At 46.1% G+C, this 69950-nt stretch overlaps 6 protein-coding genes, 1 non-coding gene and 2 pseudogenes across 9 annotated transcripts; 5 read left to right on the top strand and 4 right to left on the bottom strand.

Moving 5' to 3' along the window:
• The first annotated feature begins 5095 nt into the window (after positions 1 to 5095).
• On the top strand, positions 5096 to 6335 carry LOC118472903 (uncharacterized). Its single transcript, XM_035960817.1, has 2 exons — positions 5096 to 5140; positions 5710 to 6335. The coding sequence occupies exon 2, from the start codon at positions 5716 to 5718 to the stop codon at positions 6097 to 6099; it is 384 nt and encodes a 127-aa protein (XP_035816710.1). The 5' UTR covers positions 5096 to 5140; positions 5710 to 5715; the 3' UTR covers positions 6100 to 6335.
• Positions 6336 to 15416: 9081 nt separating this feature from the next.
• Positions 15417 to 17262, top strand: LOC100282173 (uncharacterized). The gene is made up of 2 exons (NM_001155085.2): positions 15417 to 15557; positions 16709 to 17262. The coding sequence occupies exon 2, from the start codon at positions 16725 to 16727 to the stop codon at positions 17055 to 17057; it is 333 nt and encodes a 110-aa protein (NP_001148557.1). The 5' UTR covers positions 15417 to 15557; positions 16709 to 16724; the 3' UTR covers positions 17058 to 17262.
• Positions 17263 to 17439: 177 nt separating this feature from the next.
• Positions 17440 to 19265, top strand: LOC100284771 (uncharacterized). The gene is made up of 2 exons (NM_001157666.2): positions 17440 to 17971; positions 18544 to 19265. The coding sequence occupies exons 1-2, from the start codon at positions 17582 to 17584 to the stop codon at positions 18976 to 18978; spliced, it is 825 nt and encodes a 274-aa protein (NP_001151138.1). The 5' UTR covers positions 17440 to 17581; the 3' UTR covers positions 18979 to 19265.
• An 855-nt stretch (positions 19266 to 20120) lies between these two features.
• LOC103632002 (serine/threonine-protein kinase Nek3) lies at positions 20121 to 25776 on the bottom strand. 3 transcript variants are annotated; one of them, XM_008653861.4, is made up of 15 exons: positions 25539 to 25776; positions 25074 to 25198; positions 24942 to 25008; positions 24609 to 24674; positions 24392 to 24438; positions 24265 to 24310; positions 24084 to 24164; positions 23944 to 23986; positions 23778 to 23827; positions 23610 to 23691; positions 23464 to 23513; positions 23309 to 23382; positions 21876 to 21927; positions 21378 to 21791; positions 20121 to 21056 (listed from the first exon to the last, which is right to left on the bottom strand). In XM_008653861.4, exons 2-15 carry the CDS (start codon positions 25157 to 25159, stop codon positions 20493 to 20495), a joined length of 1722 nt encoding a protein of 573 aa, XP_008652083.1. In that variant the 5' UTR covers positions 25160 to 25198; positions 25539 to 25776; the 3' UTR covers positions 20121 to 20492. The 3 variants fall into 3 exon arrangements, with proteins under 3 accessions (XP_008652083.1, XP_008652084.1, XP_035816709.1); XM_008653862.3 differs by having other exon boundaries at positions 23778 to 23785; positions 25539 to 25666; XM_035960816.1 differs by having other exon boundaries at positions 25425 to 25630.
• Positions 25777 to 27618: 1842 nt separating this feature from the next.
• LOC103633714 (jacalin-related lectin 3-like) lies at positions 27619 to 41113 on the bottom strand (annotated as a pseudogene).
• A 215-nt stretch (positions 41114 to 41328) lies between these two features.
• LOC103633712 (maltose excess protein 1-like, chloroplastic) lies at positions 41329 to 42588 on the bottom strand (annotated as a pseudogene).
• A 688-nt stretch (positions 42589 to 43276) lies between these two features.
• TRNAF-GAA (transfer RNA phenylalanine (anticodon GAA)) lies at positions 43277 to 43349 on the top strand. Its single transcript has one exon. It is a non-coding gene; the product is annotated as a tRNA-Phe (tRNA).
• A 3013-nt stretch (positions 43350 to 46362) lies between these two features.
• Positions 46363 to 53141, top strand: LOC118472902 (leucine-rich repeat extensin-like protein 4). Its single transcript, XM_035960815.1, has 2 exons — positions 46363 to 47280; positions 52742 to 53141. The coding sequence occupies exons 1-2, from the start codon at positions 46550 to 46552 to the stop codon at positions 53139 to 53141; spliced, it is 1131 nt and encodes a 376-aa protein (XP_035816708.1). The 5' UTR covers positions 46363 to 46549.
• A 2328-nt stretch (positions 53142 to 55469) lies between these two features.
• LOC103632001 (protein tesmin/TSO1-like CXC 3) lies at positions 55470 to 61011 on the bottom strand. The gene is made up of 11 exons (XM_008653860.4): positions 60665 to 61011; positions 59422 to 59591; positions 58537 to 59287; positions 57942 to 58375; positions 57764 to 57838; positions 57405 to 57585; positions 57209 to 57304; positions 57055 to 57121; positions 56417 to 56576; positions 55895 to 56301; positions 55470 to 55792 (listed from the first exon to the last, which is right to left on the bottom strand). Exons 1-11 carry the CDS (start codon positions 60713 to 60715, stop codon positions 55782 to 55784), a joined length of 2403 nt encoding a protein of 800 aa, XP_008652082.1. The 5' UTR covers positions 60716 to 61011; the 3' UTR covers positions 55470 to 55781.
• Positions 61012 to 69950: the final 8939 nt, after the last annotated feature.

The following is a 69950-nucleotide window of genomic DNA, read 5'->3' as shown; positions in this document are numbered from 1 at the left end:
GAACTGAACTGGGCAGATTGCTTGAACTTTGAACTGGGCAGAGTTCTCAGATTGCTTGAACTTTGAACTCTGAAGTGGGCACCAATCTGAACTGGGCAGCAGAGTTAACTCTGAACTGAACAATCTGAAAATGCAGACTCTGAACTGGGCGCTCGGTTACATCCTGGACAGAGAACAGTTTATGCTTAAATATAACTGCACTCTGTTACTAACGAACAAACGTGACTAGTCCAATGGTAACTCCTTGCTGCTGTGAACCCAGGCGTCTTGTGTTCGAGCTTTGGGATAGGTAGGTTTTTTTTTTGTTTTGTTTACATTTTTCAATCATTTTCGAATTTTTCTTTTATTTATTTACATGTATAGCACCCGTTTCTCCAAATCATTTCAACCTTTTTTTGGGGTGTTAATGGAGGTGTACCATGATGTTTTGTGCCGGTGCAATTTTTAGAACTAGTTTAACTATTAATGTAAGTATTTGTTATTTTACTAAAGAATAAGTGCTAAAAAATCTTAGGTAGCTAGAAAAATCTATAAACTTGCATGTACACTTCATTTTGGTGTACAATGTTGACAAAAACATGCAATTCGTTCTGACAAAGTGGTGACATACATCCTACAAAAATGCATACAGCCCTCATATAAGGCTAATTACTAAGTGAGACATGTTCATGCTTGTGATGGATCTATACTACCACTTTCTCCAAATCATTTTAAACTTTAATGGCATGTTTATTGAACCAACCTATGATGTTGTGTGCAGTTATGCATTTTTCAGACCTAGTTTACTAATTACTGTAATTATTTGTTGTATTTCGTAAAGATATTTGTTACAATATCATAGCCTAGCTAGAAAACTCTAAAAACTTGCATGGACCATTCATTTTGGTGTACAATGTTCACAAAATAGTTTCAACTCATTCGGACAAAGTGGTGACACACATCCTAAGAAAGGCATACATCTCTCATACAAGGCTAATTACTAAGTGAGAGATGTTCATGCTTGTGATGGATCAATACTACCACTTTCTCCAAACCATTTTAAACTTTAATGGCATGATTATTGAACCAACATATGATGTTGTGTGCAGTTATGCATTGTTCAGACCTAGTTTACTAATTACTGTAATTATTTGTTGTATTTCGTAAAGATATTTGTTACAATACCATAGCCTAGCTAGAAAACTCTAAAAACTTGCATGGACCATTCATTTTGGTGTACAATGTTCACAAAATAGTTTCAACTCATTCGGACAAAGTGGTGACACACATCCTAAGAAATGCATACATCTCTCATATAAGGCTAATTACTAAGTGAGAGATGCTATTGCAAGTGAGAGATGTATAGTACCACTATTGCAAAAATATTTCAAAATATTATAACATGATCATAAACCCAACTAATGTGTCCATGAATAGATAATTGCAAAAAAAAACATAGAGATAAATAAAAAACAAAGAATTAATATAAAATGGTATGCAAAACACAAAAAAAGTCTCCTTGCAGGCGCTTGAACCTTAGAGCTCGGCCTTATAGTTAGCAAGTCAAACCATTGGGCTATGCACGTGTTTTCGACATATACCCAGCGCTAGTATACTTAAACGCATTAGACTCCGCATTGCCAAACACATTGGGCGCCAAAAACATTTTCGCCGTCGTCACTAAAACATACTCCGCTCTCATCCTCTATCTCCCGCACTCTTATTTCTCCCCCACTCTTCTTTCTCCCCCACTTCTCCAAACCTAATCGCCGCCGCCGGGACACGACGGCTGTCGACGACCTGCCCCCTCGACCAGAAACCTCACCGCCGCCGCTGGGACACATCCGCCGTCGACGACCTGCCCCCTCGACCAGGTACCTCACAGCCGCCCCCTTACCTCTAATCGCGTCGATGAGCTGCGTCGGCGCCGACTTCACTCGCCGCATCCCGCTCTATCTCATTGCCATCCCCATTTCTCTCGCCCCTTCCACCTAACACGCCCCATCCACATTGCTCTCGCTAACCCCTAAACCCTAACATCGCTGGATTTGGGTCATCGCAGACGACCTTGATGGTGAACAAAAGGAGCACAGAAGTCAGAAAGGTCCAACCCCTAAACCCTAAGCATCGCTAGATTTAGTTTAATTATTCATTCGTTGTTATCAGAGATATTGTATATTGATTTATGTAATCATTGTGCACTCATACAGTTGTGTTTGGTTCCTTACATTGTGTTATATGCAGTCACATCCATGTTTTAGTAGAGAACTTATGTTTCTAGTACTGGTAGACAAGGTTCAAGAAAGCGCGATTAGGCGTGCGATTAGGCGCGGTTAAGCGCTGCGCAGAGGGTCAACGCATCGCTTACCTACTAAGCGGGCAATTAAGCGCTGGCCCTGCTTAATCGTGCCCATTCGGCATGTTTAAGGGAGTAGAGGAGGGAGAGGAAGAGGAGGAACACCTCCGGGGTCAATCCAGCAGGCAGCAAATCGACGGATCAACGAGAGAGAGAGAGAGCGGACGGACATACGATGGCTGCAGGCAGCAGATTGGTGAGAGAGAGGCGGAGCGGCTTCACGGTAGAGGTGAAGATCGCACGAGGGAGGAGAGGCTTCGGGAGAGGGAGCCGGAGAGCGTACGGCACGGAGGAGAGGTCATCACGGGAGAGGGGTTTTGCGTTGAGCCTCCTGGCAGGTGGGCCTAGTGGGTTGCAGACTCATGAAGAGAGGAGGTGGGGGTTAAGGGCTGCTGCAGGGTGGCCCAATATCATGTATTTTTTTTCTTTTTTTAACAAAAATGATTAAGCACGATTAATCACGCTTAAGCATTTTCACCACCATACCGCTCGCTCAGCGCTTAGTGCTTTCTTGAACCTTGCTGGTAGAAAGAGATGAGAATATCTTCACTTTTTTTGTTCATCAGCTTGTGTAAATCTACATCGCCTAATCAATGTACTAGCTAGTACTTTGAACATTGTTTAAGCCTGCATAAAGATTTCCACAACCAAACAGGGGAAACACTACAGTTACAGTGCAACCACAATTATGAACTTGCACAATCATAACCAAGCTTCATAATGACTGAATCTACACATCTTATCTATTTGCTTTTAGTCAAATCCTTCCCTGCAAATAGTAGTACCTCTTAGCTTTTAGTAAAATCCTTTACATTATCTAATACACACAGTATGCTTGTTCTTATCTATCTTGCAAGTAGTTCAACATGAGCGAACTGCTTATGAGAGAAGACGGGATAAACAAGTGGAGGAGAATATAAAGAAGATGCAAGATTTGGGTCTGAACAAATATACTTCTGTTCTAAATAATTCTGTCTCACCATCTGCATCAACAAAGGGGAAACATGCAGCAAACAAGATAAATACTAGTTCAGATTCGGATTCATATGTCTCTTTCTATCTCCTTGACGATGATGATCAAGGAGATACTGATGATGACAGTGAATATTATGAGCAGCCAAAACCCCTGGCAATGAAGGTGCTCCTTCTATCTTCAAAGTAGTGGATGCCAAATAGTTGCATTGCATTTCAATGTTTTTTATCTGGTGTTTAATATATGCTCATGCCTTTAGATTCATATTCTTTATTTCATACCTCTTAATTAATATATGGTCTTGCTTTTTAATGCACATGACTTTTTTTTTGTGGACAGTATCCTAGAAGAGGTAGAAACACAACCCTTGCTTCAAAGAAGAAGATAGACCCCAACATGGCTCCAGGCATTAGGTTCAGCAAGAGAGTGAGGGCAGGTGCACAACCAGAGGAGCAATCTTCAAAAAGGTTTCACTCTACAGAGACAGATGGCCACAATGTACAGGAACCAACAGATGGAAATGATCACATACCAAACAGCCCTACTACACCTGGACTTGCTGATCATTTCAGCAGAGCTGCAGAGGAAGCCATGGCATCTGCTGCTCATGACAGTACAGGTGATGCTGAAGGCAACAGCCGTACTACACCTGGACTTGCTGATCATTTCAGCAGAGCTGAAGAGGAAGCCATGGCATCTGCTGCTCATGACAGTACAGGTGATGCTCAAGCCAATGTAGCTAGAGATGAAGAAACTGAAGGCAAGTTCTATTTTTTCAGTCAAATAAGGCATCTCTTTTGCTGATTTGCATGAAACAAAACAATTTCATTATTCAATAAAAGCGAATTATATTTTGTAGCTCCTACACAGCGAGCACCAAGGAGACCCAGGGCAGCAACCAAGGGAAAACAACTGGACAGGATGACTAAAGTTATGCAAAGGAGACTGCCCATAGCTGTTGAGGAAGGCAAAAAAAGGCCACATGAACCTGTTCAAGCTGCCAAGTTTGCATCAGAGGCTGGCATCATTATTCGGGAAACCATGCCTATCCTAACTCGTTGGAAAGATTACAAGGACGACCAGAAATACTACAACAGCTTTGTGTCACAGCTAAATGTAAGTGCATTACTGATTCTATGGTTCACTTGTATACTGCTTAACCTGAATTGACTAACTATGGAATTGTCATATGCATAGGGGCGCTTGTCCGTTAACACTGAGGACAAGGCAACAAAGGAAGCTTGCACCGATATGCTACGCTCTGCGGTAAAAAACCAGCGTTATCGGCTCAAGCAGAAATACTTCAATGGTGTACCTGCAAATGAGATTAGCACAACTTCTCCTGTATCTTACATGACTGATGAATAGTGGAGGGCATTAGTTGCAAAGTGGTCTGATCCAAAGAACATGGTATGGGTATCTTGTCATATATTGTTCTTTCACTATACGTTTGCAAAGGATCTTCGCATATTGAACCTATGATCTAATCTGACATGTTCATTCTCTTGTAGGAAATAAGTGCAAAGAACAAGCAGAACCGCAGTCAAGTCAAGTTTCATCAGGCTACGGGTTCTCGCTGCTATGTGGCACACTTACATGCATATGTAAGTAACTATTACCTTGTACTACTACCTGCACTTGTGCACTCAACTTCTATTGCATTTGATCTGAGCAAACTTCGCTGTGATTGTTTATCCACGAAACAGAAGCAGAAGAGAAACCGAGAAGAACCCAGCTTAGACCAGACTGAAGAACTAGATGCGGTGGATGCCTTCAAGACCTGTCATACCAGCTCCAAACGTGGCCTGAGTGAACCGGCAAGAGAAGCACTTGTAAGTTCATTTGTTTTCTTTATTTAGTGTAATTTTTATGAGATCATATGAGGGAGGCTGGCTGTGGGTCGATGGAACGAAGGGGAGTGAGATCGATGAGTGAGATCGCTTGTCCCATCCCAGGGGAGTTCAGATCATAGTCTATTTTGTCTGCCATCAAATTTCTGAAATGAAAGTAAATATCATAGTCTATTTTTTGTAGGACCCGTGCACTAGAAATGTATAGGTTTTAGAGTCTTTGTTAAGCAAATCTGCCATAATTTGTAACTGTTTTCACATTATTTTTCATAGTCTATTTATAGAGTATTTCAAATGAATAGCTTTTAATTTGCCATCAAATGTATAGCTTTTAAGCAAATCTGCTATAATTTGTAACTGCTATAATCTGCTATAATTTGCCAACAAATGTATAGCTTTTAGAGTCTGTCAGTCTATTTTTCATAGTCTTTGTTAATGCCTTGTAGGACCCGTGCACTAGCAATGAAAGTCACTGTTTTCACATTATTGTCAGCATCTTCCTGTTGCTCATTAGCAATAACATGTAATTGTTTCTGTCCATGATATTTCAGTCTCATATGGAGGCTTTGAGGGCTGAACCTGTTGCTGAAGGTGAGATGCCAGCATCCAGTGTGCACCTTGTGTCGAAGGTGCTGTCCCAGAGCAGCTCACACCAATTCCTGAAAAGCGTCGGCATCAAAACATCGGCAACCTCCAAGGCTTCATCATCAAATCATAGTGAGCTTCGGGAACAACTTGCAGCTGAAGCGACGGCTGCTGTTCAAGGTGAACTCGACCAGCTCAGGAAGAAATGTGAAGAAGCTGAGGAACAGCAGGCGAGGACACAAAGGGAGTTGGAGGAGTACAAGAAGATAACAGAGAAGAACAGCAAGGAGATGGAGGAGACCAATGTGCTCATCAAGAAGCTCTTGTCCTTGCATGGTAACTCTTCTTCGACATGAGGGCTGCTAGTCAGAGCTGCTGTTTTTGGCCTGTTCTTTGACATGAGGGTACCCAAAAACTCTAGTTGCTCGTGGGTGTCAACTTTTGATTATATGCTGTTATGTTTGTGCAAACTCAACTGAAATGTGAACTCAAGTGGTGATGCTATGAACTGAGTTTAGTGTTGTCCACTTAGTTTGTATGCGCACTGGAATACTAGTTGTATTCATCTATGGAATATGGAATTGTGTGCTCATTCCTCTGTTCTAGTATATTTTGCAATTTCCAATAAAATTATTCTCTGCACATCTGTGACCAAACTGGTGGCATATAATAAAACATATGCCACGTCAGCTGCCACTGTACTAGCCACGTCAGCGTTACGTCAGCGCTGACGTCAGCTGCCACGTCACTAGCCACGTCAGCGCTGACGTCATACTCATCAGCACCTTCCAAACGGCTGGTAATGACCAAACCACGGCTCTATCTGTGACGATACCGTACCGTCACAGCAACCAAACGGCGTTAACAACGCCGTCAGTTTGCTCGGGCAGACGACGAATTATGACGGAAAAGTGTCTTCCTCTATGACCACAACTGATCGTCATAGCATGCATTCACTTCCATGACAACGCGCCTTTCGTCACAGAATGTATACACATCGATGACGAAACTGAGTAGTCCGTCACAACACAACAAATGTGACGCGACCCCTATGACCAAATCGAACTCGTCACAAATTCGTCACAAACCTTACTCTGTGACGATATATACACATGCAGTGACGCAATACGAACGTCATCGATGATAAGATCTCTACTAGTGATTAGCCAAACGAAGTACACTCAAGACATTCTAACCAAGTTTGGAATGAAGGATGCCAAGCCCATCAAGACACCCATGGGAACCAATGGGCATCTCGACCTCGACACGGGAGGTAAGTCTGTCGATCAAAAGGTATACCGGTCGATGATTGGTTCATTGCTTTATTTATGTGCATCTCGACCGGACATCATGCTTTCCGTATGCATGTGTGCAAGATTCCAATCCGACCCTAAGGAATCACACCTTACGGCCGTAAAACGAATCTTGAGATATTTGGCTTATACTCCTAAGTTTGGGCTTTGGTACCCTCGGGGATCCACATTTGATTTGATTGGTTATTCGGATGCCGATTGGGAGGGGTGTAAGATTAATAGGAAGAGCACATCAGGGACTTGTCAGTTCTTGGGAAGATCCTTGGTGTCTTGGGCTTCAAAGAAGCAAAATTCGGTCGCTCTTTCTACCGCCGAAGCTGAGTATATTGCCGCAGGCCATTGTTGCGCGCAATTGCTTTGGATGAGGCAAACCCTGCGGGACTATGGTTACAAATTAACCAAAGTTCCTCTTCTATGTGATAATGAGAGTGCAATCCGCATGGCGGATAATCCCGTTGAGCATAGCTGCACTAAGCACATAGCCATTCGGTATCATTTTCTCAGGGATCACCAACAAAAGGGGGATATCGAGATTTCATACATTAACACTAAAGATCAATTAGCCGATATCTTTACCAAGCCACTTGATGAACAATCCTTTACCAAACTTAGGCATGAGCTCAATATTCTTGATTCTAGGAACTTCTTTTGCTAATTTGCACACATAGCACACAAGTTTACCTTTGATCATATCTCTTTTATATATGCTATGACTAATGTGTTTTCAAGTGTATTTCAAACCAAGTCATAGGTATATTGAAAGGGAATTGGAGTCTTCGGCAAAGACAAAGGCTTCCACTCCACTCTACTACTCATCCTTCGCCGTCGCTCCGTATCACTCTCCGTCTTTGGTTTAATCTTCACTCATATGTTTTATTTACCAAAGGGGAGAAAATAGTTAGGAAAGGGCTTATATCTCACTCAAAGTATCCGTTTTTGGCGATTCATGCCAAAGGGGGAGAAAGTATGAGCCCAAAGCAAAAGGACCGCACCACCACCCTAATTTAATTTTAAAAATTAATGATTTTCAATTGGTAAATTTCAAATTGGTATCTCTTTGTGTTCTAAAGGGGGAGCAAGTAGTATTGTCAAAATTGATGTCTTAAAACCCTCTTGAACACTAAGAGGAGAATTTATTTGAGGGGGAGTTTTGTTTAGTCAAAGGAAAAGCATTTTAAGACAAAGGGAGAAAATTTCAAATTTGAAAATGCTTCGCAAAAATCTTATTCATTTACCTTTGACTATTTGCAAAAGAACTTTGAAAAGGATTTACAAAAAGAATTTGCAAAAACAAAACATGTGGTGCAAGCGTGGTCCAAAATGTTAAAAACGAAGAAACGATCCATGCATATCTTGTAAGTATTTATATTGGCTCAATTCCAAGCAACCTTTGCACTTACATTATGCAAACTAGTTCAATTATGCATTTTTACATTTGCTTTGGTTTGTGTTGGCATCAATCACCAAAAAGGGGGAGATTGAAAGGGAATTAGGCTTACACCTAGTTCCTAAATAATTTTGGTGGTTGAATTGCCCAACACAAATAATTGGACTAACTAGTTTGCTCTAGTGTACAAGTTATACAGGTGCCAAAGGTTCACACTTAGCCAATAAAAATACCAAGTATTGGGTTCGACAAAAGAGCAAAGGGACAACCGAAGGCACCTCTGGTCTGGCGCACCGGACTGTCCGGTGTGCCACCGGACATGTCCGGTGCACCAGAGGACTCCCACTCCGAACTGCTCACCTTCGGGAATTTCCAGAGGCAACTCCGCTATAATTCACCGGACTGTCCGGTGTACACCGGACATGTCCGGTGCTCCAAGGAAGAGCGGCCTCCGGAACTCGCCAGCCTCGGGAATTCACTTTAGCTGCTTCGCTAAAATTCACCGGACTGTCCGGTGTACACCGGACTGTCCGGTGCAACAGCGAGGCAACGGCTACTTCAGGCGCCAACGGCTACCTGCGACGCAATAAATGCGCGCCAGCGCGCGCAGAGGTCAGGCACGCCCATGCTGGCGCACCGGACACTCTACAGTACATGTCCGATGCGCCACCGGACATCCAGGCGGGCCCAGAAGTCAGAGCTCCAACGGTCGAATCCCAACGGTTTTGGTGACGTGGCTGTCGCACCGGACATGTCCGGTGTGCACCGGACTGTCCGGTGCGCCATCGAACAGACAGCCTTACCAAACGGCTAGTTTGGTGTTTGGGGCTATAAATACCCCCAACCACCCACCATTCATTGCATCCAAGTTTTCCACTTCCCAACTACTTACAAGAGCTCTAGCATTCAATTCTAGACACCCCAAAGAGATCAAATCCTCTCCAAATTCCACACAACGCCCTAGTGATTAGAGAGAGAGATTTGCTTGTGTTCTTTCGAGCTCTTGCGCTTGGATTGCTTTCTTCTTTCTTGATTCTTCATTGCGATCAAACTCACTTGTAATTGAGGCAAGAGACACCAATCTTGTGGTGGTCCTTGTGGGAACTTTGTGTTCCAAGTGACTGAGAAGAGAAAGCTCACTCGGTCCGAGGGACCGTTTGAGAGAGGGTAAGGGTTGAAAGAGACCCGGCCTTTGTGGCCTCCTCAACGGGGAGTAGGTTTGAGAGAACCAAACCTCGATAAAACAAATCCGCGTGTCTCACTTCATTATTCGCTTGCGATTTGTTTTGCGCCCTCTCTCGTGGACTTGATTATATTTCTAACGCTAACCCGGCTTGTAGTTGTGATTATTTTTGAGAATTTCAGTTTCGCCCTATTCACCCCCCTCTAGGCGACTTTCAATCTCTCTATGTCATCCAAGAGCAAAAAGGGAAGAGGAAAAAGGAGGTGCTTCAAGTGCAAGGAATTAGGTCACTTCATTGCATCTTGTCCACACAAAGACAAGGATGAAGGAATGAGGAGATGTTTTGGATGCAACGATAAGGACCATATGATCACTTCATGTCCGCTCATGAAGAATCAAAGACGTGCACCCTCCAAGATGACCCTCACTAAGAAAAAAGACAAACAACAAGTGTCATGTCAGGTTGAGCGACGCTTCTGCTACATGTGTGGTGAGCATGGTCATCTACCTAAGGTATGTAAGAAGGGTAAGGTTCCTAAGCAAGTAAATTTATCTCAGTCTTATTCGCTTAGGAGACCCAAATCATACACTTGTGCTAGATCAGTAATGCGATCACCTAGAACTAGCACAACTGCTATTTGGGTACCAAAGGCTCTTTTAGATGAACGTTATGGACCCATCCCGAGATGGGTACAAAACTGTGCCAACTAGACCATGTAGGTGCCTCGAGATGGACTGAAGATCTTGGGAGAGCTTAAGATGGTTAATTCAAACTCTATGCTTAAGCTGTCAATTTTATTGTCTATTTATTGGCCCAAGGTTGAATTATTGTGCAATACTAATCTCATGTTCATCTCGAGTTAAATAAGTTGTAGAGGTCCTTAATCATTATTGGTGAATCAAGCAAAGGACTTTGATGAGAATCTGCAACTCGCTCTCTAAAGGACGGTACCCGTGTATCTAAAGTGCATTATTTCCAATCAATATTGCTCTTAAGTTGGATTGTTGTGCTATACCTACCCTTGGAGTAGTTATGCTTTTGAGATTGCTTGTGTTGAATATATTTCAATTAATGATTCATGACTTCCAAGATCATAATCATGCTTGCTCAATCATGACTGTGTGGTTTATAGGTTATATCTCTTGAATCATTCAATGGGTAGCTTTTCATTTGATATATTTACCATGATTAACTCTCTTGGTGTATGTGGCTAAACCTGTATCTTTTTGTAAATCATGTTGTGTGGTTTTTAATGATTATGTATTAACCTATGTGCAAGCATGATAGTTTTGTTTAGTCCATTTCACATGATTACTTTGTCTTGGTACTCTGTGTATACCAAAATAATAAATCCATGTTGTGTCTCTAATGCACCCTCTCGAGCTATGAGGTGCATGAGCATAAGGAGCACTCAATTGGTGACAACAGGTGCTCTCACTCCACACTACCTAAAAAGAATAAATCTCATGACATTCAGGTAAAAGGCAAAGGTATGAAGGATGGAACTATGCAATTTCATTGAATATCTTGAAGTTTCGTTGATTGTGATCATAGCTATGTTATTGCCTTTCAATTGGTAGTATCTTGGCTGAGGTGCCTTATGCTTTAAAATGTTGTTTCCTTTGGTGTACCTAAGAAAATACTTCTTAATCATGGTGTGCTTAGACATTGTGCTTTATATGCATGATCTTGTCGTTTTTCAATTGGTATATGTGTTGCAATGATCATCATGTGTGAAGTGTGCCTACATTGCTTTTAAAATGTTATATATCTTGAGGCATGCATTGTTTCCACTAGTCATAAGTTGTATTATGTCATCTATTCAATTGGTATCTTTTTATGATGCAATTGATATATTATGCCTAGACCAAGGTATGTTGTGATCCCCTCTAGTTCTGAGGACACTAGAATGTGCAAGGTGCGAGTCATTCAAATACTTGACGCACAACTTTAGGGGGAGCAAACATAACTTGTGTCTTTTGATACTAACTATTTCTTGAGTCATCCTATATAGTCTCAAGGTGGAAAAGGGAAGATGAGCAAGAAATGGAGCAATCAGGACTTGGGTACCTCCACAACTCGAGTAATTGGTATCTAAAGTTGTGAGTAATTGCATATTTAAAGATTCCTCGTGCTCTATAATAGTTGGTGATCCTAGATGCTTATCTTTAAATATCATGGAGCTATGACAATGATTATCCTTTCAATTAGTAGCCTTGGTAGTGTGCTTCAATTGGTATCTTTTGGTAATCACTAGAATAGAAGCTTCATCTTGTGCCACAATACTATAACTTGTTCTAAGTTTGGTGTCTTAGCAACAAGAAAAGGTCAGGATAAAGGATCAGGCACAAGTGTGAAGGAGCTCCCTAGAGATAAAGCTTTCAAGATGGAAATCTTAAATTGATGACAAAAGCAACTCCGCCTACTTAGATGGAAAGAACACCATAACAATGGTAAAGGTACAAAAGGAGGTATTGACCTTTTTGCGTATTTGTACCTTAATTTTTCTCCAATGCTTGTGTTGCATATGTTTAATGTGTAAGGGGGAGTAATATTAGTGTGTTGCATTTTCCCTGCTTAATACCCTGTTGTCCCTTAACATCATCCTATGTTCTTGCTTGAATATGGTTTTGGTGTTTGATGTCAAAGGGGGAGAATTTGTGCATTAAAGCTTACCTCGACCTGAGAGGAAAGCTTATCTTAAGGGTGAAGATTAATTTTTTGTGTGCTAAAGGACTCAAAGGGGTTTCCTTGAGTTCCTTTGATCTTAAAGAAAAATGTGTTAGTTTGTTGATAATACTTATCATATGCTTCTTGTTGTATTATATGGTGATAATGCAAAATTAGTGCTTCCATTGATATGAATCAATTGGTATCTATTGTGTTTGTCCTGTAATAGATATTCATATGGTTCTGGTGCTTTAAATTGGTATCTTAATGGTGAATAGTGGTAGGTTTATATTCCTATGGTATATCCATTTAATTGGTGTTTAACTCTTATTATGTGCATTTGTGTGTTATACGCATCACGGTTTGATTCTTGACACAATGCATCCCACAGGTGCTAAGGTGTAGCAATGCTTCGAATTAGCCTAAGTATGTGCATTTTGGCATTTAAGGCCAAAGTTAAGATTTTAATGTAAGCACATATTTAGGGGGAGCATTCTATAAACTTAGAATTCAAAATTTGTGCTTTAAATCTTATTCTTGTGTAAGCTTTAATTGTGTTGCCATCAATCACCAAAGAGGGGGAGATTGAAAGCTCTCTTGTGGGTTTTGGTGTTTGGATGACAACCCAATTAAAGGACTAACAAGTGTGCTAAGTGTCGAACAGGTGCTTAATGCAAAGCTAACAGGGTTCAACACAAGTGAACAAGTGTGATGGTCCAAAGACTAATTTATCTATAGATAATGAACACTGCTTAAGTGAGACTCGCTGTGCGTAACTCAGAGACAACTGATCAAGCCAAGGATGGAGGCAAGAAGAGCTTCGAGGTACCGAGTGCACGGGAGAAGGTCAAGGAGACCAGGAACCCAAAGCAAGGGGTGAAGAAGAAGACTTGCAAAGTCAAGGTTGATCGAGCTAAGAGTTATGGTGCATCAAGGATCACTACATAAGGACATGACTTACAACCAATGAGGTAACATCTACAGTTATGTGATGTAAGTCATAAGGCTCAAGATCAAGCTCGAGAAATGAACAAGGGAGTTAGAGCTCAGATATGTCAATCTAGATCAAGTCAAGTTGACTTAATGGTTTAGAGTCCAACATCGACCTCAAACATGCCAAATTGGGTAAAACGATGAAAAAGGTTAAGTATGTAAGGTTTGAGTGTTTAACCATGTTGCATACACCTCTTACTACAAATTTGGTGCTTTGGTTTGCTCTCTAACTCTTTCTGTAGAGAAAGTACCATTCTAAGCTCTGCTGGAGGAGAAACAGAAAAGCTAGGAGAAGAACAAGAAAGATGTAAGTTTCTAAGACTAAATCAATTGGATTATACTCTAAATGTGTTTGTTTAAGTCTCAGGAAAATCCTCCCAAAAGTTGAAGTCAAACGGAGAAAGAACGGAGGAAAAATCACTTAGTGTGCTGTTGGCTGGTGCACAGGACAGTGAATAGTAGCTGTCCGGTGCACAGGACAGTGAATAGTAACTCTGTCCGGTGCACAGGACAATGAATAGTAACATGTCCGGTGCACAGGCCAGTGAATAGTAGCTGCGTCCGGTGCACAGGACAGTGAATGATAGTTGTGTCCGGTGCACAGGACAGTGAATAGTATCTGTGTCCCGGTGCACAGGGCAGTGAATAGTGACCTGTCCGGTGCACAGGACAGTGAATAGTAACCTGTCCGGTGCACCAACGGCTAGCTGTTCCAGAGAAGGAAACTGTCAATCAGATCCGTTACTGTTCACTGTCCGGTGCACCACCGGACAGTCCGGTGCACCACCGGACAGTCCGGTGCACCCGCAACCAGGGAAGACTGGGAGCTTCCAAATGAAGCTCTAACGGCTCCTAGGCCCTTTGGGGCTATAAAAGGGACCCCTAGGCGCCTCAAACAAGTACACAAGTGCAGTCAACAATTGTACACATCATTTGGATCAATTCTCTCTCTCCCTCTCGTGTATATCTCTCTAGTTTGTGTAGAGGCAAAGCTATAAGCCTTTAGAGAGTGGAGAAGTGCTGCTGAGAGCTAGAGCAAAGTCTTGAGCGCATTGTTACTCTGCCGGAGTGATGTCGAAGAAGACTGTAAGCAGCCACGACGTTGTTGTAACCAATATCAACATAGTGGAAGGCTCTATCTGTCATACTGACAGATCTGAGCAAACGGAAGAAGGAGTTGAAATAGACTCCAAGCCCAGGTGTGGCTAACTCCAACGAGGACTGGGCAAGCATTTCAGGCTTGGCCGAACCTCGGGATAAATCCCTGTGTCCGTGTGCTCTGCTCTGTGCTGTGTGTTGTTTCTCTATCTTATTTGTTGTTTATACTTGCACTTCAATATTTATATGTGGTATAAGCTGTCTTCGAAGTGCAGGGTATTTTAAGACAAGAACTTCAATTCTGCTGCAACCTACTCGAAGGGTCTTTCATTCCACTGCAATCCGGCCTTCGAGTAGAGTAAGAATTTTCAGTTATAAAGTGATAATTATTATTCGCCTATTCATCCCCCCTCTAGACGACATCTAGATCCTGTTTCCGGGCATAGGGAACTTTCAGCTGCCTAGATCGACGCCAACATAAATTTTGGATCGAGTGTGGGATCAACCATGGGTTGAAATAGAAACACACACCCACACCCCCGAAACTTGGGGTCAAGTGTGAGTTACACCACGGGTCAAAATCATCACACGTGCCCACATGGGTGATAGGTCAGGTACTCACGGAGTTTCGAGTTTATGGGTTAAACTAGTCAGTTGCTTGTGCTTTACTATGGTTGTTATATACTCAAATATAACTATTGTTTATTTCAAAACACTAAGTACGTGTGGTCTGTTGGTTAACCCAAAATCTCTGAAGCAGGTGAGTGTAGGTTTGAGTGCTTACTTTGCACTATTTTTTGCACGGTGTGGTGGATGTGTCTAGAGTGTGGAGGGTGAAGTTGTGGCACTAGATGCTTATATTAGATTTTTAATAGAGTAATATAGAAGTATAGATTACCAGATTACATGATATGCAAATATCGATTCCAAAGAATATGGGAAGCAGATATTGACGATGTAGGCCCAGGCTTCTAGTGGCTCCTCCCTCCAAGCAGCCCGCAAAACCTGGCTCCCCATGCCCAAGGCCCAACCAGACCTTATTCCCTCCCCTCCCCTCCCCTCCCTTTCTCCCCTGACTCCTGCTCTACTGGATCCTCCGCCTCCATCGCCTCTCGCGCCTCCATCGACCTCGGCGCCTCGTCCGTCCTGCTCCACCTCTTCTTACGCCGGTACGTGGCTATAGCTCAGTCGCTCCCACGGATCCATCTCCAGGACTCCAGCCCCTTGGCTCAGCTCATGCATTACTGAACGCAGTTGATAAACCATTCGCGTGCTATGCTAGATCCCTCCGGTGTCGCCCTCGAGCCACCTAACTGAAATATCGTCGTCGATGCGTGGGTCTGCTAGCAGATGGCGCGCCGGCCCCGCACTGACCCTCCCCCTATCCGGAGACCGCCACTGCCGTGTCCTGTCTCTTGTGTTGATCTCCACTTGTCGTCCTGTATGGGTAGCAGGCAGCTTGTTGATTCGACTGCGCGTCCAGCAGTAGCAGCTTCAAACAAGTACCTGTGTCCGTAGGAAAAGCAAACAGTTGATTCAACCGTCTGTTTGCAGACACCGCCGACAGCCGACTATTTTTCTGGGTTCCAACATATCCAATAGAAGTGAACAACAACACTTGGGCTGTTTATTTCTATCTTCGCTGAAGGGACTATATGACGCTAACATTGGCACCTCGTCTAGAACAGATTATTATTCTTCCTGTCTCCCTTGCCATTAGGTGTCCACAATGCCAGTGAGTACAATCGAGATCGGCACAAATGGCTGTTGCCAGTCCAATGTCCGAATCACCAAATTTATTCCAACATGTTCATTTTAGAAACGTCAAGAAGTATTTGAACGTAGCTCCATGGGACACCCTTTTGCATGTTTTTTGTTTGTTTGTGGCTATAGACTCAATTGCTTTAACTATGGTACATAGGAAATTAGGAATATATGATGACCATCTCCAAATCATATAAGATGGGTTTGGCTGTGAGTAGCAATGATAGAGGGGTCCTCCTGTCACTCATGTAGGACATTTGTATTCTTTTTGTTCAGTCAAGTTGCTGACAAAAAAGAAAAGAGCACCTAACGGTAGAATGAAAGAAAAACGAATTCAGTGATGCATATGGAAAGTGCTTAGTTCCCGCCGAAACAGAGGTTTCCCTTACTACCTGCTATCAAGTTAAATAAATAACGAACTAGCAAATCTCTTTGAATTTGGTATCCAACCTTCAACCATTTCTCTGTCCTGTTTTTTTTTTCTCGTTCCTGACAAGCTGTAGTAACGTTGCTCCATGACAGTGCAAAAACTAACCATCGTGCTACGGCTTGCCAGGGTTAACATTTGAGGCATGGCGAAACACCACCCGGACCTGATCATGTGCCGGAAGCAGCCCGGCATCGCCATCGGGCGGCTGTGCGAGAAGTGCGACGGCAAGTGCGTCGTCTGCGACTCGTACGTGCGGCCGTGCACGCTGGTCCGCGTCTGCGACGAGTGCAACTACGGGTCGTTCCAGGGGCGGTGCGTCATCTGCGGCGGCGTGGGCATCTCGGACGCCTACTACTGCAAGGAGTGCACGCAGCAGGAGAAGGACCGGGACGGGTGCCCCAAGATCGTCAACCTCGGTAGCGCCAAGACCGACCTCTTCTACGAGCGCAAGAAGTACGGGTTCAAGAAGAGGTGACGGATCAGTCAGTTGAGCATCCGTGATGTGCTTCTCGTGGTTCTGTGTCTGAGCAGCGTAGCGTGACTGATCATATGGGCACACAATGCAGTTGTGTACCATGTGCATGTATGTGTTCAGAAAATTTTCTGTTGACAGATTGAAGCTGGAGAGTACGCTCAAGTTTGACACTGTTACGTATTCTCTTTTTTTTACCGTATCACTCATCTACTCTCCTGATACAAGACATTTGGGCAAGTTTGTTTGGATACTAAGGATAACTTATTGCACAAATCAAACAGCCACAAGTTCATTTGATTTCGTGGTGCTGCAAAATTGTATTTTTGAAAAAAATAATAATATACTTACTTTATAGGAAGAAAAAGCCTGGCCTTCCAAGTCACCACCAACCCAACCTCTGACGATCACCATCGCCGCTAGCCTCCACCACCAACTTCCCATCGCCTCCCCCTCATCTCCCCACACTCCTGACCTCACCTCTCCGAACTGCAGCACCTCCCCTCCCGCCACCCACACGTGCTCCCATGGCCGCCACCGCGATCTCAGTCCGCCTCCACCCAACCGCCGCGCGCCATGTGGCCTCCGCCCGCCGCGCCCGCCTCGGGGCCGTCCGCGCGCAGTCCGCGCCGGCGGCGGCGGCGGCGGCGCTGACGCAGGACGACCTCAAGCGGCTGGCGGCGGTGCGCGCCGTCGAGCAGGTGAAGAGCGGGATGGTGCTCGGGCTCGGGACGGGCTCCACGGCCGCCTTCGCCGTCGCCGAGATCGGCGCGCTCCTGGCCGCGGGCAAGCTCGAGAAGATCGTCGGCGTGCCCACATCCAAGCGCACCTTCGAGCAGGCGCAGTCGCTCGGCATCCCGCTCTCCACGCTCGACGACAACCCGCTCATCGACCTCGCCATCGACGGTGCCGACGAGGTCCGCTCTTGTCTCATTGTAGTCTTTTTTTTTTTGTCCTTTCCCTTTTGGGTTGGATACGGGGTATATAAATCAATCGATTCATCGTCGATCCCGGGGAAAAGCTTGCAGAGAACAAGTCATCTCCTTTGATTGCTTCTTGGTAGTATTTGTACTAGTTGTTAGAGGTACCTTGCGAACTAGAGTTGCTGTCGTGTAAACATTTGGACAGGGAAGGTTTGGCTTTGCACATACCTTATCCTGTTGCTGGCTCCATGAAAGAAGATGAGTCCGTGTACTGTTTTGTCTGTTCATAGTGAGAAGCCTGACTTTGGCCTTTAGCCTTTTTGTCATTTGAAAGGTTGTGTTTCGTCGGAATGTTCTGTCATTTTGTATTTTTGTGGTTATAGGTTCCCAAAGTATCATATGAAATATCAACAATTCAAATATGTCAATATTGTGCCAAGTTTATGCTACTATTTCCAAATGCTTGCCATCTTTTTTTTGGGTCTGTGTGGTGGTGGTGGTGGTCCTTTTATTCAAACTACTGTGTTTTTGGTTGGCTAATAACATTCCTTCCTTAATTAAAACAGGTTGACCCTGACCTCAACCTTGTGAAAGGGCGGGGTGGTGCTCTTCTTCGTGAGAAGATGGTTGAGGCAGCATCGGACAAGTTTATTGTTATTGTTGACGAGACAAAACTAGTTGATGGGTTAGGAGGTAGTGGTCTAGCCATGCCAGTGGAAGTTGTGCAGTTCTGCTGGAAGTACAACCTTGTAAGATTGCAGGAACTGTTTAAGGAGGAAGGAGTCGAGGCAAAGCTAAGGTTTGAAGGCGACAAGCCCTATGTTACTGACAACTCAAACTACATCGTCGATTTATACTTCAAGACGCCAATCAAGGATGCGTTGGCAGCAGGACAGGAAATTGCAGCTCTGGAAGGAGTTGTTGACCATGGGTTGTTCTTGAACATGGCGAGTTCAGTGATCATTGCTGGAACGGACGGTGTCAGTGTCAAAACGAAGTGAGTTTTTGAGTTGCTTTGTTGTTTGTGTTGAGTTTTACAATTTAATGTACAAGCTATTGGTGTAAAAGCAGCTGATAAGATGCTTCAATAAAGGTGTTCCCCCAATGTGGGGATTGACTATCACTTATTGTGGGATAAAAAAGCCATTTTAATAGGTTGAAACTTCTGTTGATTCATAAAAAATATTCGAGCATTCTGATGTCTTTGACATTTGGACCAGTGTTTTTAATGAAATTGGGTCCTGCATGTGTATCTGTAAAATCAGAATACAGTTCAATTCAACCTAGCAAACTAATTGCTTTGAAAAATGTAAAAGTTTGGCCAGCAAAATGTCTCTTACAACTGAAATTTGAGATGCTGCAGAATAAAATAAAATGTGAATGTTGCTCCTAACTGCTGAACTTGGTAAATAAAGGGAGACAGCATGCTATGCTACATGTTGTCAATGTTACAAACTTCTAAAAAAATATTTAGTGCTGAAAGAAAGGTTTGTATATATTGACTGATCTAACTAGGCAGAAGATGGTGTGTATGTGCCACTTTCAGCAAATTAGTTCCAGTATCTCCATGTTATATTGTTAGAAACAGAAGTTCGACATGAATCCCTAAACTACTTCAGAAACCTGAGTTGGGAAAGGACCAAGATACGGGTGTATGATTTCAACTATTTAAGTGCTGCTTAGCTTTCATCAGAAAACTTGGATGGAACTGGTCAACAACAATTGTGCCTGTATGCCGTGTATGTCATGAATTACCTGGTACGGTTGAATTGTGGAAGCTCATCAGATTTTACTGATCAGATAGTTTTGCATCAGTTTGAATTGGGGTGTAGAGAAAGAAGGTAGAGTTGCAGCAAGTATGTTTTTATGTTTCTGCAATGACAAATGGAAGAACAAGTAACAAAAGGACAGGAAAATACATGCTGAGCCCAGTAAACACAGGCAAGCAGGTTATTAATTTATCATATGACATGCTCTCCACCCTGACACCAGCAAATTGGCAAATGTTGATTGTTTATCTATGGATCGTGCAGAGCAGCAAGGGACAGCTCTGAACCAGTTTTCTATATATTGAAGGACCCTAAACACCAGCTCTGAACCAGTTTTCTGTAGAAGATACATATAAATCAAGAACAAAACTGAAGGACCATGAACACTTCATTGTTTTCATGACCTGAAGAAAAGTACAAAATGCAATGACAATGAACGATATCAAGCTGCGTCATAGAAAGGGGCTCTCCAAATGTCAACTCTTGCTGATTTACATGATTTCAAGATACAAATTCACAGGCATCTAAGCTATTTTTCATCTGATTGGTAAATTCTCAAGCATGTTATTACAGGTTTACAGAAAGCAGATGATTGCCGAACTAACCATGTCAACATGTTGCAGTGTTCCACTAAGACCAGACCAGTCAAGTGAAAAAATCACAATACTGTAACTGTACAGGGTAGGTTGAAGCTTGTGAAGATACAAAGTCATTGCAGGTTTAGTGTTGCACTTACAGGCCGCTGGTTATAATCCAGTTTCTTTCAAACTCCTTGACAACCATATGGCTGTCTCTCTTGGAGATGCCTTACCGGGTCCAAATGGCTTCAGCAAGATCCCCAACTCCTCAAACCTCTCCTGCTGTAGCAATTGAGCACTGAACTCAAGCAATCCCTCTAGAGCCTCAGCTCTCTGCTGGTAAGACCTCGTGTCAAACCTCCTCTGCCTCAAATTCGATGAACTCCTAGGTGAATTGTCAGAACCAAGAAGGTCGACGTCAGGAGAGTCAGTGTAGTTTTCGCTATCGCTTCGGAGCACTTGGAAAGTGCACTTGTCCTTGGTAATATATTGGTCAATGATAGATGGCGATGTGAGCTTTGTGATGCGATGTAATGGGGTTTCAAAGGATGCCAGTGGGAATTCAGCAATTCTGTCTATTCGAGGAGAGTTTACTGAAACGTCAGGAGATTTCAATCTAGTGAGAATGTCAGTGGCCTGCCTCTTATCAGGAGTTTTGATCATACGCATGGGGAGTGATTCTCTCCGTGCTTGACTCGCTTGGTTTGCTGAAGACCTTGACCTTTGAGATTGCTGGTGCCAAAACAACATAAATTTTGTAGAATCACTTCAAAGATAACAAGTTGCCAATTTAAAATGTTTTAAGATGCCACAAAGAAGCTAGAAGCAATCTTTCATCTTGTTTTTTCTTGGCAAGAGGCAAGGAAATGTCAGTTTCTGAAAAACCTAGTTGCTTTTCATTTTCTGAAGAACAGGTTAGTGCCTTAGTGGTGTCTACTGGCTAGGGACTGACAATATCAACAGTTAATCAGTTATGTTGTAAAATCTGAACAATGACTGAAAATAAGGCTACCAACAACTTGGTGAGTTTTCAAATGGTCAGGTACTTCATACCTCCTTATGTGCTGTTCTAGCATGAAATGTCTTTGAAGCTTCTAGTCGTCGTCTTGGTGTCGATGAAGCTCTTCTCGGAGTAGGTGCAGGAGACGTTGTAACTTTTGGATACTTCTCATGTATCAGTTCATCATTAACATTCTTGGTGACTTGGACTGACAATCCCTCCATTTGTTCACTTAGTTCTGGACAGTCTTTCCGAGTTGTAGAACCAGGACGACCATGCCTGTCCAATTTAAATGAATGGCTCTTGCTGTATTTTGGTGGACAATTGTCTTCGGCATCAGAAACCGCAGCCTTATTTGTGACGTATCTGGTAGGAAGCTTAGCAGAGAACAAATTGCGAGGAGTGGATTTCAATTGGAGTTCAAACACGTATGGCTGAAGGTGTGGATGCTTAAGCAGTTCTGCAGCCTGAAACAGAGGAACCAGGATGAATAAATAAGCTCAGATTTCAGGGTGAGGTGCAATTCGCAGTGATGGCGAACTAACACATACTCTTGGTCTATGATCTGGACTTTTGCGCAGCATGCTTTTGACGAGTCCCCTACTGTATGACCAGAATGAAGATTTTATTAGTAATTCGTATTTGGGCTAATGTGGTGGACCTTGGAAAAACACAAAGTATCAACAAAGTACATTAATCTTATTAAAGGTATGTACACTAATGTTGTGACAAGTGTCCGAACAAGTGATGGAGACACCGATGACTTTCCAATTAACATAGGACTACATCAAGGGTCGGCTTTGAGCCCTTATCTTTTCGCTTTGATGATAGATGAGGTCACAAGGGACATACAAGGAGATATACCGTGGTGTATGCTTTTTGCCGATGATGTGGTACTTATTGAGGAGAGTAGTAGTGGTGTTTCGCAAAAGATGGAATTGTGGAGGCAGACGCTGGAAGCAAAAGGTTTTAGGCTTAGTAGGTCTAAAACAGAGTATATGAAGTGTGATTTCAGTGCCATGTGGTATGAGGATGGCGATGTTAGTCTTGATGGGCAAGTGGTACCCAAGAAAGACACTTTTTGTTACTTAGGATCAATGCTTCAGAAGGAGGGAGACATCGATGAGGATGTTAGTCATAGAATTAAAGCTAGATGGTTGAAGTGGCGGCAAGCTGCGGGTATCTTATGTGACCCCCGGGTGCCACACAAACTAAAAGGCAAATTCTACAGGACAGCAATCCGGCTGGCTATGTTGTATGGAGCAGAATGTTGGCCCACTAAAAGACGACATGTCCAACAACTAAGTGTGGCATAGATGCGTATGTTGCGCTGGATATGTGGCCACACAAGGAGAGATCGAGTCCGGAATAATGATATACGAGAGAGAGTGGGAGTGGCGCCAATTGAGGAGAAGCTTATGTAACATCGTTTGAGATGGTTTGGACATATCCAACGAAGAGCTGAAGAGGCACCAGTGCATATCGGAATAATTAGGCGTCCCGAGAATGTGAAGAGAGGTAGAGGTCGACCAACCTTGACGTGGACAGAGGCTGTGAAGAGGGACCTGAAGGAGTGGAATATTGATAAAGAGCTCACCGTGGATAGGAAGGGGTGGAAGTGTGCAATTCACGTGCCAGAACCCTGATTTGTAGTTTCGCTTTTCCTCCTTAATCGTTTGACCTTTTCTTGGGCCCCTTTAGATCTTGCTGGTTCTTGTGGGTTTTATCTCTTTTTATGTGTTTCTCCGTTTCATCGTTTTTCGGTTCTCCTTTGCCTTTGTCTCCCTTTTCTTTTCTTTGGGGGTTTGAGCTCTGAGGTTTTCATATGAGGTTTCATCTCTAGCCTACCCCAACGTGTTTGGGACAAAAAGGCTTTGTTGTTGTTGTTGTATTTGGGCTAACAGAGATATTATATGCTGGATCGTCATAAGGATTTCACAAGGACAGAAGGACTGCATGTAAACTGTATAGGCCAATGACTTACAATGCACCAGAGTACATCGTTGGTAGAGGAGGTACAGCAGACTTGTTAATCTTATTTATCAGTGCTTGCATATCCTGTAAGAGTCGAAAATCACCAATGAAGGTACATGTTATGATAAAACTAGATTTCATAAAAAAACATGATATGTTACTCACAAATGCTTTGAATGGAGGCTTGAAAGCAGCCATCTCATAGATGCAGCAGCCTGGAGAATGGACATTGCAGGAGTTTAGCCAAAGATGACAGACACCCAACGTTCAGAAGAATAGATGCAACTGAAAATTGATGTATACAATCTTACCGAGGGACCATATGTCAGACTTGGAACCATATGGAATGTCAGCAAGAAGTTCAGGGCACATGTAACTTGGAGTTCCCACAACCTTCAGAAGCAGCACATGGTCAGAGTCAGAAGCAACATAGACAGAGGAACACGTCAAATACCTAGGGATCGAGCAAGAAAACTCACTGAACAAGCTAAATCATCAGAAGTTAAGACTTTAGCAAGACCAAAATCACCTGTTTCAGACCATATGTTTGGAACAAAAGGGTGTGATAACTGAATCATTTATCTGATCGACTTTATAGGTACATGGAAATTTTCCCAAAAGCATACTTGACAACAGGATGCTTACCAAGCCTTATGTTTTGATCCTTTGTGAGAAATATGTTTGAGCACTGAAACAGTGACAAGGCATGATGAGTATCAGTACCACTCAAGCAGCATGGGTACTTTGCGAGTGTAAGGTAACAAAAAGGCTATGAATCTAGCAACCTTAACATCACGATGAAGGATATGATTGGCATGCAAGTAATCAAGTGCCGTCAGGAGCTGCACAAGCCACACACAAAGTTTCTGCATGCAGTGAAGAGTGGATACCCCAGAGGGGCAAAATGCAGTGAGCAGAATGTGAGGGCACAGAACATGCTGTACAGATGACAGTCTAGTGAGCTACCTCTTCTGAGAAATGGTTACTGTTAGCCTTCTTAATGGCCTCTGACCTGCACAAAACAAATGACAAACACTGGTCAGAATTGTAGTTCAGGTCAGTTGAGGGGATGAAGTTTCAGAAGTCGACATACATGTCCCCTCCCTCGCAGTAACCAATGACAATACACACGTAGCAACCCTGACGACAACAACAACAAAAAAAAACTGTTCCTTTTCAAGCAATTATGAGCATACACATCATCCTTCATCAGGACCGTTGAAGCGTCAAGGAAAGGAACTAGACCGGAGACTGCCCTTAGGATGCTGCAACAACTGTGAACAGCAGCATCTGCAGGGGACCATGCTCACCTTCTCCACCCAAGCATCTTTGTATTCCACAATGTAAGGATTCCTTACTTTTGCGATGAGCTCCATCTGTTCATCAAGGTGGTGAATCTTTCACATGTTTTGTGTAGGTTTATTATACATGTATTAGCACAAGATCATGGCAACGAAACAAATCATGTTTCCTAACATCGGATAGCAGCCGTGCATGCCCTACAAGGAAACAAAGGTGTCTGTTTGTCCCCTTGGAGAGCTCAAATTCTCTCTGTTTTGCAAAATTTATAACCACTTGTGTTCTGAACCAGTTTCAGATTTATGACGCCGAAGGTCGTAATTGGACACAAAGTATGAGCATACCTCCTGGTGTGCTGATCGGCGGCACCGGTCGGTCTGGCGTGCGAGGCGGATCTTCTTCAAGACATACCTGTAGCAAAACGAGGCAGGCTGAGTGACACCATGGAAACAAAGCAAGCAAGCATCCATCCATACCTTTTCCTCTCAGCCTTGTGCCTCACCAGGAGCGCCGAGCCGAACGAACCCTTCCCAATCTGCTCCAGCACCTCGTACTGCTCCATCCCTGTGACTGTCAAGCTCCTGGCTGGCTCAGAAATCACCTGCACGGTGGGCGAAGAATGTTGTCAGAGAAATTCATCGTGCCAGTAAATGAAATGTGACCGGAACATAAAAGAGAACCTCTTTTTTATTATTTTTTTATGTAAAAAAAGGAAAGTTCAAGTTTGCGAATGCTGGTTGTAAACCCATTGCATGGATGAGCATTTGAACAATAAAGTCAGAACGTGAAGGGAACGAAGCAAGAACTGATGACATGGGAGAATTTACAATTTTGCAGTGGACCAAAATAGTGATCGTCGAAATTGATTCTTGACTGGGAACGTCGGATCGACACTGATGATGCTTGAAGTGGAAGAGGAGGATGGGTGGTTCCCTCCTTACCTTGGCTGGCTAATGGATGAAGGGCGCCTTGCTCTTCCGCCTCAGTGCCCGGCTCCCATTTTTAGAGCGAGGAAGCACTGCTGATGGAGTGCACGGGAGAAAGAGGAGGAGGAGAGGGTTGACATGCCGACAACGAAAACGGAGGGCTGTCCGTGCTTAGCTTGCCAGAGGCTTTCGAAGTTTTCAAAGTGCAGAGAGAGAAAGTGGTGGGAGCCAAGCACACACAACGCACTGCACAGACTCAGAGAGAGAGAGAGAGAGAGAGAGAGAGATTTGACTAAGAAAGAAAGAAACGGAAAAAAATATCCTTGGTTTAGTGGCTGCGTGTACCAGCATTATCCTTGATGGGCTTTATTCGTATCCCCGGCGCCCGCCGCCCGCCGTGATAGCGGAACTCATACGCGTTCCGTTGTACAGGCCGGCCATAAAGGCTCGGACAAGAAAATTCTGGTGGCGGATTCGAGCGCAGGATCTGTGCGTGGAAAATATGGCTGAAATTTGATGGCTTTTGGTCGTACCGATTCTTGCGACACCAACCAAACAGCTAACCAGGGGAAATTTAACGCTTGATACCATGCTACAGCTCTGCTGCAGTTGCTTCAATGGCCAACAACCGCTGCCTGTTCTTCTCACGGCGCGGCATCTTGGTGCCCCCATTTGGAATTCACCTGAATGCTGTAGGAATTAGGCTGCTCTCGGTGATGCCCAAACGTCAAACAAGCCATAACTCTGATGTGGCTGTTTTTTTTAAGAAAGTGCCAGAAAACTTAGTTTGCTGTGGCAAGGGTTTGCTGGTTTCCTCTTCAGCTACAGAAAACCAGTAATGTATTTTATTTTCTTTAAAAGAAAAGCCATGATGCAGTCCATGACCCCACAAAACTGGACTTACAAATTAACTTGAATGCAGAGAAGGGAAAAAAAGGAGAAACCTCACACAGTTTTGTTTAGAAGTTCAGCGAACCCGTATAGAAAGATTTGGTTAATAAGTTCTCTGAATGAAACAAGGAAAAGAAAAGAACGGACATTATTTTATATATAATTTTAAATTGCGCTTCTCTTTATGAATTTGCTTGTGTTTTTTTTTCCCCATTTCTTGTTTGCCCTAGATGTCATGTACACGATTGGATGACCGGTACCTTCTGAAGTTTCTTGGGTTTTAATAAGACACCAGAGACTTTGGTTAGCGCGAAAGAGGCCACACACGTTGCTTGGCCTGGTAGCAGGATCCAGCTTTGTTCTCATGGTCGGTCCCTAAACCCTAAACTAAACTATTTTAAATCTTGTTTAATAGAAGTGGTTCTTTTTTTAAAAAAAAAACTTCTTTTCGAACAAAACGACAGGGCAGGAGCTGTCTGCATGCCCGCCCTTCAATTAAGATAGCAAAAGAAGAAGAAGAAAAACGTAATAGTCAGTCATATCAATAAAATACGTAAATTGATTTCCATCCAGATAGAAGGGATCTCTGGCGCCTTCCAATTGGCACGTTTCTGCATCCCGAGACACTTACGGGTTTTTTGGGTGCGTTTAGTTGCGGGACAGACACGGATGTCCTGGCGTACTCTTTCGGCCCTCTAATTTTGAGCGATAACTGGATACAACACTGAGGTAGTCATGTCCCAACTCTTGACCCTGAACCAAACAAATTTATTTAAGGGAGCGTCACGTCCCGCTCCGTTCTGTCATTGCAATCAAACGAACTAAATCGATGAGTATAGCGTTCTCTTTCTTTCTAAAGGCTTGTTCGGTTAGGAGTGGATTAAGGGAAATTAAAGGGGATTCAATCCTCTTATATATAAACTAGGTTTATACCCGTGCGTTGCCACGGAATTAAAAAAATGTATAAACATAGATACGAAACAACAAGCATAACTATAATATGTAAAATTCGTGTGGTAAATATTAAAGAATCAATATAGAATATCTTGAAATTCAAGAAAGAGGATATACTTGGACATCTACATCTCTTCAATTCAATCGACACGTATGATTATGCCCCGAACCAATAAATGGTAATGCTATAAGTAATCAAAATTCACTCGCCCAAAACAAGATACGTGTAAACCGAGCAGCTGCTTGGTGATCAGAACAGGTACTTGGACAACACGTACTTGGGGGCAGGCCTCCAGTCCCCGAGCTAGTGCTGGCATGTGCACGCCGCTGCGGCCGTGGATCCCCACCACCTTGCCCTCCGATGTTGCCGACGAGAAGTAAGCGCCAAACTCGTTGTTGAACGACCCATACTTGCCTAGTTGGTGACGAACGTCAGCCACCTCAGGACCCGAGGCTCGCCCTCCCTGCTCGTGCGTGCTGTAGTAGCCGTACACGCACGTCAGCACCTCGTGCAGGAAGTCCAACTTCACTTGTAGATGGGTTCAAGGGAAAACATATATGCAAGGCTCATTGCATATCCTGGCAACTTGATTCGGCACAACACTTCACGCCGGTGTAAACCCAGTCGTCCCATGCCTAGCCTCCCTCCCCACCCCATGGCCCTGGTCTCATCGGAACCGGTTCTTTCACCATGCCATAAGCAACCTGCAAAAACGATTACAATGCATCGATCGCATTTCCGAACCGGATTCAGAGTTTCGGACTTGCAAGAACCTTTTAGTTACCTCGTCGTCCGTATATGTAGCGCTCGACACCTGAGCGACCATGTTGTAATGCACTATGGGCTAGTCGGTGTCTTCGGCCTGCTCACAAACCGCTGTTGCGCCACCTTGCCTTCCTGAACATGGATCAGACTCCAATGTTGTCGATGTACCACCCCTCCATGCTATGAAACCCCACTACCCATTGGTAAAGCTCGTGGAGAAGTACGTGTCGTACTTATCGCCGTACGACCCATACGTCCGCTTGTTCGTGTGAAACGTCAGAGACCTGACCACGATCGGGCCCATGATTATTGTTGAATCGTAGAACCTGGTTATATATATATATATATATATATATATATATATATATATTTATATAGGGTAGGTATAACGGGAGCCCTGGGCTTCCAATAGTTAAAGGAAGCCCAGGTCGATCATCCCTGTAACCTGGTTCAACCCAGCGTACCGACTGGACCAGGCTGTCGGTTGCACCACCCGCGCCCACGTCTCTGCGCGCAAAAAAGGAATGCATGCATGCGTCAAACACATCCCCTTGCATGCGCATAAATTTAGGAAAGATACGTGTGACGATTTCTATTTTTAAATGCTTTATTTCCTCCATAAATTTAGGATCTCTGCAACAGCCATGCAACTAGGCTCGTAAGGACCATTTTATGATATGTACTGCTACTAAATATGCTATCCTGTGTAGATAATTATGCAATTCAGTATACTACGTAAAAATCTGTTACCAGCTGCATGCACACGAATTTATGATAAAAATAATGTGCAACGAAAGGAAATAAATTGCACGCATAGAAACAAAAATCGTATTTAATGTTTTATTTCTTTCATAAATATAGGATCCCTCCAACAGCCATGCAGCTAAACACATTAGATCTAGTTTATGATATATATTGATACAAATTATACTACATGGTGTAGCTATTTATGCAATTCGTTACACTGCGTAAAAAATCTGGCATGTTATTCACGGGTGGACGCATCTCCGGGTTGGAGCGTAATAAACCTTAAGTTTTGAGCATAAGATCCTTCAATTATAAGCGTAAGTACCGAGCCAATGCGAGAGGTTGATAGCTCTAGTAGGTTGTTATTACGATCCTATTTTTATGGCAGATCCGAAAAATATGGCAGCCGCATGCATGCGGTTATACAGATCCAAAAATTATGGCAAGATGCATGCATGAGTCAAACACGTTCCCTTGCATGCGCGTAAATTTAGGAAAGATATGTGTGGCGGTTTCTACTTTAAATGCTTTATTTCCTCCATAAATTTAGGATCGCTCCAACAGCCATGCAGATAGATCGTAATAACCATTTTATGATATATACTCATACTAAATATGCCACACTGTGTAAGTATTTATGCAATTCGTCACACTGCGTAAAAAATCTGGCATGTTGTTCACTGGTGGACGCATCCCCGGATGGAGCGTAAAAACCTTAAGTTTTGAGCATAAAATCACTAAATTATAAGCGTAAATACCGAATCAATGTGCGAGGTTGATAGCTCTAGTAGGTTGTTATTACTATCCTATTTTTATGACAGATCCGAAAATATGGCAACCGCATGCATGCGGTTTCTATTTTTATACAGATCAAAAAATTATGCCAAAAATCGTGGGAGTTTCCATTGCATGCGCGCAAATTACGAATAGCATAAATCAATGAATTGCCTTTCCAATGTGCATGCAGTAAACTGATATACGAACTCTGTGTTTAAGCATAAAATCGTACAGTTTTTGGCATAAATAATACATGTGATAGGCATAAAACACAATAATCGAAAAGAAAACTGCGCCGGATCAGAGGATGTCACGCGCGATCATCGTTGCGCGCATCTCGGGCCTTCCGTGACGCCGCTCGCTCGAAGATCGTGCCTCATGCGTCGCCGTCGCTACTCGCACGTCGACGGGCGTCGCTTGCTCGCCGGCCTTGGAAGTGCCGCCTCCTCGGGACCTCGGGGACGCCGCCGCTTGCCCGCACAAGGGCCCCGCTGTCTCTCGCCCTCTGGATCGGGGAGCCGCCGCCACCGACCTGGGAACTGCCGCCACTACTCCGGATCGAGGAACCTCCACCACCGTGCGTCGAGGTCATGGAGTTGCGGCCACCGGCTGGGGATCCACCGTCGCGCACGCTCTGGGGCAACCGCCGTCGTCGCACGCGGTGTCGCTATCGCTAATGAATCGGGGTGGAGCGCAAAAAACTGAACTCTAGCACTCCGGGTCTTGTTTTATAGACGTCTGGATGTGGTCCGACTCGATCGGATTGCACCGTCCGACCTGGGCTTCCTCTAGTTATTGGAAGCCCAGGGCTCCTAATATATAAACTATATATATATATATATATATATATATATATATATATATATATATATATATATATATATATATATATGCGAATATTATATGCCAAGACTAAGACAAAAGCCGTCAGATCATCCAAACGCTCGTAAACTTTGCTGTTCAGCAGCAAAACTGATCGATACTCCAGCCATGTTAGTACATTACCTTGTCAAGTATGACACCGCCGCTGAATCCATGCTTGTTACCCCACACGGCCTGCCCGTTCTGATCATACTGGACCTTGATAGAAGAGATTCCCACTGCGCGTGTCAAGTTGATCTGCCACACGCCGTCATCAAATATGGTGCTGCCACTCCCGCCCCAGGGACCATAGGTCTGAGGCTGATGCTCACGGCTACAGCTCCTGCATCTCCATAGTAACTGGGGACAGAAACCATCTGCAAGGCAAAAAGTTCAGTTTTCATAATCTAAAGATTGTACAGCTATCTGATAGCAAGCGAAACAGGATGCATGTGGTAGGATAGTTTGTCCACACCTTGTGGCTTGTTCCAGAGCGCTCCATCATTGTAGTCCGGTGAAGGGTTTGTGTTCGAACCAAAAAGTGAGCAAGCGGACGGTCCGGCCCTGAGGCCGGACGGTCCGCGGTCCGGACGGTCCGTGCCTGTGGGCCGGACGGTCCGCACGTGCGCAGAACAGATTAGGGTTCCGAGTTTTGTGCTACGGTTGTTAACTATATTCGCGGGATTAGCTCGGTATCAGTTGTGTAAAGGGTCCAGCCCCCCTCCTCTATAAATAGAGAGGTCTACGGCCGATTTGTAATCATCAACAATCGAATCAATACAACTTTTATTCGCATTTTATCCTAGGAGTAGTTCTAGTCTAGTTTAGGTTTAGCCTCCCAATCCCCAAAATCTTCGTCTCTCTTCGGCTCTACGTCGATTAGAGGAGTCTAGGTCGGCCGGCCCGAGCCTAGACACCACCTAGGATCTCTCCTCTTCGACGGGGTCTCTCCCGGGAGCGAGATCCAGGCGCCGCCGGCGACTTCCGCCGCCTCTGCGTACGCGCGGACCGTCCGGCCCCCAGGGCGCGGACCGTCCGACCGTCAGGCAGAGAAGCCCTAGCCGCGCACCAGGCCGCGGACCGTCCGGCCCCAGGCCGCGGACAGTCCGCCCCTGCGCAGAGAGCACCATCGCGCCTCGCACCAGGCCGCGGACCGTCCGGCCCCGCGCGCGGACCGTCCGCCCCTGTGCAGAGAGCACTGCCGCCGGTTCTTCTTGAGTATTTGGCGCTCCGAAAAGGCGTCAACATACTTTTTGGCGACTCCGCTGGGGAAGACATATCTAAGCTTATCAAATCGGCCCTCAATGGCCGGTTCAAGGGATAGCTCTGATATTTCTCCAAGCAACATCATAGAGCCGACTTGGGAGACCTTGCCGGCTGACGAGCAGCTCCAGTTTGAGGAGCACAAGGAGCGGATGATCCAGGAGGCGAAAGCAAAGTTCTTGGCCAACTTCAAAGTGGACAGGAACAACAAGGTCGTCCGACATCGGGCGACGGATCCGGCTTCGCTCCAACCCACGCCAGATGTTGGGGGCCTTCGTCCTCCGAAGGTCCTCAAAAACATGATTTGACAATGTTTTCCGAGTGGATTATGTGAACAGGTATTTTCGGATCCAGAATTATGAATATGGAGCACGGCCAGGACGAAGCCTGAACCAGACGAAGGTCGAGTGTAGCCGAAGCTGTGCGCAGGGAAGCTTCGGCGCGATGGCAGAAGGGGGAACCGACTTAAAGATGAAAAGACTTCGGGGGCCTCGACAGATTTCCATAAGCCGTTAACAGATGTAATGGACATGGATGTAATTTTACGTGGGCTGCGTCCCGCGTCTATAAATAGATGAACAGTACTCCCGTACTGTTCACGGCTGACTTGGCATTTGCTTTTGCGTCACGCTTGTACTTTCTACCTTCTCTCAGGACCGAAGGTACATTTGTAATTTGAAATCATTTCTATTTTTCCATGTTAATAAAATAGAAATGATTTTGCGATGATGCTTATATTATATTTCATGCTTTATATAAGTCCTTCGTCATTATCTGTTATGTTTGCGAAGGTATTTCTCTTGTAACCTTCGTCCCAGACTCATTATTTCCCGAAGGGGACATAATGCTTCGAAGGACGAAGGACTTTAACACTTAACACTTTTTATGTTGCCTTGTTCTCAACTCTTAGCATTTGAGAACAAGTCCCCAACACCAGATATCCCCAATGTAAGTAATACCAACGATCTGCAATCTCTTAGAAATTATGTAGAGGATCAGCGTGAACAAATGCAGAACATCATAGGGGGTATGCAAAGCGATCTTAAGAGACTAGTACGTGCATTTGATAAATCTAGTACCGCAAATTTTCCTTCGCACGAGGTTGAGTTAGGAGATAACGCGTGTAACACATCGGCTACAGGTTGTCACGACCAGTCACAACCCCTTTATGGGATGCCGATGGACACATACCCTAAGCAACCGCAAATCGGCAGCAAACCAGCCGATCTGCACATGCCCGGGCCGTCCGCACGTGAGCGCGGACCGTCCAGGCCAGCAACAGTCGGGCCTATTTTTAATGAGTTACCTAGATATGCGCCCGAGCCACCACACACGGCACAGAACCCAAACTACCCAGTCGGACGGTCCGTATACAACGACGGACGGTCCGCATATAACCACGGACGGTCCGGGTACGTATCCGGACAGTCCGCGCATGAGTCTTTTGAGGAGGATTATTACATGAATCCTCGCCCGTCCCAGCAACACTTCCCATCACACTATGCGATGCACCAGCCCATTAATTCAGGATCCAAAGCCCAAGAAAGCTTTCCGGCCCCACCTAGAAGGCCGAAAAGAAACGATCAAACCTATGACCCATATAGGGCAAATGAAAATGCACCACGTAACTCAAACCAATGGGGGGAAACACAACGTGCTAATGTACAGCCAACCCCACCTATGTTTGACCAGAGAGCCGGTGGTCTCGCACCGGCTGCCATTGATATAGTAAGGGAAGAAATAGCCGGGGCGTTCCGAGATAAGCTCGGAGTAAGCATGGTCCCTGGGAGGCAATCATATCGGAAACCTTATGACAGCCAATTTGATCACCACCCATACCCACAGGGAACCAGGATACCCGAATTCGCAAAATTTTCGGGTGATCAAGGGAAAAACACACGTGAACATATAGGCCAGTTCTTAGCACAATTGGGAGAATTGGCCGACACAGAGGCATTCCGCGTACGTTTATTTTCATTATCGCTAACAGGAACCGCGTTTGCATGGTATGCCACTTTACCTCCTAATTCCATTTCATCATGGGGGGATCTAGAACAAAAATTTCATGATCATTTTTTCTCCGGTGATTATGAATTGGATTTGGTAGATTTAGTGTCATTGCGACAGACAAAAGACGAATCGGTTAATGATTACATCCGGAGATTCCGCGATACAAGAAACCGATGCTTTCAAATTCATTTAGCAGAAAAACAGCTAGTAGGATTAGCCTTTAATGGTCTACGATATTATTTAAAAGAGAGATTAGAAGGCATCCAATTTTTTACACTAGCACAGTTACACCAGAGGGCTTTGGCTTGCGAAAGCCGGAGCAAAGAAACTGCTAAAACAATGCGTCACAACGTACATATAGTAGAATGCGACCAAAGTAGCTCAGATGACGAATCAACCGAAGTATATGCTGCTGAAATGGTTTGGCCAAAACAGGCCAAATCTTCGGCTTGTTCCTCCTTGCAGCCGGTTCAAAAGAAACGGCAAGAGGAGGTTAAGTTTACGTTTAATGTTGGTAAGTGTGATAAAATATTTGACGAATTACTCAAAAATGGCAATATTAAAATAAATCACACTGTTCCATCCGCCGACGAGCTAAAACGTCGTGCATACTGCAAGTGGCATAACTCATTTTCTCATGCCACTAATGATTGTAATGTATTCCGACGACAGATTCAATCGACCATTAATGAGGGACGATTGAAATTTCAGGAAATGCAAGTGGATACAGAGCCCTTTCCAATGAACGTGATCGACTTTGAGGGCAAGAAAGTCCTGGTTCGGCCAAACACGGCCGATAAAAGCAAAGGCAAAGAGGCAATCATCGGCAATTCTAAAAAGGCCGATGAGGATCATAAAGTTTCTTGCAGAAGAGTGGTAGCCGAGAAGACTCTCGATGGAGGGGAGACCCTAAAGGTGACCATCACAGCCTCCAGTACTGGGGGGCAAGCGCAGACAGGGAGACAGATGCAGGAACCCGTGCTGCGTATCCCGGACGGTCCGACACGTAGGCGCGGACGGTCCGGAGAGCTCCGGCGGACGGTCCGGTCGTACTCAGGACTTACGACGACCATGTACATTCAAACCACGACGACCAGAGATAGGTACGTGGAAAACAAATACATTCAAGGCAGCTAGTCGGTTGGTTAAAGCCGACCCAACTTTTGATCAATTACTGTCTAAATACGTTAAAAAGAAGGCCGGCCCCAGTGACCGGCCAGCAAAGCGACCCCGCTCACCCATGCATGAGCAGCGCCAGGTCAGGCCGATTGGACCACCCCACCAATCGGAAGAAATGAAAGGTCATACTATACAAGTGAGACCTAACATACCTGCATGGACACCTCCACCTCCATATCCACCTATGCCATATCCGTACACATATTTACCTCCGCCATATGTCCCAAATCAAATGTGGGGCATGCCACCATATCCATTTGGGATGCCACAGTACCCCGCCTGGGGGGCACCCCAAACATCTGTTTTCAACAGGTTGACGCCACCAGTGCAAGACCGATTGAGCGCTGCTCAATCTGGTCACCAGGCACAAACCCAACAGGATTGCCGGACTACTCGGCCTTCAAGGCCGACCAATCCGGCAGGGGGCATATGCCTGCAGCAACTCAAAAAACAACAAAAGGGGACATCATCAAAATAGGCACCGCAGATGTTGTCATACAGGGAGACAATAAAGGGCCGATGATTCTCGGCGAATCGGCCAACGCAACCGAAAAGGATATGGCTACCATCAAAACAGCCGATCCAAAATACTCCATGCCTCGATGGTGCCCAGCGGGATTGACACGATCCCAAAAGAGAAAATTACAGCGCCTAAGAGCAAAGGAGAGCCAGGAGAAGGAGGCGGAAAAGACATTTAATGACACACATCCATTATACCCGCCACCACAAAAGAAATGGAGACCGAAGGCCGTTGAGAAAAAACAAACGGCCACAGAAATAGAAAGTCAATCTGCACCAAGCGCGGACCGTCCGGCCCCTACGCACGGACCGTCCGCCGTTCACCAGGAAGTCTCTGGACAACCTGCACCAGGCGCGGACCGTCCGGCCACCGCACGCGGACCGTCCGCCGTTCACCAGGAAGCCTCCAACGACACGACAACATCAATGGAAGAGGACGACCTGCTGGGAGAAGACCTGGTCGACTACGAGGCTTCTCCAGAACACCCAGGTATGGATGTAAATATTATTACATTTTCTGCCGATTGTACTATTATCGGCGACGATGAACCTGTTGTTGCCCAGTTTGATTTTGGTCCTAAAGAAGCCGCCTTTACTAAACCAAAAGAATCGGTAAATCATTTAAAGCCGCTCTTCGTGCGCGGCCACATTGATGGGATACCGATTGCTAAGATGTTGGTAGATGGAGGGGCGGCTGTAAATCTAATGCCTTATTCATTATACAGAAAATTAGGTAAACAAGATGACGAACTTGTCAAGACCAACATGACCCTCAGCGGTGTTGGAACTGATAGTTCGATCAAAGCCAGGGGAGTCACGTCTGTTGAATTAACCATCGGGACTAAGACCCTTGCTGCTGCATTCTTCGTCGCTGATGTAGAAGGAAATTACAGTTTAATCTTAGGCAGAGATTGGATTCACGCCAATCAATGTATACCTTCTACATTACATCAAATGCTGATACAGTGGGTAGGCGATGACATAGAACAAGTACATGCTGATGTATCGGCCTGCATCGCTGTGGCCGATGCCCCTGTACTCTGGACTTATGAGACTGCTACATGTCTCACAGGAGTAGACTTTTCTGATTATCAATTCATAAGTATAGATAAGAAAGGTTTCATTCCTGTAATGCTAGAGCCGATGGAAAATCGGCTAAATCCTAAATAAAGTTAAATGATGAATACACACAAATTTCATGAGTCTTTGGTCACGGACAGTTCGGCCGCCAAGGCCGGATGGTCTAGTCTTTCACAAAAGAGTTCGGACTTTAAGACCGAACATCTACCACAGCAAAAAGACAGTATTACGGATGATCCGGTCCACGAGACCGGAAAGTCCGCCATCACACAAAGATCATCTGATTCCTCTGTGGGGGACATGATAGAGGAATTCAGAGATCTTGATAAACTAGGACAGGGGTTTACATCGGCCGATCCTTTGGAGGAGATTGATATAGGAGATGGTAAAACTCCAAGGCCGACTTTTGTAAACAAGACCCTGGAGACCGATTCTAGAAATGAGATGATCGGTCTATTGAAGGAATATTCAGATTGTTTTGCTTGGAATTACACTGAAATGCCTGGACTAAGCCGAGAAATTGTCGAACATTGGCTGCCTATTAAGCCTGGTTTCAGACCTTTCAAGCAGAGAGCTAGAACATTTCGTCCAGATCTTCTCCCACGAATCAAGGACGAAATCCACCGGCTGCTAGAAGCTAATTTTATTAGACCTTGCAGATACGCAGAGTGGGTCTCCAATATTGTGCCGGTGGAGAAGAAGGAGTCAGGTAAGCTTAGAGTATGCATTGATTTTCGTAATTTAAATAAAGCAACTCCTAAAGATGAATATCCCATGCCCATAGCCGACACATTAATCAATAATGCATCAGGAAATAGAATTATTAGCTTCCTTGATGGTAATGCCGGATATAATCAGATTTTTATGGCCGAAGAAGATGCGTCTAAAACGACCTTTATATGTCCAGGCTTCATTGGTTTATTTGAATGGGTTGTCATGACATTCGGTCTTAAGAATGCTGGTGCTACTTATCAGAGGGCTATGAATCTGATCTTCCATGAGTTGTTAGGAAACACTGTGGAAGTCTACATTGATGATATTGTAGTCAAATCGGCTGAGTTTAGTTCTCATATAGCTGATTTGCGCAAAGCCTTTGATAAAATGCGTCGGTATGGTTTAAAAATGAACCCACGTAAATGTGCTTTTGGAGTGTCGGCTGGTAAGTTTTTAGGATTTGTCATCCATGAACATGGTATAGAAATAGACCCTGACCGAATCAAGTCTATTCGGAATGTGGGGCCTCCGACGTGTAAGGTCGAAGTGCAGAGATTTCTCGGCAAGGTGAATTATTTACGAAGGTTTATTTCTAACTTAGCCGGGAAGATTGATGCCTTCACCCCTATCCTTCGGCTTAAGAATGATGCTGAATTCACTTGGGGGGCAGAGCAGCAGGAAGCATTTGATCTCATTAAAAAATACTTATCTTCGGCTCCCGTGTTAAAAGCACCACAAGTAGGAGTACCATTCAGATTATACATTGCAGCTGAAGACAAGGTTATTGGGGCTGTTCTGACACAAGAAACTGAGGGGAAGGAGCATGTGGTGACATATCTAAGCCGAAGGTTGGTGGATGCTGAAACAAGGTACACTTTTATTGAAAAGTTATGCTTATGCTTGTTTTATGCATGCACCAAATGTAGATGTTATTTACTGTCTAGTCATTGCACTGTTTCTGGTCAAGCCGATGTAATCAAGTACATGTTGCATAACCCAATTATGAGTGGTAGAATTGGTAAGTGGGCTTATGCACTCATAGAATATGACTTGGCTTATGAACCATTGAAATCTATGAAAGGCCAAGTCGTAGCGGATTTTATTGTAGAACATCGGGTTAATGATATTCATGAACTAGACATATCATACCTCACTATTACTCCTTGGACTTTATATTTTGATGGATCGGTTTGCAATGAAGGGCAAGGAATTGGCATTGTGCTTGTTTCACCAAGTAATGTCTCCTTTGACTTTTCTAGCCGATTGAAAACGTATTGCACTAATAATCAAGCTGAATATGAGGCCCTCCTATTCGGTTTAGAACTTTTAAATGGTATGGGAGTAAAACATGTGAAGGTATTTGGTGATTCTCAGCTGGTTGTCCAACAAGTGTTAGAAGAATATCAATGTCTTGATGGTACTCTAAATAGTTATCTTGAGAAATGTTGGAGCATAATCCATTCTTTTGACGAGTTCAGTATTCGGCATATCTCTAGAGTTGAGAATCATAGAGCTAACGACTTGGCACAAGATGCATCGGGTTATCGGATAAAGAGAGGGAAATTTCACAAAACTGAAAATCTGATAACCAGTGCAGAGCCAAATTCCCAGGTCGCGGACCGTCCGCGTGTTGACGCCGGACCGTCCGAGGTTACCAGAAAGGTTCTCTTAATCGATTCGGCTGACAATGAAGCCGATGCAAGTGATTGGAGGACACCTATACTTAATTATTTGCAAAATCCCAATATCAGGACAAATAAGAACATTCGGCGAACAGCTTTCAAGTATGTTTTGATGAGTGATGAACTTTACCGCCGAACGGTTAATGATGTCCTGCTTAAGTGCTTGGGCCCAGATGATGCTATATTAGCCATGGCCGAAGTACATGAAGGAATTTGTGGTACCCATCAATCAGCTCCAAAGATGAAATGGTTGTTGCGAAGGTCTGGTTTTTATTGGCCTAGTATGACAGCTGATTGTTTCAAGTACTACAAGGGGTGCCAAGTGTGTCAAAAATTCGGCGACCTACAGTTGGTCCCTGCAGCCGAATTACATCCTATCATCAAGCCTTGGCCATTCAGAGGATGGGGATTAGACTTTATTGGAGAAATTCATCCTTCATCATCAAAGGGGCATCGGTTTGTGTTAGTTGCCACTGACTATTTCACCAAATGGACTGAAGCCGTTGCTCTAAAGAACATGACGCACAAGGAGGTGATTGAGTTCATAACTGAGCATATTATTCATAGATTCGGCATTCCCCAGACCTTGACTACAGATCAAGGTACTTCTTTTATGTCAAAGGAGGTACGTGAATTTGCTGAATTATACAGAATTAAGCTGCTTAATTCGTCTCCATATTATGCTCAGGCCAATGGACAGGCCGAGTCTAGTAATAGGACATTGATTAATTTGATAAAGAAGAAGGTATCTGATAATCCTAAACATTGGCATAAGATTTTGTCTGAAGCTTTATGGGCTCATAGAATATCTAAACATAGTGCTACTAAAGTATCTCCTTTTGAGCTTGTCTATGGGCAGGATGCGGTGTTACCTGTGGAAATAAGTTTGAATGCTGTCCGGTTTGCCAGACAAAATGATCTAACTGCTACTGATTATTATAATTCAATGATGGATAATATTGATGAGGTGACCGACAAGAGGATGATAGCTTTGGGAGCAATAGAAAAGGACAAGATCATGGTAGCCAGGGCCTACAATAAGAAGGTCAAAGCAAAGTCATTTCAAGTAGGGGATCTGGTGTGGAAGACCATCTTGCCTCTAAGGAATAAAGACCGGAAGTTTGGAAAATGGTCGCCAAGCTGGGAGGGTCCTTATAAAGTAAAACAGGTAATGTCTGGTAACGCCTATTTGCTACAAACATTACAAGGCAAGGATTTACCAAAGGCTTTGAATGGGTGTTTCCTCAAACAGTACCATCCTAGTATGTGGCAAGATGCCTAAGAGAACCGATGTGATCACATCGAGTTAGTTGCTTTTGGTTCGCCCGGCTCCACCAAAAGGCAGGGGGGCATATGTTCGAACCAAAAAGTGAGCAAGCGGACGGTCCGGCCCTGAGGCCGGACGGTCCGCGCATGCGCAGAACAGATTAGGGTTCCGAGTTTTGTGCTACGGTTGTTAACTATATTCGCGGGATTAGCTCGGTATCAGTTGTGTAAAGGGTCCAGCCCCCCTCCTCTATAAATAGAGAGGTCTACGGCCGATTTGTAATCATCAACAATCGAATCAATACAACTTTTATTCGCATTTTATCCTAGGAGTAGTTCTAGTCTAGTTTAGGTTTAGCCTCCCAATCCCCAAAATCTTCGTCTCTCTTCGGCTCTACGTCGATTAGAGGAGTCTAGGTCGGCCGGCCCGAGCCTAGACACCACCTAGGATCTCTCCTCCCCGACGGGGTCCCTCCCGGGAGCGAGATCCGGGCGCCGCCGGCGACTTCCGCCGCCTCTGCGTACGCGCGGACCGTCCGGCCCCCAGGGCGCGGACCGTCCGACCGTCAGGCAGAGAAGCCCTAGCCGCGCACTAGGCCGCGGACCGTCCGGCCCCAGGCCGCGGACAGTCCGCCCCTGCGCAGAGAGCACCACCGCGCCTCGCACCAGGCCGCGGACCGTCCGGCCCCGCGCGCGGACCGTCCGCCCCTGTGTAGAGAGCACCGCCGCCGGTTCTTCTTGAGTATTTGGCGCTTCGAAAAGGCGTCAACAGTTTGTGTACTGCTATTTGGGGTGATTGCTTGTGTAGACAGCATACCTGTCGCCTCTATCTTACACGCGGAGAACCATGTCAGGTCTAGCATCACCACCGGTGAAGCCATAGGCGCCGTTTCTACTCTGGGCTCGGAAACAAATTTGCACGAACTTCATTATTGTTCACATGATTACTTAGAACAATGTCACTCATAATACATTGTCTGCTTTAAATTTGACATCAAGCATGGTCAACAAATTTGGTACAATGCAAATGATAAAAGGTTGCTTCAGAGTCATAAAGACAATACATTTTTTAGTTTTCTAGTTTTACTTGAGTCATTCAGGTGACACCAGAATTAATAAACATATATTTCTTAATGCAAGTTAATTTGACGTTTCGTACCATCGCAACAGCCAAAGAACCAGAAATTATGCCATGCAGAACGCTATTGTGGATGAAGGGAACAAATGTTAACCACATGACCTGCATTTTCAATTCACCAAAAAGAGATAGAAGAAGGAAAAATTCGTATCAACACTGTACTGAATAGTAGAACCAGCTGGATTTGTAAGTTGCCAAATAAAAAACAGTCATTTTCACCTGATGAAATCCTCCCACAACAGCTAGAGGGTTCTAGAGAGCCAGCCAAAGTAATTGAAGAAGTTTAGGATGAGCTCAATGGCCACAACAACTGAGGCGGTCACGAACTGTGGCACCAGCATGGACTCCGCCATGGCGAGCTGCACGAGGACCACATAGGTGGAGATGACAGCCTCCGTCTCCCTCTTCTTGGCGAAATAGGAGAGGGGCGAGAGGTTGCAGCAGCCCAGTGAGCATACCCTGAAGTGTGCAATCAAATCCGTCAAAACGAGCGCCACAGATAGGCACAGAGGAGGTGAAATCTGAGACACGAATTGGGGATCGTACGAACCACAACACGACGAAGAGTGCGGTCTCGTGGCCGACGAGGAGGTTATGGGCGTTGAGGATATCCATGGGAGTTGGAGGAAGAGGAAGGGAATGTTGGCCACGCTGGTGAACTTTGCCGTCATGGAGTTCGACTGCTGGTACTTCTTCGAGTCCTGCGCGGCACCCCAACCCAAGCCAGGCAGTTCGAAGAAGTCGATCGATCCATCATGCGACATCCCACCACAAATGACGGGAGGGAATGGATACGAAGGGTACCTTGAGAACCAGCTTGGAGGCGGTGACTACGACGACATGGGGCGGGCCATGCTGGCATCGTTGGTGGAGGGGCATGGGTTGGTGGTACGATACAGGGGGCTTGGACGCGAGGGGTTTTAGGAGGAGGGCGTGGGGTGCGGCCGCGAGTGGGTTGCCTCCCACGAGAGCGTGGCGGTAGAAGGGCGGTGACGCCGGGCGGAGCAGGAGACCAACGACGACGACATGAATATTGGCTGAGTGATGATGGGTGTGCGGTCGCAAAGTCCAGACATCTGGGGGTGGCGCTGGAGCAGGTGCCGGGATCGTGGATTCCGGGTATCCTGCGGGTGTGCATGGGGAGGGGGCGGGCGCAGGGGCGGCAGTCGCGGCTCCGAGGCCAGGGAAATGGGAGCGTCGGGCGGGGGAGGCGGCCATAGTGGGGGAGGGCGATGGGGTTTTAGCAGAGGGAGGTTTGGTTGGTTGACGAGCGGAGCGCACGGGATGAGGATGGGGCGGGGGCATATTGTGCGGTCTACACTATTGCCTTAATATGTAGTAGAGATTTAAATAGGAGAGGATTAACCAATACCCCTTAAACCCCTTCAAACTGAACAAACCCGGCCGAGAGAGATCTTTGAACTCCAGTGCTGGGCTAAGTGGGCGATTGATTCTAAAACCTGAGTTCACTGAACAAATCAATAGCCCAAAATGTAAGGATTTTATTTAAAAATCCGAATAGCACATCCCATCGCTACCCTGCGATGCATAGCTAAAAGTGGCCGGAACGTGTAGCCCATCGATCGGACATATAGGGGGGGTGGGCCGGTGGGGGGCGGTTTGGGCCTCTCGATTCCACCAGGCCCAGACTACACGACTGCCAGTATTTTATTCGCGCTTCCGTTTTATGACCGAGTAAAGCTAGAATCCTGAGTCATGAGGGAGCCTCTACATAGATTTCTTTGAATCCTTTTTTTTCAGTGAACTCTCGAATACTAGGCCCACGTAAACTCTAGTATGTGCAGCTTGAGCTAGCAGCTCATCACATCAATAATACTGCATCACAAACACTTAGCTCAGAAATAGATAGAATAATAATATATGTTATAGGAAAAATTTTAACCAAGCGGGGATAGCTCAGTTGGGAGAGCGTCAGACTGAAGATCTGAAGGTCGCGTGTTCGATCCACGCTCACCGCATATTTTTTTGTTTTTTTTCAGTCCCTTTGTTGTTTTATTTTCTTCTTCTTCTTTTGTCGCCAATCCGGTGGTGCTTCAGTTTTTTCTCCAATTCAGTCCTTCAGATCAGATGGATGTAGTAGTAGGGCAGATAAGTGCTGGCTAGCAGCAACATTTGGTAGGTAGGTTGGCGTAGACCGTAAGCTTAGGGGGTGTTTGGTTTGAGGAATCACTCCATACAAAATGTGGTGGTGCATCATGGGTCCATTCCTCAAATTTGGTGGGATGACCTTATTCCTCATATTAGTACTAACTAACTATCTATAAGGAATGGGGTGATGATGGATCAACTCATTCCATTCCACAAACCAAACAAAAAAAGTGACGAGTGAGAAGATGAAGGACTAGCCAATTCCTCAAACCAAACAGCCTATTAGGTTTTGTTTGGTCAATGCATAATGCCTTTCTTTCTTTGGCATCCATCAAATGCGGGGGCAGCCGGCCAGGCATCATTCCTGCCTTGTTTCCTCTGTTTTTTTTAAGCGGGTAGAGAGATCAGGAATACAGAGGATGCCGACGGCGATGGCAGAACCGCGTCCTTGCTCTGCATGCAGGCAAACATTATCGGACAGGAGGATCAGCTAGCACTAGCAGTGCCAAAATAAAAACCTTTAATGCTGCTACTATGTACTCCCTCCGTTTCTTTTTATTAGTCGCTGGATAGTGCAAAATTACACTATCCAACGACTAATAAAAAGAAACGGAGAGAGTAACACCCTAAAATCGTGTCTTGTTTATTTATTGCAAAAGTCTTCAAAACATTTAGATTAAAAAAATTCTTTTAATAAGGATTTTATTGGTTTGAAATCATTATCTTGGAATAAATAAATGATAATATTATATTTTACTTTGGTTATTCAAAGCTAAGCATAGATCCTGAAACTAGAATTTAAATTATGAAGTTCATAAAAATAAATAAATAAGAGTAGCATTAAATTTTGATGTCTCTAATTTAGAATTCATCGTTTTAAATTTAATGTTTCAAACTCAGGAAGAGATAATAGAAAGATTTATTTTATTAGTTTGAGCAAACTATTCTTTCATGAACTATATATATATATACACACACATGGAGAAGTTGTGCCTGAACGGATAAAACAACTAATATATAGATGACTTTATATTGCATGCTGAGTTTTATTTGGTGGCGCATTATGTTTAAGTTTCAAAGTTATTCGAACCTGAAAATCTAAATTTAACTTGAATCAGGAAACCGAAAAATAGAAATTTGAAAAGAAATGATGATCTGAAAAAATAGAAAAGGAAAGAGAAAGTGGACTACCCTGTGTGCTTAATAAAATTTTGACAAATTTTAAAAGCAGTGCTCATCTTTAATCATATCCTTTGTTAAGCCTTACACTTTACATGAGCCTCCACCGTAAGTGAGCTCATGCGCATTAATCCCCAGACCTTGTTGAGTGATGAACATATGTGAGCTCACCTTTGCTGTACTCACATCCCTAGGTCAAAAACAGACACAGGTGGATAACGAGTCAGCTCGGCTCGGCTTAGGGATGACAATGGGTACGGGTATGGGTAAGTAACCGCGGATAATTATCCATTGGATATGGGTATGGTGGAATTCGGTATCCGCGGGTACGGTTATGGATATAATAAGGTATCCGCGAATAATTTTTTCGCGGGTATGGATACTAGGTATCCATACCCATTACCCAATGGATATCTGACATATGGGCCATCCGGATTTAATATATTATCCTAAATTCTATTTTTTCAATTTTTATCTATGACATGTTGATTGGTGCTGAAATTATCATTTGATGATGATGGAATGATAAATTGTTTTTGAAACACGATAAAATTGTTGTTTGATGTTGAATGGTAAAATTGTAGTGGACGGTCGGGTAATGGGTATCCGCCGGATAGCGAATATCCGGCGGGTACGGGTATGGGTAGAGATCCATACCCACGAACGTTTATGGGTACGGGTATGAGTTGAGTTTTGTGTTGCGGGTATGAATTCGCAAACTATATATCTGCGTACTACCCATCCGATTGCCATCCCTAGCTCGGCTCGTTCGAGTTCGAGCTGGCTCGTTAAGCTAACGAGCCACATAGTCAGCTCGGCTCGGCTCATTTACGAGCTCGAGCTGGCTCGTTTAGCTCGCGAGCCAGAGCAGAAAAAAACAATATATACATAATCATTATTTTTTAGTTAATTTCAAACTAATTTAACAATGTGTAATTATACTCATAGTTTCATAAACCACGTCAATGTAACACCAAATTAGCACAATTCTTCACTCACTAATTCATAATTTACATACATGTTCATCAGTTTAACCCATAATTATATTTGCATAGACCAAATTAACATATAGACATAGTTCATTAATCATTAGTTTAATTCATATGCCATAAACACCTCACATATATATAACATGTTCATCAATTATTTTGTAAATGATATGTATATAGTTTCGTTTTGCTGGAATATGGTAGCTCGTTTAGCTCGCAAGCTGGCTCGTTAACGAACCGAGCTAGGATGTCAGCTCAGCTCGTGAAAAAATTCAAACGAGCCGATCCGAGCAGAGCCGAGTTGACCATGAACCAAGCGAGCCAGCGAGCCACGAGCATTTCGTCCAGCCCTAAGAACAGGTAACACAAGATAAGGAGTATGAAGGATGTCGTGATGAGTTTTTGATAGGTTTAGACCGTCGTCTCTTAGTCAACTATGATTGTTGGATCATTGTATTCGTATGATGTAATTATTTAGTTATTTTATATAAAACTCTTATTATATAATAAATACGTAACATTCGTTTCTGTAACATAAATTATTATATGTGTGAGTCTTGATCCTAACATACATTTAATTCACGTCCGGTTTTGTCCTTAAATCCATCCAGATGTGATATACTCCTACCTGCATTATTCGTACATGTCGCTCGAGATTGTCCATGCAGCCTTTAGCAAAGCAAAGCAAGAAACACACACAGTCATCAACTTTAAAAATGTCAACCGGAACACAAATCGAAATGTAATCGGACGCGCATACACGAAGCCGAAAGCGTGTACACGCCCATGTGTATATATTCAGCACATACGCAAACAACAGCCCAGCCCAAGGATAAAAGCAAACAAACCACACGAGCGCGGCGCGGCGCGGCTGCCACCTAGAAAACGCCCGCGGGCGCACGATGAAGAAGGCGGCGGCGGCGGCGGCAGTCCTGGCTACCCTTCTCCTCTCCTCGGCGGTGTCGCCCACCGCCGTGTCCGGGCAGCAGCCGTGGACGAACCAGCAGACGGCGGCCAACAACCCGCGGCTGCACAAGGCGTACGTGGCGCTGCAGGCGCTGAAGCGCGCGATCACGGAGGACCCCAGGAACCTGACGCGGGGCTGGTGCGGGCCCGACGTGTGCGCCTACTTCGGCGTCTACTGCGCGGCGGCGCCCGACGGCGACGCGGACACGGACACGCAGACCGTGGCCGGGCTCGACCTCAACCACGGCGACCTGGCAGGGACGCTCCCGGAGGAGCTGGGCCTGCTGGCCGACCTCGCGCTGCTCCACCTCAACTCCAACCGCTTCGCGGGCACACTCCCGGACTCGCTGCCCGCGCTGCGGCTGCTCCACGAGCTGGACGTCAGCAACAACCGCCTCTCCGGCGGCTTCCCGCGCCACGTCCTCTGCCTGCCAAACCTCCGGTACGTCGACCTCCGCTTCAACCGCCTGCGCGGGCCCGTGCCGCCCGCGCTCTTCGACAAGCCGCTCGACGCCGTCTTCCTCAACGACAACCTCTTCGACTTCGAGCTCCCGGAGAGCCTCGGCAACTCGCCGGCCTCCGTGCTCGTGCTCGCCAACCTGCGCCTGCGCGGCTGCATCCCGCGGAGCGTGGCCCGCATGGCGGACACGCTCAACGAGCTCGTCTGTTAGCAACACAGATCAAGAAGCCGGGCCAACTGCAGCAACCAAGGCCGACGCTGGAGCACGCACGTCTGGGAGAGTGAGGAGAAGGAATACTAGAGTTTGTGGGCCGTCCTGGGTTAATGGGCTGAGCGAAAGTAACTAGTATAAATACCTGAGAGCTGCCTGGAGAAGGGCATGTAAGAAATATACGATACTTGTCTTCTCTTCCAAGTTACAGCCGCCACGGCGTTCTAGCCGGCGTTCTCGCTTCTTCCTCTCTTCTGGATCCCTGTCCTATCCGAATATCCTTGCTGCTAACAGTGGTATCAGATTCAGCGATCTTGAATCTCTTCTCGCGCTGGATTCCTCTGCTCTTCATAGCCACTTCACTCGTCTTCGTCGGCGTCAAGTACTGATGAATCCAGAAACTCAGATCATTTTGGATGAGATCGCTCGGCGCTTTGCGGATCACGACGCCAAGTGGGATCGGCGAGTGTCCGAGCAGGAATCGCGTTGGGAGGCGACGTTCGCGGAGTTCACCAGAGGCCAGGTCGATCGCGTTGTGGCGCTGGAGACAGCGTCTAACGTGTTCGAGGATTGGCGTCAAGGACTGGAAGGAGTTGTCGATGACCTGAAGCTGGAGGTGGGCAAGGTTTCGCGGTACTGGGAGCGTGCCGTTGTGGACAAGCCAACCTCCGTGGCAGGGATTCTCGCTCCTTCACCTTCGGCGGCGATCTTCGCGCCTTCTCCTACGGCTGCTGGGCGCCCATCTGCCGGATCGCCAGCCACATCGCCCCACGGGCACCGCGTCAACAACCATAACCGGGAGGGTGAATTTGGGTCGGTCACCACCCTTCTTCATCCCCCGGTCAAGGGTATGTGTCTGCCCTTACCACCGGTTCCTCAATTTACTGGCATGGAGTCAAAATCTATGGAGTGCGTCGGTAATCGCTGGGAACAGTCACATCCCGGTGTTGGTGGGGGGGCGGTTCGGGGTCGCTTACCTCAGCTTAATTTTCCCTCATTTGATGGTGAAAACCCTAAGCTATGGATCCGTCGTGCTCAGGACTACTTTGATATGTACAGTGTTGAACCTCAGATGTGGGTTAAGGTGGCATCCATGCACCTTTCAGGGGCAGCTGGTCGCTGGTTTTCATCGTTGGGAGATCACTGTCCGAATGTGTCATGGACTGATTTTTGTCGTGGTATGTTAGAGCGTTTTGGCAAGGATGAGCATGAGTATTTCATTCGTAAGTTGTTCCGTATTCGTCAGACTGCTACAGTCTCCGAGTATGTGGAACACTTCATGGCTTTAGTGGATAATTTGAATGCTTATGGTAGGCAGCTGGATCCCATGTATTTTGTGCAGCGTTTTGTGGATGGCTTACGGGAAGATATTCGTGCATCTGTTTTTGTCCATCGTCCGTCTTCCTTGGATACTGCTTGCGTGCTCGCGTTATTGCAGGAAGAGGTGGCTGGTGCGTCCAAACGACCGGATCTTCGTCGTGCTGATTTTGCCATGACCAGTAAGCCGTTTGGCAAAGGGCCAATGCCGTTGCCCCTGCCACCACGGCCAGGTCATCCTGGGATGGTAGCTGAAGAGGACAAGCGTGTCGAGGCCCCTCGACCGCGTGCTGTGGAGGATAAGTTGGCAGCACTGCGTGCATATCGGCGTGCGCGCGGCTTGTGTCAGCGTTGTGCGGAGAAGTGGTCGAGGAATCATCAATGTCCTCCCACGGTTCAGCTGCAGGCTATCCAGGAAGTTTGGGATTTATGTTCAACTGAAGATGGGGAGACATTGGTTACACCAGAGCAGGAGGTGTCTACTGAAGATCAATTGTTTGTGGCTGTTTCAGTTGCTGCAGTGCGTGGTCTGGAATCATCTCATACAATGACATTTCACGGCACTCTTCAGGGTCTTGCTGTGTTGATATTAGTTGACTCTGGAAGTTCACATTCCTTTGTGTCTTCGTCGGTTGCATCGGGGTTGTCAGGTGTGTCTGAGCTCTCTAGTCCAGTGGCTATTCGTGTAGCTGATGGTGGACGGTTGCAGTGTTCTCGGCAAATAACAGCAACTCAGTGGTCTGTGCAGCAGTGCCTTTTTACAACCAATTTCAGAGTCTTGGATATAACTGCGTATGATGTAATTGTGGGCATGGATTGGTTATCTGAACACAGTCCTATGAAGGTGCATTGGCTCCATAAGTGGATGCTCATTCCATATCAAGGTTCTTCAGCTTTGTTACATGGTGTATCGGCTTCGTTGCCTCCTGGTTCAGTGGTCGAAGTAGCAATGGCTCAGTCTGTTCCTCAGTCACTGTCTGAACTGAATTTACCGGAGCCCATGTTCCAGCTATTGTCTGAATATGCCAGTGTCTTTGAACCTCCTGAAGGTCTGCCACCATCGAGAAATTGTGACCATGCAATTCCTTTAATCCAAGGAGCTTCACCATTTCAGATTCGCCCCTATCGCTATCCTCCAGCGATCAAGGATGAAATTGAGCGTCAGGTAGCAGTAATGTTGGAGTCCGGCATTATTCAGCACAGTTCAAGCCCGTTCTCATCATCTGTTTTGTTAGTAAAAAAGAAGGATAAATCCTGGCGTTTTTGTGTGGATTTTCGACAGTTGAATGCCATTACAAAGAAGTCTATCTTTCCGGTGCCAGTCATTGAGGAGTTGCTGGATGAATTGGGCCATGCTTCATGTTTCACCAGTTTGGACCTCACAGCCGGTTATCATCAAATCCTCCTGCAACCAGATGATACACATAAAACTGCCTTTCAAACTCACTCCGGCCACTATGAATTTCGGGTTATGGCATTTGGATTGACTGGGGCACCAGCTACCTTTCAACGGGCTATGCATGCCACACTAGCGCCCTTATTGCGCCGCTGTGTCTTGGTATTCTTTGACGACATTCTAATTTACAGTGCCAATTTTGAAGAACATTGTCACCATGTGAGGTCGGTGCTGGAGTTGTTGCGCCGGGATCGTTGGCAGATCAAGCTTTCTAAGTGTGTTTTTGCCCAACCGGAATTATCGTATTTGGGACATGTTATATCAGCTGCAGGTGTTGGCACTGACCCTGAGAAGATCACAGCTGTTGCTCAATGGGCTTCCCCTAATAATCTCAAAGAATTGCGTAGTTTCCTTGGGCTGGCAGGGTACTACCGTCGTTTTGTCAAGCATTTCGGTATCCTGGCAAAACCGCTGACAGCACTGCTTAAAAAAGGGGTTTTGTTTGTATGGACGTCATCTCATGAGACTGCTTTCCAAGCTCTTAAGACAGCTCTTGTTTCAGCACCGGTGTTGGCACTACCGGATTTTTCACAACCTTTTTGTTTGGAGACTGATGCTAGTCAGGTTGGTATTGGTGCAGTACTGATGCAGTCCGGGCACCCTATAGCTTATCTGAGCAAAGCACTTGGTCCTAAGTCACAAGGCTTGTCCACTTATGAGAAAGAGTATCTCGCTATTATCACGGCTGTCGATCACTGGCGTCACTACCTCCAGTTGAAGGAATTTCAGATTTTCACTGATCACCGAAGTTTGGCTCAGTTGGATGAACAAAGACTTCACACTCCGTGGCAAAAGAAAATGTTCACCAAACTGTTAGGACTTCAATACCGGATTGTATTCAAAAAAGGGGTAGATAACAGTGCTGCTGACGCTCTTTCTAGGCACCCTGGAGTGGTGTCTTCTTGTCTGGCCTTATCTTCCTGTATACCAAAATGGGTGACTGATGTGGTTAATTCTTATGCACAAGATACAGTAGCTACAAATTTAATTGCCAAACTAGTCATTGATCCTTCTGCTGTGCCACATTATACTTGGCAGGATGGGTTGCTTCGCTATAAAAATCGTATATGGGTTGGTGCTTCGCCAGAATTACAGTCCAGATTGTTAACTGCATTTCATTCTTCAGCTATCGGAGGTCATTCAGGCATACCTGTTACTTATGCCCGTCTCAAGCAGATGTTTGCTTGGAAGGGAATGAAGGAGACTGTGCAGAAATTTGTCAGTCACTGCACTGTCTGTCAGCAGGCCAAAGCTGATCGCTCCAAGTTGCCAGGCCTGTTGCAACCCCTACCTGTTTCCACTTCTTTATGGCAGATGATTTCATTGGATTTTATTGAAGCCTTACCTCCATCTCAGACTTACACATGCATTCTGGTTGTCGTTGACACCTTCACCAAGTACGCCAATTTCCTGCCATTGCGACACCCGTTTACTGCACTCTCAGTGGCTCGATTGTTTCATGACCAAATTTATAAACATCACGGGCTGCCCCAGTCCATTGTCTCAGATCGTGACAAGATATTTCTTAGTCATCTCTGGCAGGAGCTCTTCCGTTTGGCGGATGTTCAGCTATGTATGAGTTCGGCGTACCACCCACAGTCTGATGGACAGACCGAGCGAGTTAATCAGTGTCTTGAAACTTTTCTTCGCTGTTTTGTCCATGCCTGTCCAACTCAATGGAGTCAATGGCTAGCTGTGGCTCAGTTTTGGTACAACTCCTCTCCTCATTCAGCTACTGGCATGTCTCCTTTTGAGGCTCTTTATGGGTGTCGTCCTCGCCACTTTGGTATTCCTGATGAAGTTAATGTGCACTCTACCGATCTTGCATCCTGGCTTCATGATCGGCAGTTGATGTCGTCCTTGGTTAGACAACATTTGGAGAGGGCTAAACTGCGTATGAAATGCCAAGCCGACAAGGGCCGCACCGAGAGACAATTTGCAGTTGGAGATTGGGTATTTCTGAAGTTACAGCCATATGTACAATCGTCGGTTGCTGCTCGGGCTCACCAAAAATTGGCCTTCAAGTTTTTCGGGCCCTTTCGTATTGAGCAGCGTCTCGGTACTGTCGCTTATAAATTGCAGCTGCCATCATCTTCAAGGATTCATCCTGTGTTTCATGTTTCTCAAATGAAGAAGGCACTTGGAGCTGGTCTGACTGTATCTCCCTCATTGCCAACTGAGGACTACGGTTTCAGCGTTCCTGAGAAGATTTTGCAGTACCGTACTGTGATACGTGGTCAGCATCCGTGTTCCCAGGTGCTGGTGCGTTGGTCCTACATGCCGGAGGCTTTGGCTACATGGGAGAATTTACAAGACTTGCGCCAGCAGTTTCCTAAAGCCGCTGTTTGGGGGCAATCAGCGTTTCCACCGGGAGGGAATGTTAGCAACACAGATCAAGAAGCCGGGCCAACTGCAGCAACCAAGGCCGACGCTGGAGCACGCACGTCTGGGAGAGTGAGGAGAAGGAATACTAGAGTTTGTGGGCCGTCCTGGGTTAATGGGCTGAGCGAAAGTAACTAGTATAAATACCTGAGAGCTGCCTGGAGAAGGGCATGTAAGAAATATACGATACTTGTCTTCTCTTCCAAGTTACAGCCGCCACGGCGTTCTAGCCGGCGTTCTCGCTTCTTCCTCTCTTCTGGATCCCTGTCCTATCCGAATATCCTTGCTGCTAACATCGTCCTCCTCAACGCGGGCCTCCGCTCCTGCGTCCCGCCGGAGCTCGGCTGCCTCCGCGACCTCACCGTGCTGGACCTCAGCTTCAACCAGCTCCAGGGGACGCTGCCGGAGTCCATGGCCGCCATGCGCGGGCTCCAGCAGCTGGACGTCGCGCACAACCAGCTGTGGGGCCACATCCCCGAGGGCGTCTGCGCGCTGCCGGGCCTCCGCAACTTCACCTACTCCGACAACTACTTCTGCACCCAGCCGCAGCGGTGCCTCCACATCCGACGCGTCGACGACCGCCGCAACTGCATCGCCGGCCGCCCCGACCAGCGCCCCGCCGACCAGTGCCTCGCCTTCCTGCACCGCCCGCCGGTGCACTGCGACGACCACGGCTGCTTCGGCCCGCCGCCGCACTACTAGATGCATCATGCGAGGGCATCATCGATGAGTGCATTTTACCATGATAATTTAATTACCAACTGACCAGCAATACAATATGAAAGTACAACAATATCCTTGTAACTTTTTTTAACATTGGTAAAGATCCATGTACATTGTATCATTTGCCCCCCACACTTTGTTATCTTTTTCTACTTATACTTCTTTATGTTGTCCATACTTTTGTCATGGTACAAATATCTATACCATTCTTTTTCTCTCTCTCCTTAATAGATTTTTAGACTTCTCCTTTTATCCTAAGTATCTCTACCTTTGTCTTCACTCTCTTTGGTTGCTAGTTGCCTTCGAAATATAGGTTGCTCCCACATGTTTCCATGTGCCTCTTTGATGGTCTTTTTTTAAGACTATTGATGTCTCTCTTTTTAGTTTCCACTACTTTGTTCTTGCAATCTTAAATTGATTATCTTGATGGACACACACCTGGAAACAAAAGGCCGCCACTACAAGTTTATGTTAAGAGACAATACAATCTTCATGTATCACCTTTTAATCCAAGCATGCTTATTTATCCTCTCTTCTCATGATAACAAAGTTAATATGAGTAGAGTGTTGGCCACTACTATAGATTATTAAATGAGATTCTTTCTTTCTAAAATCCGCAATTGTTAAACCTACATATCCAAAGCCTCCATGAATTATCTCGAAACCCGCAATTGTTAAACCTACATACCCATTGAGATCTCTTATGAAAAACTTCCCACTAAGTATAACTCCAAATATGCTATCTAAGTCTTTCTAGAAAAGCCTCTTAGCACTCTCATCATGGCCTACTTGAGACAAACGCCAATTATGTTAAAAGGCCAAACCACATATGATAAACTTGACTAACATAATTCTATCTCCTTGTCTTCTCACATCCACAATGTCGTTCTTGAGACTCTTATCAATCAAAACTCCTACTCTATTTCTATTTGCAGTTGGTCATGTATTCCAAAGCTTGAAGCTTCTATTTTTCCACTTCCTTCGTCTTGTAACCCTTATATTCAGTCACTTCAACACATAAGATATTTACAAGCCTCAAAGTCGTTGCGTCAGCTGAGCTAACTACCTTAACTTACCTGTAAGCGACCCTATATCCCAACTATCAAAACAAATCCTAATTGGTTCAACTATCTTCCTTATTCTTCGCAACTGTCTTCACCCTCGCACATTTTTCACTACACTTAGACTCCGTTGTAGCAAGCCACTAAAAAAAAGTAGCAACCCAACCATTATTTATTTCACATCATACCCAGCATGACATGTCAGTAAGAGGTGCCGACCTGATCCTTGCCTATTTAACACTATAACCAAGTTCCGTTACAGCGCATCGCTGAGAGGGTTACTCCATAACAAATTTCTTTATGGTTTTATCTCCATTATATAGACTTGGTTCAACATTGGCTCGTCAAACCTATCACAAATCTCCTCCTTCGCTACGGCTTGGAAGCATTTATGTCGAAATATAGGGCAGAGTTAGAAAGGTGGGCTTTTAGTCAGCCGTGGTGTCCAATAATGCAAACCAGACAAGCTAGCAGGTAGGCCTAATGCACTGTCTAATTGGCGGGCATGACATGGAGGAGAACACGAAGAGTAATTGCCCACCAAGGGGGACTCCGACAACGGCATGCCAGCAACTACATTACTCCAAGCGTCCACAAGACACAGTTATATATTTGGCAACTATAGAGTACAATTCTTCAGCTAACATGTGTTGATGGTCGGCTCTGGAGCAGCTCTCTCTCTCTCTCTCTCTCTCTTCAACCATCATCTGCCAGCCATTTGGTAACCGTTTCATGTTCTTCGACGACAAAGCTCTTTTTCTGGATCGCCAACAACCTCCACTTAACTGGGTGCCCAGAATTTTCATGGACCATGGGTACAGTGCACAAGGTGTAGCTCTGTTCGTACCAGTTCAGAAACGGGGGAGCCTGACGTCTCAACGCCTACTGCAACTATTCTAAGGCCTTGTTCGTTTCCATCGGATTGCACCCGGAATCGTTCCACCTAATCAAAGTTTATATAAATTAGAGAAGCAATCCGGTTAGGAATCGTTCCGACCCATCAATCCGGTAGAAACGAACAAGACCTAAGACAGTTCAGAGCATCACCCATAGGCCGTAGCTTTATACGTGAATGCGATTAGGAAGGAGGGCACATGCTTGCAGGAAAGAGATGCGTGACCAACCTCGAACACAGCCTACGCTCAACACATGTCACGCGCGCACATGACTGCATGAACTGTCTGATGAGCACTTCTTTTTTTTTGGTTCAGTGCTAGAAGAGGTGGCTTCAGACTGGCAACAGAGATTGCAATGGAAAACATGGACCGGATTCCTTTCCAAAAAAAAAAAAAGAAAGACAGGGGGTGGAACTGTGAAACCTACTCAAGAGGTGATCTGTAATGTTGCTACAATTTGATAAAGATAAACAGCTTCACCCATCGCAGCATCTTACATACAGATTATTGAGTCTACATATTTTACAAATACAGATTACTACAACTTTAAAAAGCCTAACTTACTACAGTCTACAGTACCTCGAGCCTTGCCGTAGGATACGAGGCACACGTGTTCGGACTACAAGTCGTACTCCGGTCCCATGGCCACCAACTTCACAGCTTTAAGATGGTCCTGGTTCAGTGGACAACGGTATGAATGAGACGCTTCTAACGATGTCAAGATAACTCACATAACGCTAGTGCATTCTATACCAAAAAGAAAAACAAGGCTTACCTAAAGTGAGAGGTGACGCGCAGAATGCGCTATCAGTGCTGTTCATTGCAGAGCCGCTGTTTGTGTCTCCCGTGAGTGACGGGAACAAGGGAATTGACTTGAGTATCAACTTCCTGCCACCTTTTCGGTTCGGGGAGCTGCCGAGCGCGTTATGTGGCGGCGAGACCCGTTTTCCGTTCGGTGAAGTAGTAGTCTTGACACAGTTACTGAGAGAGTCAGGTTCGTGCAGGATATCTGGCGTCTCCTCATCGATACCACTAGCACTAGCACTAGCAGCAAGCTTGGATGATCTACAAGGCTGTACTGCTGCAGTGGCTTTCGAAGCAGACGAGCGGGAGGTCACGCTGCGAGCCTTGGTCGGTCTCGGCGGTTTTGCGCTTGAGAAATTTGGCAGTTTGAGCAGAGAACTGCAACCAAAAAGGAAAAAAAATTACTCGGTTATTATTACTTAATTAATCAAATGCGATAGCAAGCACGCTAAGCATACTCAAGGAGAGAGAGAGATGTTTGTAATAAGCAAACCTGCAAAAATCAAAAGGCGGTGTTATTGGGACAAGGTCCAGGAGCGGGTGATCCTCGCCCTGTACATTTGCTTTTTGTTGATCGTTCTCCTTTTCTTGTTGAGGATTTTCTGTCTGGTCACTTTCTTCTTGTTTCATTTCTTCAGGGAGTTCAGTCTCGGCTGGTGCAGCAAGTGCGCCAACAAAGCAATAATGATCAGAGGGATGAGAGTGCGTAAATGTAGACATATCCAGGAAATAAAAGTTGATTATTCAGAAATCTGAAACGACCAAAAAAATTGCAAAGACAAAAATATGCTCTCTGAAACCTGATGTCTTTTTTTTTTACAGCCACCACCTACGCTGTCATAGAACAATTTTGTTTGCACATGAGCCTTTTACAGTGGTGTCTCATGCGAATTAAAATCATAGGCAAGGTAATCCTATTGTTGTTCGGTGCATAGAAACACTTTTTTAATGAGAATACCACTGAACTTCTATTCTTTTAAGGGATGCATCAGAAGTTATTAGTATCATAATATAGTCAGAAAAATGCCCCAGGATGGGACTGTACTGTACATGTTCCTAAACAATAATTACGAATCTGCAAGACGAATAAGTATAGCATCGTTATACAAATCTCAAACGCTAAATACTCACCATCTCTTCTGCCAAAAGCATTTTTGCAACTCTCACATCTGCAGTTGCTCGAGCATCCAACACCTCCCTTTATTCAACCAAACACTTAAAAAGCGTAAGTAAAATCCAGCAGGTACAATTTCAGATGAGATCATCACAGCTTGGGATGAATTACCTGGTAGCATTCACAGTATTTCTTGAGACAGCTTGACTTCTTACAATTGCATCCTCTCTTGTGACGAGCCGAAGCCGGAGTGTTGTTAGGATCTTCCTGCGATTTCATTGTAGAATGTAAGCACCACGGTCTGGGAGTAAATGGCCAACACACGTACATACATCTCAATCTCCAACAGAAGTACGCAACGCCATACCCCTGTTTCCAGACCGGCATCAGACATGCGGATCACTTTCGGAGCAAACGCTAGCGGGTTACGAAACTCTATCTGCTTCCGAGTGGAGAGGACGGTTTCCTCGTGTATGGGCTTGTTCATACATCCTTGGCACGAACAAGGTTCTGAGCAGTACACACCAGCAGCGAAACACTCGCAGTAACTGCACATGGCAACGGTAGGCCAAATAATTATGAGGATAATGCAATTAAAGCACGTTCGCTTTACCCGAAGTAGTTCCTTCCGGTTAATAACAAGCCCAACAACATTTAACGAGGCCCTTTTTCATGTACTAAGCAGGTCCACAGAATCTTAATGATATACGGGTATGGAACACGTACAGTTTCAGGCACTTCGACTTCTTACAGCTGCATCGCTTGCATGCCTCACCATCATCGCCATTATCCGTTTTCCGTCTGCAATTGAATTTTGAACCAAATGGTTTTCAGTGAATTGAAGTGCAACGAAATAGTAGCCGTGTCGCGGCCATTCCAAGCAGAAACAGGAGTGGAGACAAACCTCTTCTTTTGAGGGCTGACGCTCTGACCTGAGACATGATGGTCATTTACAGGAAACCCTCCTCCAGCCGAACAACCATCCAAGGGAAACTCCAACAGCTCACCGCCCGAGTGTGCGAAATTCTCTCCTGCACAAAGCAGCTCGCCACGCGCATCCTTTTCAGACGCTGACGATGGAAGGAGAGCAGAAGCCGTAGGAGGAGGATCCTGACAGGCCATTTTCCCCTTTGGTGTTAACGCAAGCGCATTCAGATGAAGCCCGATGCCTCGCAGTCCACGCGGCTGGCTTTCCGCAGGGCTTTTGCCCTTACTACATGTTGAGACCGAGCGATCTTCAATAGTCCCCCTTTTCACAGCGCTATTCGAAAACCCACCAGCTGCCTCGAAGACCAGGCAGCGTCTCCGTATGCCACGCTGCTGTTGGCTCTCCACTACCTGAAGATGTCGGCAGGAAGAAAACGAATGTGAGACCATTACTGTAGAATAGATAGATAGATAGATAGCCCTAACATGCAGGTTCCAGGACTAATTGGAGGAACAGTCCTAAACAGCACGTACGGGCAACGGTGTATAAAGACAGTGCGTTCTCCTCGTACCTTGTACTCTAATGGAACACACACATCCGCTTCATAGATATTATCCTGGGTTTCTTCGGCTGAGATGGTTTCCTGAGCGTCCATTTGAGGAGCGGCGTTCTCTGACTGATCTTCTCCCATCACAAGTTCCTGATAGTATACCTGAGCAGACGCAGTAGGATATGCTCCGTCCGATACGCCACCGTCTCCGGCAAGTTTCGACAGCAAATACCCACACGACTCTGCGTTCTGAGCCGCCAAATGCACTCCTCTGTGATGCTCGTCCATCGTGGCGTCGAAGGCCAAAAGCTTCGCTGAGGTCGGGGAGACTAAGTCGGACCACTCGCATCCCAAGACTCCATCACTGTCACTCCCAGGCTCTCCGCCGCCGCCGCCGCCGCCGTCCAGGAGCCGGACTTCGGTGGAAAACAAGCACTTCCTCTTCTCCAGCGCGTTTTTTTTAGCGTTCTGTGCAGCTTGTAGCAGCTTCCTAGCCTTGTCCTGTTTAAGGTCTGACCTGACACCGTGGCAGGGCGTCGTGTTGTGGTCTGGACTGCCGTTATTGTCGAACTGACGAGGCAGGGCCAGATCACATGGCCCCCCGGTGGTGGGAGGAGGACCAGCCACGCCCGTACATGTACCCGTGCGCGTTTCTCGAGTCACGGTGCTAGTGCAGGCAAACAACCTGGCCGCGTTCGAAGGCTCGGGTGGCTCGTTCGTACCGGCGGCGTCGGCACGAACCTCCTTGTCAGAAATTTCACCAAGCGGGCTCCTGAGAAGTGCCAAAAAAAAAAGACAGCGTCAACAAAGACACCGCCAAAGTTTAAGCTCTGCACATGACGCGCGCACAGCACATACGGTGGTGTAGCAACGAAGCAACGGCACCCGGATCGAAGTCGAACTTACTTTGGGAGCCTCGGTTCCTTGCTCACGTTGTCGTGCGGGGAGGTGAAGATGGAGGAGATGGACGTGATGTTGATGGACTGGAACCCCTGGAGGCTGTTGGTGCTGTAGGCCGACGACCTGAGAGGCTCGATGGGCGACAGGTTGTTGAGGAAGCTGAACACCGGCGAGTCCTGCGCGTCAAGGGAGGGAGCATATATAGCAACGGAACGAGCACTTGTGTGTTATGGGGGCGAGCATTGGCAGAAATTTGCGCCGGCGCAGAAGGCTAGGCGCGGCGGAACTTTCATCAGTGGCCTGCCCGCAAACAGTAGGGAATGGAGAGGTTCTTCCCATTTCCCTGCACTGGAAAGTGGAAACGACCTGCCGCCTGCGTGTTCATCCGTTTAAGCGCCAGAAAAAAGCGCGAGTACATCGGTGGTACTGTAATTAGTACTGCAAGACGCATGAGCGTGCAGTGCGGGTACATTTGTTATGTGCGGAATGACAGCGTTGGCGCTGCTAACTGACAATCAATGCGAACCCCAGGTCAAACTCAAACCGCCGAGCAGAACGGATCTGGCTCTGCTCTGCAGAAGGTACGCGGCCACGCAGCCGGCAGAGAGAGAGAGAGAGAGAGAGAGAGAGAGGCGCTCCGCTGAGACAGACAGTAAAGTATATTCGCGGGGATATGCATCTGCTACTATGTAGATACCAAAATACTAACGGCCGCCTGCAGGAAATGCGTGAGGCCTTTGGGTGTCAAGGCTCAGGAGCGAGGGCAGGGAGACGAGGCGACGGGGCGCTCGTGAGCGCTGTGGGCGGGCAGATCTGGGGCGGCACTTGCCATCTCACCGGTGTTGGCGTAGGCTCCGCGCCGGGTTGCGGTCTTGCGGGGCGGAACCGTGGCGCTGGCGCTGGCGCGGCGTGGAGAGAGAGAGATAAGAAGCGAAGCAAGAGCAACTGACAGGGGACCGACGAGCGAGTTTGTTCGTGGGCATGGGCACCGACACGAACGGCTAAGGCGGCGTCGGCTCTGTAGCCGGACGGCGGAGCGGAACCCGCGGGGACGGGGGACTGGAACCGTCGTACACGTACCCCGGCGGCGGGCAGCTGGCCTCCCCGTACCCGCCTCGACGGGGTACGGGGTGGATGCAGGGCTCCCCGGCCTCATTTGAGGCGGCAGGCGGGACGGGAGGGAGGGAGGGGAAGGGAACTGTCCCGCGCAGTCGAGGAGACGGGAGTGATAGAGAGAGAGGGTGGTCACCTCGGTGCGCGTGGCCGCGGACTGCGCGGCGGCGCGGTCGGGCGTGTCCATCTCCGGCGCGACTCCTCCTGCCTCCTATCCGCTCCGCTGACTGGCCGCTCCTGCTCCTCTCCCAGGTCTGCGCCGCGACAATGTGTCCGTCCGTCCGTTCCGTTTGTATAGAGCCGAGGAGACGACGGGCCTGGTGCAGGGGCTGCGGGGCCGGCACAATTTTTTTGAAGCCGCGCGAGGGCGGGAAAACTGGGGGAAAGGAAAACCGTCAAACCAGCCACCAGCCCTGAGGATGGAGTGGGGTGGTGCCACAGCAGCGGCTTGGTCTCATCGTTGGAGCCGACACGCGGCAAATTCTTCGGCGCTTCGACAACCTCTTTGGAACCGGCAGATGTGGCCGTGGCCGCCTGCCCCGCCGTGGCGCCGTGTACTACATGGAATGGGGCACCGGCATTTACTCGGCGCCCGATCAACCTCGTGATCCGCGGTGCGAGAGGACCGGCAGACGCGACGCCGGTGGTAAATGCATGCAGATCGATGCGGTGGTAATTTCGTCGTGCGACACAATATATACTAGAGACTAATTAAAGGATGGCATCGAGATCCAAGAACAGTGTTGTAGCGCCGGTACACGTACGTGCCCGGCGGCAGGCCGGCCGGCCGGCACCAGTCCAGTGGCGTACACATCACGTGACGGCGTGGTGGTAGGAGGAGTACTACCGTGCTTTGCTTCCTTGCTTCTGACAACGCGCGGGGTACTGTACGACGTACACGTGTACGCGGGGTGGTGCTAGTTGCACCGGTACGTATACACGGCTCGCCGAGCAGAGGTGGTGGCACGGATCCATTCAACAACGTACTAGCTACGGATGCGTTGATTTTGTCCCGTCGTAAAGGCACTCGCACTATACCGCGCAGTGATGGATCTAGAATTCAGTATTAGAAGTATGCCGTTCACAAAATTTATATACTGCCGTATCATTTGGTAACAGTTTTAAATTTATATACTGCCGTACGTATCATTTGGTAGCAGCAATCCAGTAACAGTTTTAATTTTTCGATATAGTTTATTGTTGTACTAAGTTACACCGTAATTCTTTATTTTAAATATTAAGTTAACATGAACAACAAGTATTAAATTTGAAAGAAAAAATACTCATAAAATATAATGTAAGAAATGAAAAAGTCATGCTATAGTTTATTTATGAAATGTATGAATAAAATAGAGATTCATCTAACTTTTTAGATGGGACCTTCTAAGAGACATAATTAATGTCTTAATTATATTATTTCCGTCCACCTAAAAACATGATGACAGATAATTAAATAGATTATACCTGCATATATAGGTGTACATTTGTGTTGTGCTAAATAGATCGACACAAAGCACACAATTCTAGGCACATCCTAACCTAATTGTGGGCCTGGCCGGCACGACCTAATATGTAGGTCATGCCTACGCCTCAAGTCAAGCCCATGCGGTGACCTGGCACGGCTCATTTAACTAATGTCCATCGAAGCTCACTACACATGGACTCGGTATTTAACTAAGACCTGTCAAAGCCTAAGACCAACACAACTTGGAGAATACAAAGCTTCAACATGCCTTTGAGAAACCAGTACCTAGATGGTGATAATGAATAGTGATGATGATCATTGTTTATGTTTTCCGTACAATCAACTAAACACTGAGCATAGAACTAAAAATTATTTATGAGCTAGTTGTACTCTCTTTTTCTCCTGACCAAAGGTTTTTAATATGACAGCCACTAAATATCTTAGTTTTATTTTGGTCATATATATATATATATATATATATATATATATATATATATATATATATATTACACATGTATTTTCTGTTTATGTATTAATGTTCTATGTATATGGGTCGGTCTAACACCAGTGATCATGTGACGATAGTGTTGAGCTCTAAAAAGAGCCGTGCGGACGGTCCGGCCTCGAGGCCGGACGGTCCGCGGTCCGGACTGACCGCGGTGCTGGCACGGACGGTCCGCGCGCGTAGAGTCAGTTAGGGTTCCTAGTTTCTCGCAGGATTTGTTACCTAAAACCGCGGGATTAACTCGGGAAACAGTTGGAAACGGATCCAGACCTCCCCTTTATATAGATGAAGGGCTACGGCCGATTGAACCCCCAACAATCGAACCAATACCACTTCTATCTCGCATTTATTTCCAGCACAATTAGAAGTAGTTCTAGTCTAGTTCTAGTTTAGCCCTAGTTTAGTATTCCAATCCCCAAATTCTCTGCCTCTCCTCGACTCTGCGTCGATTAGAGGAGTCTAGGTCGGTCTGCCCGAGCCTAGACAGCTCCTAGGATCTCTCCTCCTCGACGGGGTCCCTCCCGGGAGCGAGATCCAGGCGCTGCCGGCGATCTTCCGCCGCCCCTGCGCACGCGCGGACCGTCCGGCCCTAGGGCACGGACCGTCCGGCCGTCAGGGAGGGAATCCTAGCTCCTGCACCAGGTCGCGGACCGTCTGGCCCTGTGCCGCGGACCGTCCGCGTCTGACCAGAGAGCACCGCCGCCTCGCGCCAGGTCGCGGACCGTCCGGCCCCAGGCCGCGGACCGTCCGCGCCTGACCAGAGAGCACCGCCGCTGGTTCTTTTGAGTGATTGGCGCCTCCAAAAAGGTGTCAACATACTTTTTGGCGACTCCGCTGGGATTAGGTGTCTAGACCTGCTAAAAATCGGCCCATAGATGGTCGGTTCTATGGATCACACCAAGATCTCCACCACAACATCATCAAGTCGGCCATGGAGGCGCTCCCGGCTGATGACCAAAGGCCCTTTGAAGACCTCGTAATGCGCGATGAGAAGGAGGTGATGCGGCAATGGAACGAACAACGCGACAAGGAAGAGGCGGAACTGCTGCATAAACTCTCCGAACGACGCAAGGAGGCGGCGGACAAGTACTTGTCACACTTCAGGTAGATCGTCACCAGAAGATCGTCCGTCAAGGGGAGATCGATATGGAATCTCTCCTACCTCCACTTCAGGGTCCCGCTGTAAGTACTCCAGATCTATCTCTTACGACTTTCATGGATCAACGAGGAGATCAGTTAAAGCAATATGTAGATGAATCTATTAAAATGCATTTACGTGCATACGAGAAATCAGCTGCTCCTAACTTTCCATCGCGAGAGTCTAATACAGTGCCACCCGCGTCAAACACATCGGCTATAAATGGGTCACCCTTGACCCAGCCATCATATGGTATGCCGATGCACGCTTTCGTGTCACCATCACAGCCACAACCACTAGGCACGCGATAGGTACTGGACGCGACCGGACCGTCCGAGAATCATCTTAGACAGTCTGGTTATACAGCGGACCGTCCGACGTGTTTCGCCGGACCATCCGAACCGATGCAGACTCGCACACAAAACACTCAGGTCGCACCATACATGGCCGGACCATCAGGGTACAACCCCGAACAATTCGGCCCCATCACTGACCGTCCGGCGCATCACGTCAGACCGTCCGGATATGTTGCGGACCGTCCGCCATCTTACGCCGGACCATCCGGATATGGCATGAACCGGCCGACGTATTACGCTGGACCATCTGACTCTACACGAGTCCATGCGCAGACTACCCAAGTCACGCCATATATGGTCGATCCATCCGGGTACAGCCCTGGACCATTCGGCCTGATCGCGGACCGTCCAGTTCTTTACGACAGACGGTCTGGGTACGAGACTACCCACGTAGCACCATATACGGCTGGACAATCCGGATATACCTTCAGACCATTTGGCCAGGTCGCGGACCATTCGACCTCTTACGCCGGACCGTCCGGATATACATACGCAGAGCCGAGAGCTGTGCAATACGCATAGTTCCCACATTCATCGCAGCAACATTATGGTGCCCCACCAGCAACACATTATAATCATGCCATACCATCTCATGGACATAGGGCTGAATACTATTCGGCCACAAGAGAGCCTGAGGGGTATAGGTCAGGAGCTGGTGACATTAATAGGACACCTAACACACACCTCAAACATACCTGGGAGGAAAGCCGACAGAGTAATGTCAGGCAACCTGAAATCTCCACCCACAAACTCAATGGATGGTCGCCAGACATGGCAGAGAGGGTCAGAGACGAGTAGCCGGGATGTTCAGGGACAAACTCGGTGTTAGTGTGTCAGGTACAGGGCAATCGTATCGGAAGCCTTATAGCCACCGATTCGACACCGTGCCATACCCACAGGGAACTAGAATACCAGACTTCTCTAAGTTTTCTGGTGAAAGTGGGTGATAGTCGCCTAGAGGGGGGGTGAATAGGGCGAAACTGAAATTTACAAATATAAACACAACTACAAGCCGGGGTTAGCGTTAGTAATAAAGAAACGAGTCCGCAAGAGAGGGCGCAAAACAAATCCCAAGCGAATAAGCAAGTGAGACACAGAGATTTGTTTTACCGAGGTTCGGTTCTTGCAAACCTACTCCCCGTTGAGGAGGCCACAAAGGCCGGGTCTCTTTCAACCCTTCCCTCTCTTAAACGATCCACGGATCGAGTGAGCTTTCTCTTTTCAATCACTTGGAACACAAAGTTCCCACAAGGACCACCACAAGTTTGGTGTCTCTTGCCTCAAATTACAAGTGAGTTTGATTGCAAAGAAAGGATCAAGAAAGAAGAAAGCAATCCAAGCGCAGGAGCTCGAAAGAACACAAGCAAATCACTCTCTCTAGTCACTATGGCGTAGTGTCGAATTTGGAGAGGATTTGATCTATTTGGTGTGTCTAGAATTGAATGCTAGAGCTCTTGTAGTAGTTGGGAAGTGGAAAACTTGGATACTATGAATGGTGAGGTGGTTGGGGTATTTATAGCCCAACCACCAAATGTGGCCGTTGGGAGGCTGTCTGCTCGATGGCGCACCGGACAGTCCGGTGCACACCGGACAGTCCGGTGCCCCCTGCCACGTCATCACTGCCGTTGGATTCGACCGTTGAAGCTTCTGACTTGTGGGCCCGCCGGGGTGTCCGGTGCACACCGGACATCTACTGTTCCTTGTCCGGTGTGCCGGAGTGGGCGCGCCTGCCATCTGCGCGCGCAGAGCGCGCATTAAATGCGCGGCAGAGAGCCGTTGGCGCGGAGAAGACCGTTGCTCCGGAGTCGCACCGGACAGTCCGGTGAACACCGGACAGTCCGGTGAACACCGGACAGTCCGGTGAATTATAGCGGACTAGCCGTTGAAGTTTCCCGAAGCTGGCGAGTTCCTGAGGCCGACCTCCCTTTGCGCACCGGACACTGTCCGGTGTACACCGGACAGTCCGGTGAATTATAGCGGAGTCGCCTCTAGAAATTCCCGAAGGTGGCGAGTTCGAGTTGGAGTCCTCTGGTGCACCGGACACTGTCCGGTGGTGCACCGGACACTGTCCGGTGTACACCGGACAGTCCGGTGCTCCCAGACCAGAGGGCCTTCGGTTCCCACTTGGCTCCTTTGTTGAATCCAAAACTTGGTCTTTTTATTGGCTGAGTGTGAACCTTTTACACCTGTGTAATCTATACACTTGGGCAAACTTAGTTAGTCCAAATGTTTATGTTGGGCAATTCAACCACCAAAATTATATAGGAACTAGGTGTAATCCTAATTCCCTTTCAATCTCCCCCTTTTTGGTGATTGATGCCAACACAAACCAAAGCAAATATAGAAGTGCATAATTTGAACTAGTTTGCATAATGTAAGTGTAAAGGTTGCTTAGAATTTGAGCCAATATAAATACTTACAAGATATGCATGGATGTTTCTTTCTTATATAGCATTTTGGACCACGCTTGCACCACATGTTTTGTTTTTGCAAATTCTTTTGTAAATCCATTTCAAAGTTCTTTTGCAAATAGTCAAAGGTAAATGAATAAGATTTTGCAAAGCATTTTCAAGATTTGAAATTTTCTCCCCCTGTTCCAAATGCGTTTCCTTTGACTAAACAAAACTCCCCCTAAATAAAATCTTCCTCTTAGTGTTCAAGAGAGTTTTGATATATCATTTTTGAAATACTACTTTCTCCCCCTTTTGAACACAATAGGATATCAATTGAAAAATATTCATCACTTAAGTTTTTGAATTTAGGTGGTGCGTGCGGTCCTTTTGCTTTGGGCTCATTTCTCCCCCTTTTTGGCATGAATCGCCAAAAACGGAATCATTAGAGCCCTAGTAGTGCCATCTCCCCCTTTGGTCATAAAATAAATGAGTTAAGATTATACCAAAGATGAAGTCCGGTCCTTTTGCCTTGGGCTCATTTCTCCCCCAAGGATGAAGTCCGGTCCTTTTGTTTGATGCTCATTTCTCCCCAAAGAATAGAGAGTTGCTTGGAGTGATGGCGAGGTATGAGTTACGGAGTGGAAGCCTTTGTCTTCGACGAAGACTCCAATTCCCTTTCAATACACCTATGACTTGGTTTGAAATAGACTTGAAAACACATTAGTCATAGCATATGAAAGAGAGATGATCAAAGGTATACAAATGAGCTATGAGTGCAAGTTAACAAAAGAAATTCCTAGAATCAAGAATATTTAGCTCATGCCTAAGTTTGTTAAAAGATTGTTCATCAAGAGGCTTGGTAAAGATATCGGCTAATTGATCTTTAGTATTAATGTATGAGATCTCGATATCTCCCTTTTGTTGGTGATCCCTTAAAAAGTGATACCGAATGGCTATGTGCTTAGTGCGGCTATGCTCGACGGGATTGTCGGCCATTTTGATTGCACTCTCATTATCACATAGCAAAGGAACTTTGGTTAATTTGTAACCGTAGTCCCGCAGGGTTTGCCTCATCCAAAGTAATTGCGCGCAACAATGGCCTGCGGCAATGTACTCGGCTTCGGTGGTGGAAAGAGCGACCGAATTTTGCTTCTTTGAAGCCCAAGACACCAAGGATCTTCCCAAGAACTGGCAAGTCCCCGATGTGCTCTTCCTATTGATTTTGCACCCCGCCCAATCGGCATCCGAATAACCAATCAAATCAAATGTGGATCCCTTAGGATACCAAAGCCCAAACTTAGGAGTATAAGCCAAATATCTCAAGATTCGTTTCACGGCCGTAAGGTGAGCTTCCTTAGGGTCGGCTTGGAATCTTGCACACATGCACACGGAAAGCATAATATCCGGTCGAGATGCACATAAATAGAGTAAAGACCCTATCATCGACCGGTATACCTTTTGATCCACGGACTTACCTCCCGTGTCGAGGTCGAGATGCCCATTGGTTCCCATGGGTGTCTTGATGGGTTTGGCATCCTTCATCCCAAACTTGTTTAGAATATCTTGAGTGTACTTCGTTTGGATAATGAAGGTGCCCTCTTGGAGTTGCTTCACTTGGAATCCTAAGAAATACTTCAACTCCCCCATCATAGACATCTCGAATTTCTGTGTCATAATCCTACTAAACTCTTCACATGTAGACTCGTTAGTAGACCCAAATATAATATCATCAACATAAATTTGGCATACAAACAAGTCATTTTCAAGTGTTTTAGTAAAGAGTGTAGGATCGGCCTTTCCGACTTTGAATCCATTTGCAATAAGGAAATCTCTAAGGCATTCATACCATGCTCTTGGGGCTTGCTTGAGCCCATAAAGCGCCTTAGAGAGCTTATAAACATGATTAGGATACTCACTGTCTTCAAAGCCGGGAGGTTGCTCAACATAGACCTCTTCCTTGATTGGTCCATTGAGGAAGGCACTTTTCACGTCCATTTCATAAAGCTTAAAGCCATGGTAAGTAGCATAGGCTAATAATATGCGAATTGACTCAAGCCTAGCTACGGGTGCATAGGTTTCACCGAAATCCAAACCTTCGACTTGGGAGTATCCTTTGGCCACAAGTCGAGCTTTGTTCCTTGTCACCACACCATGCTCATCTTGCTTGTTGCGGAAGACCCATTTGGTTCCTACAACATTTTGGTTAGGACGTGGAACTAAATGCCATACCTCATTCCTAGTGAAGTTGTTGAGCTCCTCTTGCATCGCCACCACCCAATCCGAATCTTGTAGTGCTTCCTCTACCCTATGTGGCTCAATAGAGGAAACAAACGAGTAATGTTCACAAAAATGGGCAACACGAGATCGAGTAGTTACCCCCTTATGGATGTCGCCGAGGATGGTGTCGACGGGGTGATCTCGTTGAATTGCTTGGTGGACTCTTGGGTGTGGCGGCCTTTGTTCCTCATCCTCCTTGTCTTCCTCATTTGCATCTCCCCCTTGATCAATGCCATCATCTTGAGGTGGCTCATTTGCTTGATCTTCTACTTCATCAACTTGAGCTTCGTCCTCATTTTGAGTCAGTGGAGATGCTTGCATGGAGGAGGATGGTTGATCTTGTGCATTTGGAGGCTCTTCGGATTCCTTAGGACATACATCCCCAATGGACATGTTCCTTAGCGCGATGCATGGAGCCTCTTCTTCACCTATCTCATCAAGATCAACTTGCTCTACTTGAGAGCCGTTAGTCTCATCAAACACAACGTCACATGAGACTTCAACTAGTCCAGTGGACTTGTTAAAGACCCTATATGCCCTTGTGTTTGAGTCATAACCAAGTAAAAAACCTTCTACAGTCTTAGGAGCAAATTTAGATTTTCTACCTCTTTTAACAAGAATAAAGCATTTGCTACCAAAGACTCTAAAATATGAAATGTTGGGCTTTTTACCGGTTAGGAGTTCATATGATGTCTTCTTGAGGATTCGGTGTAGATATAGCCGGTTGATGGCGTAGCAAGCGGTGTTGACCGCCTCGGCCCAAAACCGATCCGAAGTCTTGTATTCATCAAGCATGGTTCTCGCCATGTCCAATAGAGTTCTATTCTTCCTCTCCACTACACCATTTTGTTGAGGCGTGTAGGGAGAAGAGAATTCATGCTTGATGCCCTCCTCCTCAAGGAAGCCTTCAATTTGAGAGTTCTTGAACTCCGTTCCGTTGTCGCTTCTTATTTTCTTAATCCTTAAGCCGAACTCATTTTGAGCCCGTCTCAAGAATCCCTTTAAGGTCTCTTGGGTTTGAGATTTTTCCTGTAAAAAGAATACCCAAGTGAAGCGAGAATAATCATCCACAATAACTAGACAGTACTTACTCCCGCCGATGCTTATGTAAGCGATCGGACCGAATAGATCCATGTGTAGGAGCTCCAGTGGCCTGTCGGTCGTCATTATGTTCTTATGTGGATGATGAGTGCCAACTTGCTTCCCTGCTTGGCATGCGCTACAAATCCTGTCTTTCTCAAAATGAACATTTGTTAGTCCTAAAATGTGTTCTCCCTTTAGAAGCTTG

Source organism: Zea mays, chromosome 7, assembly GCF_902167145.1.
Source record: "Zea mays cultivar B73 chromosome 7, Zm-B73-REFERENCE-NAM-5.0, whole genome shotgun sequence".
Taxonomy (NCBI): domain Eukaryota; kingdom Viridiplantae; phylum Streptophyta; class Magnoliopsida; order Poales; family Poaceae; genus Zea; species Zea mays.
This window is presented reverse-complemented; position numbering and strand designations above follow the sequence as displayed.

What these genes read in the sequence shown, in the direction of transcription:
- LOC118472903 (XM_035960817.1), top strand. Translation starts at nt 5,716, where the DNA reads ATGGAGGCTTTGAGGGCTGAACCTGTTGCTGAAGGTGAGATGCCAGCA.
- LOC100282173 (NM_001155085.2), top strand. Translation starts at nt 16,725, where the DNA reads ATGGCGAAACACCACCCGGACCTGATCATGTGCCGGAAGCAGCCCGGC.
- LOC100284771 (NM_001157666.2), top strand. Translation starts at nt 17,582, where the DNA reads ATGGCCGCCACCGCGATCTCAGTCCGCCTCCACCCAACCGCCGCGCGC. An exon ending in CCATCGACGGTGCCGACGAG is followed by an intron (nt 17,972 to 18,543) that starts GTCCGCTCTTGT and finishes TAATTAAAACAG; the next exon opens with GTTGACCCTGACCTCAACCT.
- LOC103632002 (XM_008653861.4), bottom strand. Translation starts at nt 25,159, where the DNA reads ATGGAGCAGTACGAGGTGCTGGAGCAGATTGGGAAGGGTTCGTTCGGC. An exon ending in AGCCTCCATTCAAAGCATTT is followed by an intron (nt 23,383 to 23,463) that starts GTGAGTAACATA and finishes CGACTCTTACAG; the next exon opens with GATATGCAAGCACTGATAAA. An exon ending in GTCCAGATCATAGACCAAGA is followed by an intron (nt 21,792 to 21,875) that starts GTATGTGTTAGT and finishes CCTCTGTTTCAG; the next exon opens with GCTGCAGAACTGCTTAAGCA.
- LOC118472902 (XM_035960815.1), top strand. Translation starts at nt 46,550, where the DNA reads ATGAAGAAGGCGGCGGCGGCGGCGGCAGTCCTGGCTACCCTTCTCCTC. An exon ending in ACGCTCAACGAGCTCGTCTG is followed by an intron (nt 47,281 to 52,741) that starts TTAGCAACACAG and finishes TAACATCGTCCT; the next exon opens with CCTCAACGCGGGCCTCCGCT.
- LOC103632001 (XM_008653860.4), bottom strand. Translation starts at nt 60,715, where the DNA reads ATGGACACGCCCGACCGCGCCGCCGCGCAGTCCGCGGCCACGCGCACC. An exon ending in AATACTGTGAATGCTACCAG is followed by an intron (nt 57,122 to 57,208) that starts GTAATTCATCCC and finishes GGTTGAATAAAG; the next exon opens with GGAGGTGTTGGATGCTCGAG. An exon ending in TGCTTTTGGCAGAAGAGATG is followed by an intron (nt 56,577 to 57,054) that starts GTGAGTATTTAG and finishes TTGCTGCACCAG; the next exon opens with CCGAGACTGAACTCCCTGAA.